We start from the raw sequence: 72,089 nt of genomic DNA, 5'->3' as shown, positions 1-72,089 counted from the left end.
GTGAAAGCCAAATCTTACACATGGAATAGCTGCCAAGGCTAAGAGGCAGCCCTGTAGCAATTGTCCTACTGTTGGTCTGAATAGTAGGAATGGGTGGGGGTAGGGGTGTCTTGCAAATGCTATGGGTTGAACTGCAATCCCTATGGAGACAACATTGAAACCAATGTTCCCAGTCTGAGGCGTGCTCCCACAGATAAATGAGGAGCTGAAAAAGACCAGAGGTGTAAGCTGAGTTTAAAGCAAAAGAAGTGGATGCTGTCACCTAATGTGATAAAGTACCACTTGCAACATTAGTAAAGGTGCTAGAACACAATCCAATAGCCCTCACAAACACTGTAGGTTGTTTAGAAATAGTATTGCCTAAATTTAATTTGTTGCATTTATTTTACATATTTTAAGACAGGGTCTCACTATGTAACTGTGGTTGTTCTGGAACTCACTATGTAGACCAGGCTGGTCTCAAATTCACAGAGATCTGCTTTCCTCTACCTCCCACGCTGGGACTAAAGTCATGTGTCACTATGCTCAGCCCTGGTACATTTATTTTAAGTAAAATAGGCAGAAAAATCAACCCAACAATTCCCTGAGATACTAGTGACAGCTCGTCATATTGTTTTAAGCATGAATAGTTTATATGATTGTGTTTTATAGGTTATTTCATCTCAATACTGAAGATGGTAAAATATTAACATAAGAATACATGTAGCAAGACCCCTATTTGCTCACCCACAAATAAAAGTTTCATGATTTGAATCGCTTTAAAGAGAAAAATGTTTTCATGGGGGTGGGGGGGGAAGAGAAGTTTAGAAGCAGAATCTGTTGACATACACCCCATAATTCCAGCACTCAGGAGGCAGACACAGGAAGATTGATGCAATTTCAATGCCAACCTAGTTTATGTTGTGAGTTTCAGCACAGCCTAGCAAGGGCTGCATAGCAAGATGTGATCTAAAAACGTAGTTCACAAAATTTTAATTTTGGCAGATAATAGGCCTTACACTTTTACTTTCTGTCAATCTTCTGAAGTTAATTAAACAAGACAAGTTTTAGTTTTAGAAACAAAACCACAGATCACAAGAAGCATCCCCTCAATACAATTTCTAGAAACTTGAAATGTATAATGTTTCATGACCTATGACAACGTGTTACCCATAAGAAAAGATGGACTTATTATAATGTGGTCTAGGAGAATTTCAGGGAGAATAATCCAGCTTCCACCAGGCCATCAGGCACTACTACTGAATGCTACAAATTCCACTGCCATTTACCTAGACGACACTGGATGACTATTTCTCCAAAATGCATCTAGGCATAGAGGCTTGTGCCTTGAGAAGGCTAAAGCAGAAGAATTAACCATGAATCTGAGACCAGCCAGGTCCACAACATGAGACACTGCCTCAAAAAATCATTCATTCTGAAATGCAAGAGGGAAAATCTGCCCAATCATGTCATTACAACAATGGTAAGTAAGGCTTTCTCTTTAAAGAGGTACTGCATAGGTTGCTTCCATTCAGCACGATATATGCCTAAAACGCAGAACCCTTCTATGGCTCACAATAAATAAAAGGCCATGCAGACCAGAACTCAAAGTGCTCTGTGCCTCATATTTGAGAGGGCTTCATTTTCTAACACTATCTTGGGGATGAATGGTATAATTCCAAATGTTAAACATGCCCTATCTTTAGTTACTCTGGCTGTACTCTAGCCCTAAACTCTGTTTCAAAAGACAAACCCTGAATAGCCATCAAAAGAAGCACAAGCTGTTTTGTTCTCGCCCTAAGGAAAAATAATTTCTACTAAAGCGGGACTTGATACTGCTGGAGGCACAATTCTGCCATTTTTGTAGTGGGTACAGGTGGTAGAAAGTGGCTGGGACAGTGTCTCAAAACGAGAGCCAGCTGCAGCAAAAGTGAACTCTGGAATCGAAGTGGTGAATGTTGTCACTGCAGAGCCAAAAGTCAGCCTACCTTGATGTGGTACCAGCTCCTACTAAATTAAACTTGCTTGTGAGTCCAGGCCCCAAAAGGAGTAAAAGAATGACAGGGGAAAAATGGAGGTCTCAGTGAGACTTTTAAGTGAATATTTTAGATGGAAGCCAAAATGGAATCACTTCCTCTTACTCCAAACTCTAAAAATACAATTTTAAAGTACTGAATGACAGATTTTAAAATATAAAGTAAAGCTTTTTGTTTTCAGAAAGAGACAATCATTCAGGTATCAGACAGATGTGGAGTTATTACTGATGAAGAGAAGTTGATGCAGCTTAGTACAAATATGCGATATGTGGCTTATCAGGTGAAAACCCAATGAGGCTGGAGAACAGTCTGGATCCCACGGTTAAGGCTGTAGACTTGTCAATCAGCAGTGACTTGGTGGAATTTAAATCTGGGCACCATCTATGGAGAGCAAAAAAGGTTTGGAGCATAGCTTTCTAAGCTGGTCCAGTAAATATGCATAGAAAATATGAATCAAAATTGTCTTTGTGGTATGGACGCTTCAGGCAAAGCTCTTAACATGAAGCTGATGAAGAAATACCGAGGGTCCAGGAAAATTGCCCATGATATCATCCAACATCGATGTCTTCACTTCCTACATTGCATGTTTTTAACGTCCCCAAAATGAAATCATAGGATATCCAAGTCCTTAGGACATAAAATGAGAGAACATTATTCCAGTTAACTAGAGTCAATATAGAACCAGGCATTGGTGGTGCATACCTTTAATCCCAGCACTGGGGAAACAGCAGCAGGCTGCGAGTTCAAGGTCATCCTGGTCTACAAAGGGAGTTCCAGGACCATGTCCAAAGCAATACAGAGAAACAGAAGCAACAACGAAATAGAGACAATACAGTAGCCAGGAGGAAACGTTAAAATATGTGTTGAATATGTCTGAAGAGTCCAAGCAAGAAACAGTGTCCACAAAACAAATGAATGTGAGAAACCATGGCATCCATTCAAGAAATGGATGCTAGCATCAGAAGAAAAAAATGTTTGAGGCAGAGATACAGCCCAGCATTGTACAATGACCAGGGCTCGATCCCCAGAACTAAAATCATTTCAAATGATAGATTCAAATAATAACTACACATAACTGGAGAGAATATAAAGTCAGCGAACTAGACAATAAAAAACAGCAGAAGACTGTCAGAACAGAGGGTGACTGGAAGCAAGAGAGAGAATAAAAGACAAGGAAAAAGGGCTATGGCGAAGGTAAAAACAGAATGGCATCGGCAATATTCGTGGTATTAAAGCATGACTTAGCTAGAACTTAAGAAAAGTTGATTCTTCAGATTCAAAGGCCACTAAGTAGAAGCAGGCAACTTTCCCCTGCTCTCTCTCATATGTGATATCCTGAAATGCTAGACAATTAAGCATGTTCAGAAACTTAATAGAGAGATTTACCTACTATGCAGCAATAACCAGATTGACAGCAAGTGCTTCATTATCAGGAATAAACATTAGAAGATAATACATAAAGCATCTTAAAGTGTTATGGGAAGATCATTGTGAATTTATACATAAAGCATCTTAAAGTGTTATGGGAAGATCATTGTGAATTTATAATCCTACCTCAGTCAAGAGGAAGATTGGGATGTGCCTAAAAATCTGCTTTTATACAATAGCTATAAAAGGTAATTTTAAGTAATCAGGTTTAAAAATACTCCATTGAAATGAAGAGTCTCATTATTGTACATGCCACTAAGAAAGGATAGAAAGAAAAAAGACACTAACCCGTCATACTTTTAATCACTTAACTTTTTACTGTTTAAAAAAAAAAAAGCTCTCTTCGTTGATTTTTAATCAAACATGTAGGCACGAAGTAAGAAGGAGGAAGTAGAAAGTAAGGGGATGGAGAGAGGGAAAATTACAAGGAGAGGAGAAGAAAATGGGAGGAAATAAAAGGGAAAAAAAGCATAAGCAACCACATCCATAATCTAATTTTCATGTCAAATTACCTGGTACTTGGTCATGAACAGCACTGTTGAGATTATTTCATTTATATGAATTTGTATTCTTTCTCCATATTCTCTCTTCCTACTCTCCCTTCCAACCTCATTTTGAAACAGGGTCTCACTATGTAGCCCAGGTTGGCTTTGAACTTGAATTCCTTATACCTTTGTTTCTTTAGAGATGGGATTACAAGTGTGCTCCACCATGTCTGGTTGAAGCAGCATTATTATTAGTTCTTCTCACAGAACTTTGCATGTGTTTAATATATACTATTGCTACTGTGAATAAAGTGTATATAAAATATAAAAAGTTAGAGAGATAAAAAATGTTCTTGGCTACAAAAGCCATTTATGCATGTGTATATGCACACAGACACATACATTCATTGTATTTTCTATCATAATAATTTATATGTATATAAGTATGCTATTTAAACTATTTTACATGTTTCCAAAATGAGAGGTAATTATAAAAACAAAAATGAATGGGAAGGTCAACTAAATAGTTACTGCATTTAAAATGCTGCAAAACTATTCTTTAACCTAGAGAATGAAGGAATTTATTTTGTCCAAATATCAAAACTAAAGTTTCAGTGTTAGGTTCCTGTTGCTGTTATTCTTTCATTTTGATAACAATTTAAAAATAAATATTCTGACCCATAACATGAAGTAAAATGAAACAGTTGTTCTGAATAAGCTGAGCACACAGGCCAGGTGAACAGAAAAATGTAGGTGACCATCTAGTCATCAAAACTGAGATTAAAAACCACACCTAGTTTCCCACTTAAAACCAGAGCTACTGTGTAGAACGAAATATCAAAAAAAAAAAAAAAAAAACTCCATGCAATCCACCAATTTATATGCATTTTTGGCTTCCCAATGAGATTATTAAGGTTGAAGCATCATTTCTTTTTAAAGAAGGCTGAAAATCACTTTTGCTATGCTCTTTAACCCACTTGTCAAATATATAAACTAGCCTCCATTTGTCTCCCATTTCATTATACTGACAATTAATCTGCTGAACATATGTTCCACTCACTTCCCACAATCACTGCTTCCTAGGAGTCAAAAGCCATCCCCAGCATCTCAGAGATTTTCACCCCAGCTGTCCATCACACAAACTTTGATCCTAGAGATTTTCACATTACTTGTGTGCTCAGGGAGGATTATGACATCAAGTGGACCACCTGGACTGCAAACACTCTCGACTCATTTCTATTTCTGAGGTTAAAATGTGAAGCAGTTCATACTTCTTCAAATGGAGCATTACCATCATGGATAGAAGGGTAAGACAGTAACTCTAAAGGGCAACTTTGAATGTGCTAGTTATTATATGCTTGTTTTGAAAGTCATTCATATTCCCTGCAACGTTAAAAATGTTATCTCCATTTGGTGATTCTGAGTGGAATCAGTCAGTCTCATAAGGCACAGAGAGGGAGCAATGAGCAGAATACTTGGCACTTGGGACCTTACTTAATTTTATATCCCCAAATGTGCTACTCTCTTAGGACTCCTGTTATTATTAGATATTTATATCATGTAATCACATGCTTTTATTTTATGGTTACTACTGTCATAAAATACAGCTATCTATGATAAAACTACAAAAATGATAAAAATAAAAAAACCCTCAATGTTGTCAATCCTGGTGTTGATCTTATAGCAGAATGTTTTTTAAAATTTTTTTCAAGGCTTTAGTATGAAGCCCAGATTGCCCTTGAATTCATGGCAATCCTTCTGCCTCAGCCTTCTGACTATTGGGATCTCAGGTATAAACCACCATGACATTGGGATCTCAGGTATAAACCACCATGATGGATGTTTAGAATACAAATTTACAAACAGTTTCAGATTTATGTACTGTCAATGGTGACTGCAATATACACTGCACATGAAAAGTTTTGGCCATCAAAAGTTGGCCTTGCATTCAGGGACTTCCTTTTTTTTTTTTCTTTTTTTTTCTTGCAAATAATTGAAACATGTCTACTAAATTATAGCATTTACCTTCTAATTGACTTTAATTTAGAAACTTGGGATATAAAATCATCTCCAAATCATTACTTTTGTAGTTAAAATTTTACTTTTGTCTCTAAAAATTTTGAATTAAAGATTATTTCCCATCCATCTAATTTATATCTTAGCTTGATTATTCTGAAATTGATTTTACTCGGCTAGTTTCTGTTACATGTGTTTTTAAAGCTACCCACCATTACTAAGTAATGTCAGTATTTCTCTATATGTTTCACTTTATGTATATATTAAAAAATTATGCTGTTGAGGGCCTACATTGTGTTTAATTCTCTCTTCATCAGTATGGAGTATCTTTTTTTGTAAAACTGCATTAAATCACATTTTGTCTAATATTAATGTTGACTTACTATTCTTTTGTTGATATTTTCCTATTACATCTTCTTCTAAGCTATCATTTTAAGGATCATTTTAAGTGTGATTTTTGTAAAGATCCCAATTAACTTTTTTAACATTTAGAAATGAAGGTAGGGATTGTGTTGGTTCAGTAAAGTATGAAATGTAGGTTCTTCTCCAAAAAAACCGTACTTCACTAACCCTAGGTATTTAGCTAGGTTTCCAACACCAGGCTTGATTTTCAAGGAAAGGGGAAAATAATGTAACTACATTATATTATCATTGTTTTAATTTTTAAAATTAAAATTTAAATATAACATGACTATCTTTCTTCCCCTTTGGTGTTTTGGAGACAGGGTTTCTCTGTATTGCTTTGGAGCCTGTCCTAGAACTAGCTCTGTAGACCAGGCTGAACTCAAACTCACAGAAATTTGCCTGCCACATAACTAACATGACTATCTTTTAATGAGTAATTTAGCTAGCTTCTATTCAATGTGACTGATACAACTGGGCTTTTTCTTCAATATTACTTGGTGTTTTTTTATTTGCTAGGCTTATGTACAGTTTATCCTTTCTGCATATTTAGGTTGGTAGAATTTTCTTTACTTGATTAATTTTCCCAAGTTAGGAAGTCATATATTCAAATTATATCAATTTATTTGGGCTCTCTTAAATTCTTTTAACAGGAATAGTTCCATTCATGTTTTGCTAACGAAGCCTGAAGACAATCCATATGTCGTATCACACTTTGATAAACAGGATAATGGCACACTTTGGTGTCCCTGGACAGATCAGTATTTTCTTTAAAAATGAAAACAGGCCTTTGTTTCTTATCTGACCATCACTAGAAAACTCTTTCTCTGTCTTGTTGAGTTACCTTTCCCGTACTATTCCTCCTCTAGGCTTTCTGTATCCACAGGGCCTAACAACTTAAACTAAGTAAATCACAGCTTTGCATGTTGAGCCCAGTTTACTATTCTGTGTCACTCAACAGAAGTACACATGTTCAAAGAAAAACAGTTAATGGTAAACACCTTCTGCAGAAAACCCACTAGACCCAGAGATATCATCAGAGCTCACTGTGAGGGTCATTGGAAATGGGCAGGTGTTCTTGGCCTGGTTATACAATTTGATTACGGCTTCCTAAATTAACTAAATTATTGGAGAGAAATAAAACAACTTACTGAGCGTGGATACCTGCCAGCCTGTTCCAGACCCAAATGCATGGGTATATCCCTTTCCTCACTTCTATAAAGTTTCTGGTTCCATTAGGTAAGAAATCAAAATACTTTTTAGAATAAATTCACTAAAGACTCTCTGCATAAATTACCTTATCTAATTCAATTTAAGATGAAATGATATGTGAGAGCTTTCCAAAGTATAATGCTGGGTCATCCTGACAGTGTCAAAAAAAAGGACCAGCAAATCCAGGGAGCACTTTCAGCTGGGCAAGAGATTGAATATTAATTGAATTTCACTTACAAAAATTGTACCATACATTTATCTTTCTATCAACATGCAAATTAACTACACTCTAGACTACATACTGCCATTTATGATCTTAGGACTATTTGGGGTAGTAGGTCCCTGATCTAGGTACGGTAAGACACAATACTCTATCACTCCAATTCTTGAATCCCCTATAAACAGAGACTAATTATGAAAGGGAAAATGTACTGTATCTAAAATTCCTTAGTTTTAATAACTCATAGGGGGGAATTCTAATCACAGTGCTATACAGCTGAGGAAACTCAGGCACAACACCACAAAACTTTTCTAAGGTGAAGCAGCTAGTGAGTGAAGGAAGTGGACAGACACTGTGACTGTATTTTGATAATAACTTAAACACATAACATAAGGAAGATAAATCTGTGCCCCAAACAAAAGAAAAATGAATTAGAGCCCAGGTACCTATTAACTGTAATTTTGGCAGCAATGTGTAGGACTTCTGTCTCTCTGGGTATAAACATTTTGTTTCATATTATTTGTACCATAATTTCCCTACAATTTCCTTGACAATAACTATCTAGAGGTAACCAGTGCAGGCATATAATTTATTAAAAATTGTTCCACCTTCTTAGAAGCAAATGATCTATTTTCCTTGGAAACAGAATTTTCTCTAAAATGCTTAGTTACCTGACAACCTTTGAGTTCTATGAATACACCTTTTTCATTCCTTAGGAACATCATGATGAAAGGATCTGGCCAGAAAATGCACAAAATGTGACTAGTAAATAAGAAAGCCATTCCTATGAATAGCAATTTCTGATGGTGTGTGTGATTCTTCAGCATACAGTTCCTTGGAAAGGTGGGGAAGAAAAAGAGCAAAAAACTGCTAAAAAAAAAAAAAGGTCTGATTCTACTAAGATATAAAGCCCCCCCCCCAAAAAAAGCAAAAAAAAGAAAACACTGAAAAAGAAAGTCAGATAACCTAATCCCTCAAAGCACAGTGAAGACATTATTTACCACTAATGGCCATGGATGGCAACTCTGAATATTTTAGTGACTGATTTTAAATGAGTCGCCGGTGAGCAATGGCTAGAGAAAGATAGAATTGATACATACATTTTGAAGAAAATAGGAAATAATCAAATGTATGAAATTGGTCGTTTTATTCAATGTCAAAATAAAATATAGGGCTTCTGAAAACGGTGTGCTAGTTATATTAAAATATCTTATGGGGTAGGATGTTCTGATTATCTCACATTTCTCTCATCCATACCAGAATGTTGTAAAGCTGTAAGATCAGGACTTCATTCTAAGAACTAGAAAAAGTAAAACAAAGGCAACAGCACACAAAGAAAACCCAAAAACCCTAAAGATCAAGACACGAAAGCAGGAGAACTATTTAGGGGGTAGAACGGGGCTTGGAGGGTAGTAGGAGAAGAGAAGGCAAAAGGATGTGCAATTTGAGCAAATTAAAATATGATGGCCATGGATGAAACTATCACAGTGAAAACAGTTTGTATGCTACCTAAAATAGGATTTTTTTAAACCTCAAAGAACAAGTCGATGCCACACTGTTTCTTAGTCTGTGTAAGGCCCTGCCTCCATCTGAACACTGAAAACAAAGAGGGACAAACGTGTGATATTGGAAAAGCTTGTAAATTGCTATGTAGCAAGTCTCATTTTCCATAAATGAAATGTACAGTTAGAATGTTGGTCAAGGAAAGACCACGGTGGTACATTCCAAGGGGGCTAAAAAGGTTTTATGTATCCCAGGCTAGTCTTCAACTAAACAACCGAAGATAAACTTGATGTTCTGATTCTTTTGCCTTTACCTCCCAAGTACTGATGTAATAGGCATAGGCCACTGCACAGGATTTTTTTTCTTCTTTTTTTTTTTTTTTTTTTTTTTTGAGGTGCCGGGGCTTGCATCAGGAACTCCTTGCCATACTAGAAAAGTACTCGACAAACTGTGTTATTATCTTCAGCTCTAAAGTGATTTGTAAAAGATTTATTTATTGCTATTTTATGTGTGTATTGGTGCGGTGCTTTGTCTGCCTGTCTGTGTAGCACATGCATGCAGTGCTTCTGGAGGCCAGAAGAGGGCGTCAAATACCCTGGAACTAGAGTTACAGGTGTCTGCGAGCCTATGTAAGAATGTGGATCCTCTGCAAGAGCAGCCAGTGCTCTTATCTACGGAGCCATCTCTCCAGCCTCTGTAACCTTTTTTTTTTAAACAGAAAAACATTTTCACTTTTTTTTTTCAGCCATTACTCCATAAAAATTATGAAATTAACATAAACTTGAGGCTTATTTTTAATTTTTTATTTTTAAAAGGGAAAAAATTCGAGTTGAGCAGTGATAGGTTGGACCAAAATACAATGCATAAAATTTTCAAAGAATAAAATTAAATGAAAAAATCACATTTTGGGCTGGAGAAATGGGTCGGCAATTAAGTCTGCTTTGCTTTTGAAGGTGACCTGAGTTTGGATAGCAACTCCTAAGTCTGGGACATGGAAACACAGCTCCCAGGATACCTGAAGACTCTGGCTCCCTTGAGCCCTTACTCTCATGTAAGCATAGCCATACAGAGATAAAAGTACGTAAGTAAAAATAAAGTAAACCTTTAAAAATTACATTGGAGTCTGGAGAGATGAGTCAGTGGTTAAGAAAACTAGCTGACTTTGCAGAAGACTCTGGTTCAAGCAATACCACATGGCTGCTCAAAACCATCTGTAACTCCAGGCCCAGACGATCCAATGCCCTCTTCTGGCCTTGCTGAACACCGGGTATGTACATAATGCAGAGACATACATGTGGCAAAACATACATACACACAAATTAAGATTAAAATGCAAACACAAAAATTATAGTTTGACAAAACCACTAAACATATAAAATAGGTAAAACAAACAAACAAAAAAGTAGAATATTCTACAGCAATAAAAATAACTCTATTTAAAATTTTTTCAAAAACTATTGGCTATAAAAAGTCACAGGAGAGTAATTATTTTACATCATTTATGGAAATTTTAAAGACACCAAACATATTACAAATCATTTATGACCAACATTTACGTGCACTTAGGAACAACTCCTGGAAAAAAAAATTACCATCTTCAGAAAAGCAATTACCTCTGGGACAGAAAGCAAATGAGATTGGCAACCTGTACGAAGACGTAGCTGTTATGCTTCTGCTTTTCCTAATAACAAGAGAATGGGAGTCTAAGGGGTGTAGCTCAGTAGTAAAGGATGTGCTTAAGCACATGTGAGGCTTTTGTGTCAATCTCCAATACCTAACAAATAATCAGCATCTAAATAAAATACAGGCAACCTTCAGCAACTGCTAAACATACAGTGAGTACCTGGGAGACAGGCTATCACTGACTACTTTTGCTGTCTGAAGCATTTAATAATTTTTATGAGAAGGACTACTTAATGTTCCAGAATGTAGAGGGACAGAAAATATGACAGTACGTGTACTCTCGAGTGGGAGGTATGCTCTAAGATCAATTATAGCTTTTCTTGTAGTCAAAGTAATTTGCTACTTTATAAAAAATTAAATTAAAAATTAATACACATTCATATAATCTCTGAAGAAGATATTAATAAAGAAAGCTAATCAGTATGAGTGTTATTAAGGTACTTGAGCCTCCTTGAGTCTCCTATGATTCATATATTTTAAAAATCATCTTAAAAATGTCTATTTGTTAAAAAAATGAATTTAACTTAACTCTTCTATATAAAAGACAGCATAGCTGATCACTGTTGCTTAAGCGTAAGACACCAGACAGCCAAATTCAAACACCCATGGAGGATAGAAACTCTGCTGCAAGTCCAGATTTCTGGCCTTCCCTTTAGACTTCTTGTTAAGTTTAACAGAATGAAAGACACAGTTGTACAAACGATTTTAACTAATCAAGATTTTACACTTTTATTTTATAAACACATAATAACTGGAAATAAGTCTTCTGTTGCTGGCTTAGTTAGGTTAAATAAAAGAAAAACAAGTCACTAATTGGAATAGTGTTATGTTAAGGCAAAATGTAAAGAATGTGCTTTTTAAAAAAATTCCCAGGACAATATTAAGCAAACATACACTAAATTTATAAACATGGTAAAAAAAATCGTGTATAAAATCTGGGGTTATATGGCTAAATGTGAGGAATAAGAGTATGATATTATGATAGAGGAATGGGTAAATTTTTCAACTTTAAAGTCTTTGAATGCTAGTTTAATACATTATTTAATCAGTGTTTTAAAGCAATTATATATACTAAAAGATTACCTAAGTGATATTCTCTTTCTATATTTCACTTAAACTTTCTATATTTTGCTTAAACTTTTACATCATTCAAATTTCATGACTTTACAGCAGAACTACAAGTCAAATTCAGTTACCAGTGCTCTGGGTTAGGCAAGTAAGGGAAGCACATGGTACTTCATCGTTGCCCTCCAGATCTAATCTACTATTAAAGCACACTAGACAAGAATATTGGTTTTAATCAACTGAGTACTATTCTCACTGACACCAGGAACCTAGGCAATTCATTAAGGTTCTCAAGTCCCAATGTTTGACAACCAAGAAGTTTCTATATGCAAGACATTCTATTCAGAAGCCAAGTGTCTGGAAAGTTCATCTCAGGTCTGGGACCCACCATCCCCTATATATCCTCAGCCTTTTGAAAAACTGTGCTTGGCACAGGATTCCATCTTTCAGAGGCCAACCAACTCTTGAAGGGTACATTTTATTCCTAAAATAAATAGCATTTCCCCCCCAAGGGAGAGAAAAACTGAACACTTTTTTTTTTTTTTTTACATCTGACACAGTACAAAACATTTCATGTATGTGACATAAATCGATCAAGCCTTCTTCCTGGGTACTGCTGCAGAGACACAAAACCAATTTCTGGAGTATTCCAGAACGATCTGTGTTTTTCATAAATTCAATAAAGGCGCACAAAAGACTGAAACCCAGCGGTTTAAGGCAGTGTTTTTCACAATGAAAGACAATTTATTAATAGACCGTGGTCTAGATTAAAAAAAATAGAAAGCGTCAGATTGCATTGAACATAATATTGATTTTACAAACATGTGTCAATTATGTTGTCTTTGTGTGTATTACAGACACGACATAAATTTGATTTGGCTTTTTTTCTTGTTGTTTTTTTGTTTGTTTGTTTTTTTAAGTAAAGTGTTTTGCTACTTAATCCAGACTGGCCTTGAGCTTGTGAACCTCCTACCTCAGTCTAGCGTTAAGAGTACAGATATTCTCCTTCACACTCAGCTCTTAAAAAATGTACTACTTTTTGTGAGTCATGGCCAAAAGATTTCCAAAACACTGGCTGGCTATTACAGATTTAGGACTAATGAGCAAAGAGACACAACAAAGACTAACAAGCAAGCCAACCGAGGTAGCACAACATATATAACACGTGGTAGAAGTATCTAGAGACGGAACAAAATGGAAGGCATTTCAACTGTGATCACCCATGGTGATAAAGGGAATTATGGTATTGCTTACTTGGCTAAAAAGCCGATAATTTAAGTACTCCACTCTCATATTTTTCCTTATCTTACATAATAACATACAGGATTAATAAATTACTAAAACTTCATTATCAGTCCCTTTTTGCTATATAGGGCAAGTTATGAAAAACAGGATAGCTGAGATAAGGGCAGTAGTTCAACACCTTTGTAATCAAATTCCAGTCCCTGGATAACAAAAAGTATTCATTAAAACCACCCTATGTCTCCTGACTGACAGATCAAATCATATATCCAAGTAATTTCGCCCCATTCCTCCTTCCTTTCTCCTTCATTTAAAATCAAATCAAGCAATTAGTATCAAGCAATTCGTGGGAAACTATCCCTAACGCGAAGATAGTCAATTCCCTATTGGTGGCTAAGAGTCCCAACACCTAGGCTTCCCTACTCCAAAACAGGCGAAGCTGGGCACCCTGCCCAGAGACTTTCCCGGGACTTAGAAGGCATGGTGGCCCCTGACACTGCTCCACGGGAGCATCGTCCTAGCCGAGCCTCCGCTTGTCCAGGGGGCTCCTGGACAAACAGGATTTGCCCTCCGTAGGGAATAAAAAGCGCAATCCCCGTGACCACCACCACTGCGGCTGTGACCACCGCCGCACGGGCTCCTGGTGAGCCAGTGCCTAGTACCAGCAGAGACACAACACGTGTTTCTGTCACGGGAGGGGGCGTGGAGAGCGAGAGCATCGCGGACACCAAAGCCTCTCAACCCTAGCCCACGAGCCCTACCCTTCCTCGTCCCCTGCTCCAGATTTGCTTGAAGGTTATGAATTCTCAGACCCGGAATTCGCTACCGGAGAGAGGAGAAAAATAAGCTGGATGCAAAAAGCCCGTGGGGCAAACGCAAACGTCGTGCACTTACCTCCGTGGTTGAGCGAGCTCGCTATCCCGTCTGCAAAGTAATCGCGCAGGGCAGGGAGAGGCAGTCGGTGGCGAGAAGGGGGCGGACCCGGACGCGGACCTACTCCAGCAGGGAAGCAGCGAACTCCCTGGAGCTAGCCGCGACAGATCCAGCAGCTTAACCGGGGTCGACCTACTTAACTAGAAAGGGCGGCCATAGACCCCGAACGGGACGCGATGGGATTGGTTGCCTCTGGTATTGTTTCAAAGGAGACTCGTCTGTGATTGGCTAGCAGAGTCAAGCGGGAACCCGAGGTGGGAGGTGGGAGAGGGGTTTAACAAAGTTGTTACCCAGGCAACAGAGCGACGCACAGCGAGCGGCAGTCTATTTTCGGAGCCTAGGCTGTGACCAGAGCACTGACCAAGGTGAGGAAAATTGAACCTTAGGAGGGGAAAACAGAGGGGGATGCTGTGACAGTTGGAGAAACTAGGGAGAATTTAAAATACTCGGTGAAAGAGCCCTCAGAAGCCCCATGTTGTTCAAAGTAGGGGCTAATGTTCCCTAAGTCCCGCCCTTCTTGACACCAGAAGCAGGATGTTGCTTCTAGAAAAACTCCTAGAGAAGGGATGGGCACAGACCCACTGTAGGAAAACAAAAATGAACACCTAAACATTTCCCAATTTTCCTTTCCCGGCTCTCACACACTCTCAATGACCCCCCCCACCTTTTCCGTTAAAAAAAAATAATTTGAGTGTAATTTTTTTCCTTGTAGGTAGGTCTGGTTGGTCAAAGTTGAGACTCACCTTCTGTTTTATGTGAAGAAGCAGTATTAATTGTGTACCAGTGGGCCTTGTTTGAGAAATGAAGGAAGAGTGTCCTCTGTAACGACTTTCAGACAGGAACATAAAGATAAAATGGCTCCTGCCGCTTGCCTATGGAACAATATTTCGTGGGATAGAATTTCAGCGGCCTGAGAGTTCTGAGGACATTAGGTACATCCTCAAGGCATGGAGAATGGTCACATCCACATTTACTGGGTCAGAATATAGGGCACAAATCTTAGGTGTACCTAAAAGTCCTACTAGTCGAGTGATTAGGAGAATATTTTGTCATTTGACTATACCTTTAAAAATACACACAGCTGTGATAAAAATTGAATCTGAGGAATGAGAGAGAACCCAGTTTGAGCAGAGATAAGGATCAATTATTCCAGGAGTTTCCTGTTGTGGTAAGGATTTGAAACAGGGACTAAAGAAGTAAACAAAACCAGTTCTTTGACCTTAGGAGTACATTTCAAAGAACTGAAAGAAAAGTGACCAGACAACCCTTTTTAGACAGAAGATGAGTGCGAAAGCAAGAAAGAATAAATTCTCACCCAATGTATTTAGCTTGTCTTGTGCTGTATAGCACCCCACCCAGTCCCCCTTTACTATTTAATCCAGACTCCCTTACAAACCCCCAAGTGCTAGGATCTCTAACATACTACACAGCTTTTGATGGATCAGAATACCCCTATAAAAATTAAGTTTTCCATCTCAGTATAAAAACTCACGTTCAAGCTCATGTAGTAGCAGCTACTAGGGAAGCTGATGTGTGAGGTTCCTATGAGCCCAGGAGTTCAAGATCATCCCTGGTCAAGGTACAAAGACGAAGTGTAAGGCAACACACCTTTCAAAGGATGCTAGAGATTCCATTTTTGTAAGTAGCCTAGATAAACTAGACCCAGAAATTATTAAATCAAATGAGGCTTCTGTTTTTATGTTTAGGTAACATGTCATCACTACGCCCTATCCCTATGCCCTCTCTTTGTTTTTGTTTTTTCATTTTTCATTTTGAGACAATATCTCACTAAGTTACTCAGGCTGGACTTGAACTCTGCAGCCCAGACTTGCCTGAATTGCATCAGCCTTCTCAGTAGCTGTACCTCAATCCTGACTTGCATTTATGTTTCTGAAGGATTCTAGGTACTTACTAAAAATTTTTCTGTTAGCTATATTTTAAGTTTGTGACAGAAACCTTGTTAAGCTCCCATAGTTTTGAATGTTTTTTATGGCAGTGAATGATAGAAACATAAAGAAGGGAACTATTTTTGGATATTAAAAACATAACATAATCATTTCCTATTGAACCAAGGACCTTTGGCATGCTTCAGAACTCACCTATTCAGTCCCTAGCTGAATTAGTTTCAATAGGCAGAGAATTACTGATGAGTATAGTTGTCAAAAAATTTAGTTATGTGTGTCTGTGTGGGAGTATGTTCACAAGAGTGCAAATGCTCATGGAAGTCAGAGGTATAAGATCTCCCTAGAACTGCAATTACAGACAATTTGAGCTGTCTGATGTGGGTACTGGGAACTGAAGTTAAGTCCTCTGAAGAGCAATATGGACTCCTAACCATTGAGCAATCCTACCAGCCTGCCCTGCCCCAACTTTTAAGATACTTTTAATAGCAGGAAAACATTAGTGTGCCATGAGTGAATACTTACCTACAAGCATAAGGCCATAGATTCAATCCTAAACATCACCAAAACTAGACAAAAACAATTAGCCAGAATAGTATCATTAAATTCAGACCTGAACAGAGATGATGTTTACTTTTGCATTCTCAAAAGAATTACTGCTGGAATTGCTAAATAAGGCACTATATAAATAAAGTTGTAGACAAAATGGTAAATTTATTTGGAGAGTAAACATATTTTGAAATATTTGAAGTCATTCAGTCATCAACAGAATTCTCTTTGGGGATATGTTTCCAACTATTACATTCAGACAGGATGCTAGTTGATGATTTGCTGTTGTTGTTGCAGCACCTGGAATGAAATTCAGGGCTTTTTTTTACATTTGGCAAGCACTCTACCCTTGAGCTACACCTCTAGCTATATTTGGTGGGGTTTCATTTCCTGATTTCATGCACTGTGTGCACTTAGTAAAATATGTTAACTCTCTTCTCTATACTTTATATATTTAGTAAAATACATATACTACACTGATTTAACTTTCATTCTTTTCCAAGCAGTTAAACAGCCTTTCTTTTGATGTTGTGTATGGAGGCCAAAAAATAAATAAATTAGAAAGAATGGCATTAGGCTCCCAAAGCCTCAGTGCCATGGATCAGGAGCCTTCCTGATAGACAATTTTACTCCCTAACTGGTCCCAGTGTTTGGATTCCAGCTGGTTCTGGACTATGTTTTGTTTTAATTGGTTTGCAAGGTATCACCCAACTATGTTTTTTTTTTTGTTTTGTTTTGTTTTTGTTTTTGTTTTTAATCTCTGAGGGCTCTAAAGGAAAATCAAAGCTCTGTCTGGAAACACTTCTTTGGATGTTGGCTGGTCAGAATAGACTGGGAAGTGGAAGAAAGAAAAATCACAGCCCTAGAACATTTACTTTCTAAGTGGCCACACCTCAAGAAGATTCTGTGCTCTTTCTCACACTCTAGCCGCACTTTGCTGAGAATCAAGCCCAAGGCCTCATACAGGATTTTAGGCAATTACTTTACCACGACCCTTATCCTAATCTTGGTTTATTTAAAATATGCCTGCCAGTAGTTAGGCACGGCTGAAGGAAGGACTAGGGAGCTCCAATTTGCCCTGTTACTGATGATTCAGGCAGGGAAACTACATTGCTTTTGTGTACCAACTGATCACCCTACCAGCTCCAATGGGTGGTTCAAATTCAGTGGTCACACAAACGGCTCTGGTCAAATTAAATGTCTAACAACTGCAACAAAAAAAACAAAACTCCAAAATCATGAATCTGGGAAAGGAACTGATAGGAAGAGGAAAGGTGAGGGTGTTGAGGAGAAACCCCTCATAATTGAAACATAATTATATGTATGAAATTGTTCCAAAACTTAATAAAAGAAGTGTAAATGCTACATTGAAATATAGGCTCAATAGCTCTAGAGTTTTTATATTTAAAAAAAATCACCACACTTGTCGGCCCAAGTAGTCTAGTAATTAGAGAGTGTACTCTAAGATTCAAAGGCAGCAAGTTACAGAGTACATTATTAACAAAATTTAGAACATATGTAGGAGAAAAATGTGTGAGAAAGGCAGAAAAATTGGCCACTAAGGCTCTATCCTGAAATCAATGATTGCCAGATTCAAGAGTGTGTATCAAACTGACAAATAAAAAAACTAAAAGGGTACGTTTTCTTTTTTGAAATATGATGATCATATGGAATGAGCTTTGATAACTATATTTTAATTTAATATTTTTGAATGACTAGACTTCTAAAATTGTTGGTAAAAATTTTCATTTTCATTGGATTTATAACTTTTCCAACAATTCACATATAGGTTGATTTCTATTTTGATATTTTGAGCTATTTAATCATTCACAAGTGATTCTTTCAGTTCTCAAAATGTATCGTCAAATTCATCAGAACTTATTTGCTTACTTACAATTGGTAGAATGAAAAATTATTTTTATAAAAGTGCCCATTTTACCATATTTTGGCTCCAATTAGCTATAATGTGAGTCAATGTGATTTTATGCAAGCATAACTTGGAAGTCCAAATATTCTTCAGGTATATAAAAATATTACTAAGAATTTTTGTGGAGGATTTTTAAACACAGACCTCTACCCAAGATGTGGTACCCCTTCAGTGCAGTCACTTTAAGCAGCTAATATGCTTATTCTAATGATGTTGCTATTACTCAACTTGCATTTAAGACTAGTATTTTTAGAACTGCCTTGAAGCCTATATTATATTCTTTTTAATATTCTCAAAAAAGTAAATCTTCATATTTTGATTGTAGATGTCTTGATATATCTGTAAATCACTCAGAGACAAATCTGATGTGTAATCAAAATGAATGATGCTGTAATGATATGTATTTCCTTCGTGCTACATATGAAGGAAATGCCAAGAGAAAAGAAAATTTCTAAAATATTTGGAGCATTGACGGTATAATTTACATCAGTATATAACCTTCCAAGGTTACTATTTTGAAATGCCACATTCCTATGAATTTAATCATATTTCATTCAGTATTCATCAACTGCTGACTAAATTCCAGCTGTGGTTTTGGAAGATGTTCTTTCTATGTGTATAGTTTCTCAGTCTGCTTCCCACCAGAGCCAGTTAGAGCCTTTCCTAGTAACTGGTAGAAATTTAGAATTCATTTGTTTTTCCTCAGTCCTATGTCCAATACACTTTCTGAGCCATAATCTTCCTTCATCATGTCTGCTGTGGGTGCTGGATGACAGAAAGGCACTGATGCAGGGCCTGGCTTGTGTACTCTTTTCCCTCAGGAATTTTGATCCCGGCCCTATTCTGAATATTCATCTAGCTTCCAAACCCCCGACATTTCTCAGTAACGAGACCCTTCCTTCTATACCTCCACCTAGGATCTGGGGGTCCTTCATTGCTCTAAATACCTCTTTTTGTCCAGAAAGTCCTGCTGCAGTGTCCCTGCTAGGCAGAGATGACTATGTGAGTAGCTGTTGCTACTGCTGTGTCAGATGCTATATTTGGAACTTCTGAGCATCTTTTCTTATGGCTTAGCTTAATGGTCTGTTTACTCTTTTCTCCCTAACCCCCTATTGAAGTCTCAGAAGCCTCATGATCTGTGGGTACTACGTTTCAGACAATGATATTATATAACCCTTTCATATTTGAGCAACTGCTGTCATCAGTGTTGTATAATAGACCATCGTATTATAATGTTTATAGAGTAAGTCATGCTCATGTAAGAAGTAATTTCTGTTATATTTGTCTCTTGAACACATCACTGTACAATTTCAAGTCAGGATACTAATTATATCTGATATTAGGGTGCGTTTTTTCCTTTTCACTGTCAAAGGTAGAAAATATTTCAGTAAACATTTTGCTTTCTATGTTGGCTAAATATTTAATAAACACATAATCAAAGAGGAATTTTAAAATATAAACAGAAGCCTCTTTTGTTTAATTTAATATGTGTCAATTATTCATTTCCATGGCCGCCTACCAGACCATACTGTGAGAGAAATTGTTTTGTCACCCTTTATTTCACCTTTTCTGATTTAATGAGTTTCCAATCTAATGAGCTTTATCGTGAACTTATTCGACATCGCTATGAAAAGTGATGTTCATGCCCAGCAAAATGAAACTTTTAAAGAACTAATAATAGGTAGCATAGCTTGAGTGCTTACTATGTGCCCTGTACTAGTCCGGGCTCTTTTATATGTATTAAGCTACTTAATATGGTAACAATTCAAAGAGACAGACACTACTATTATCCCCCACTTTACAGATAAAGAAAATTAGGTAGAGAGAATTTAAATAATTGCTCAAAGCCACCGAGCTAAGAAGTATATGATGGACCCAATTCCAAACAGCATGACCCCAGCCCCATCATTCTTAGCCAGGATGATATTTTAACCTCCATATAAAAGATATAGGGGGAGTTAGCATTCATGCTCTTGACATCCCCAGGAGGTATCAAGATCAGGTATATACTCAACAAAGAAAATAAAAATATATGTAAAATAAAACTTGGACAATACCCTCTTCAATACAGGTTGATTTTGACAAGTGAGTATATCAGAACATTTCTTACCATTCTAGTCACAATGCAATTTTTTCAGGTATAATTTAATTAAAACTGCTAGAGTAATGTTCCCAGAGAGTGAAGTTTATAAAATGATGTTTTTAAAATTGTGGGCAAGATACCCACTTCTGTTATGCCCAATTTACCAACAATAAGCACAACTCTACAGCCCTTTTCAGGTTACTCATTAAAGTCTGACACCTCTGAGATATATTTTTTAAGATCGTAACTGTCCTGCTGTGGATGTAACTGCAGGGATTATTTTCAAAATTGCTACTAGGATGAGAGGATTCAGTATTACTGTTATAATCATAAAACCATTTGTTTCTTTGTTCATGAATTTCACTAAAATGAGCTATTGCATTAGAATTTTCAAATGTCATTGTAAGGCTAGGTCTCATCAAAGGTTAATTAACAGTATAAATGAAACAGAAAGGTACACACTTACCTGAGGCAAATATGAGAAAGGAGGAAAGGTTATCTGGGTATACTGCTGAAGCAAAATCTTTTTCAATTCACAGACTGGAATATACAGCCTGAAAAGCAGATATGAAACAGGTTAAAAAGATAGTCTAAAAACTGTGTTCCTGAATAATATAGTACATAGCTTATAACAACTTGTACTTTTAATCAAGCCCACAAGGGATTCTGTTTCTGTTTGTGCAAGGCTGGGAATTGAACCCAGGGCTTTGAGCATGGTAGGCAAGCATGTTTTCATTGGAGCTGTATCTGAAGCTTTTCTCCTAGTTGCTTTTAAGCACACTAAAATTCAAGAATCACATATGGGGTTACTCAGTGTGTGCTCATTTGAACAGGAAGTTTTAGTAAAGCAGGCTGAATTCCTGGATTTACTTGGTTTCTCGGATTCTGTGACTAAGCAAAATACATATGTGGAGGAGTTTATAAGTATTTCAAAATATGACAGACGGTGGAGCGGGGCACTGAAAGAAGGGACACGTGAAAATGAAACAAGTCTTTATGTCTTGGAAAAGTGAAGTGTGCCTGATCATCTTTTCTCTTAGACTATGGAATTGGAAAACACAGAAGCTGAAAATATGGAAACAGGAAATTTGGAAGCAAAAAGCATGGAAGCTAAAAATATGAAAATGGACACATTGTCTTCTGTCTCGGCTCTGCAAGCACTGTCCAGTCTACTGTATCCTGAGGAAGAGGATGATTTGGATGCTGAACAGGTGGTCATACTTATAGATTAATTAATTATGTTAAACGAAGTTGTGGGACTGTATTTGAACAATTCATTCCCACCTTGCTGTGGGAGCAGAACTGTGTCATCTGATACATGTATAGGAGGCTGGAAGGCTTATTATGCATGAGACTATAACCTCTAGTACATTTCTAGCAAACATAATTATATTTTTTTCTACACCACCTGAACACTGAATAGGAAAATAGTTCTGTAACTATGGTAGCAGTAGCCACATTTAAAAATGTTTGTCATTTATATTTATGGTCAAAGAATGCTTGACAACCATTGCAAAGAGCAGTAGCTGGGACTGTTTATGCCTATACAATATTTCTACAAAGAAAATATTAATATTTTCAATTATGCAGTATTAATTGTTTTCCCAATCCTAGTCTCTTAATTAAATAAAGCCTATATATGGAAAAACAAAATATTTTAAGCTAAATAACAGGAAAAAATAGCTTCTATATACTAAAAGGAGTTTCCCAGCACATGCTTAGATATATAATCAGGTGATTTTTTCATTTGGGGTTCTGGAAAGGTAGCACCTTTAAACTAGCAAGATGGGCTTAATTTAGGATAGAAGGGTTACCAATAGAAGGCCACTGCTATTATTTCCTGAATAACCAAAATAGTTTCATGTAAAACCCTGGTCTCCACTCCCTCCTTAAACAGAAATGAATTTTGGCAATTAGACCAGCTATAATACATAAAGTTTCGTGCACAACTATCCTACTATATCAGGATATTTCAATTTGCATAAAATTATTTTAATGAAATTGTATTATGACCACACATAAACTATATTCTATGAAAGTGTATTTTAATTTATTTCTCCCAAATTTTTTGATGTATTGTGAAAAAAGTACTTTATGAATGGGCCACAAACTCAGTGGTCTTCCCTCATTAGATGAAACAGATCAGAATTAAATAGGATATGCAATGGAAATAAAATTTGTAGATGAGGACTACTGAGTCAGTCTGGAGCCAAGGTGAGGAGACATGGAGTTTTAGAGAAAAGCCTTAATAGAGCCAAACGAAGGCAAACCAAGTCATTGATAATAGCATTAAATATATGCAACAAATAAAACACAGGGAGAAAAAGATAGATGCAATGTATCCACCAAGTTGAGTACATTTTTCTCCCTAAGGTGAAATAGCAAAATGCTAACTTTCCACAGCATACTTCCTGGGAAAGGTAGCTTATACTACATAGAAAGAGCATATTAAGTATTTGAAAGGCAGAAACCCTTAATATTGTTAAGCAGAACTTATATTTGGAACTGGTGCAGAGGTAGAGATCAGCACTGGTTTCAAACTCTCTTCCCTTTAGTGTTTATGTGTAGGGATGTTTATTTGCATCTAGAGGTTCTAGGAGGAAAGATGAGTGTTTATGAAAATAGAGAGACTGTAACATCATTTTACTGAATTGCACAATTCATAATAGAAAATTACCATAATAATATATGATTGTGTATATGTGGGTTATAAGCAATTTTGAGATAATTGGTCACTCAGACATCTCAGTGCAGATAGTATTAGAGGGTATAGAATTAGAGATTCAGTACGGTGGGAGAATAATTAATGTTCCTACTGAACTATTAAATTTTCCTGGGGAGAAAATGCCTTTCATTTTTAACATGTATTAGTCCTGAGAACTAGGAAATGATTGCAAGAATGATGTGTTTTCTAAAATGGACTCTCTGAAAAACAGCAAGAAGACTGTTGCATACACATTGGTTCATTTACACCATACCTCTTCTAAATGAATTGTTAATTCTCTGGGAGATCGGGAAAAGAGTCTACCGTTTTTCAAATTCCTGGGTGATCTCAAGACTTGTGGGAAATAAGATTCCATCAATCTTCAGACAGTGTGACAAGGATGTTCAAAATCTCTCCAATATTACAAACTGACATGGATTGGAATGACAAATTGCTCAGATAATTGGCTGTAGATACATGGTACAGGCTTAAATGATGCCCTTATAGAAAACAATTACCCAGTGGTATTTTATTATTTCTTTCTACCTTTCCACTTGAAATTTTATTTTTAATCATTTATTTTCATTAAGTCAGTAAATTGAAACTCCCCTTCACTCTAATATACTCATCCAATCATAACTGTCCATGAAGAGCATATCAATACTTGCCAGAATGTTCATGGTTTTATTTCTACTGATTTAATTTTTCTGTGGAGAGAGACACTGCAAAACAAAAGGCCCTTATGTTCCAAGAACTGCTTTGCTCTGATTGACTATTAGTAGTCCAATGATTAATAATTTAATAAAAGTATCACACATTTATGTGACCTCGGTGATTAAACAGAGACAAAAAAAAGTCCATATAAAAATATCTGCAGTTCCTTAACTTCACACATAGAGCTTTTAGATCTCCATTTTGCATAAACAGTCGTCACAGTCTCACACACGGTGGAGATATTACTTATTGATTTATGATTATAACTATTGGGATGGTTTAACATAATAGAGATCCAGGTGAGCTTTTTCAACAACGTACAAGGACAGACATTATTCTACCACCCAAACAGGACTATGCAACTTTTGTACTTGTCTGAAGTTTTGGACTATGCGGGCAAGAACTAAAAGGGGGGCATTAGTGGTGCTAGTGTGCCAGGATCCATGGAAATAAGTTACAGCCACTAACTGAGTGACTCAGAACTTGCGAGTCTGATGTTAGAATGAATAATTAGGAAGAAACTGTAGATTGCCTTGAAATATCAAAGAGTCCCTGAAAGGGGCCAATGAGGGGCCCATATGTGTTGCACAGGGTTGGAAAGACTGAAGAACTGCAAGGGCGTTCACACTAATAAAAACATAATAAAAATGATGGCAAATTAGGCATGTGGCTGTCTGAAAAAAAAAAAAAGAAATGGTTTGGCATTCATCTGACATGACAAATTGGAAGTTGCTGAATTGGGAAGTGGGGGAAAGAGCAATGTTTCATCCCCAAATTAGAAAAAGGTAAGCAAACAAAACAAAACAACACCAACAACAAACACTCATCAGAACTTATAAATGGATCCTTTGATGTCTAAATCTTAGCTTCTGTTTACTATTATTTCAATCAGTCTACCTTTCATAAGTCTACCTCCCATAAGTCTACCTTTCATCTAACTATAAGCAAACACTGCCCAAACTCCAGAATGCCGATGCTTTTCTAGTAGCACTTGATTCTAACCTTCATAGAGATGAATGTGGCTCATTCCTCCTCTCCCAAGGGATATACGATTCACTGGGCTGGAACCAGGGATTTAGTTCAACTATAGAAATCAATTTGGCCTCAGAGTCTATTAAACCAAATATTTTTTTGAAAGGACAAGGAAAGCACATTGAAAATAATATTTGACATCAGTGTCTGTGTTGTATAACAATAGTGAATGATGAAAGTGTTAATAAGGGTAAATTTTAGATAGAAAACTTATCATATTTAAATTATTAGTAGTGATATATGTTATACAAGTAGTGGTTACAGAATAGTGGACTTCTTGTCTTTTACTCAAGGGACAACTCACATCTGCTATTGGAGCCATGGGGCCTGGAAATATTGGACCGCCTAAAGCTAAAGAGCCCATAGGTAAGTTATTTAATACAGTTATATAGATAAATAGAATCAATGGAGTATTTTCCTCAGCAAAGTCAGAGTAATAAAAACTAATATTTAATAAGGTGAAGTAAATGGCATTGTATTAGCTATTTCAAATTGTTATGAAGGTGCATTTTAAGTGTTTTGCACCACAAATGATAGATAGGTATGTGAAGTAAAGCATATTTGTCTTGGCTTAGTCATTCCATCATGTATTCACACTTCAAAACATTATGTTGCACATGACAACAAATTAATTTTTAATTTGTCAATTCAAAAGAAATATGTGATTTCTAAGACATAATGAGGTGAGTTGAGTCTGAAGGTTGTGGCTCATGCCTTTAATCCCAGGACTTGGGAGGCAGAGGCTGGGGGATCTCTATGAGATCAGGGCCAGCCTGGTCTACAGAGAGAGTTCCAGGACAGCCAGGACTGTTACACAAAGAAATTCTGTCTCGAAAAAGAAAGAAAAATACCAAAAAGATGAGTTGAAGCAATCATGCACAGGCTGAACAGTCATTTACATGTGAAGATGTCATTTTTACTTCTATTGCAGGTTAGTAGTTTTCTAATAAGGAAAGTTAATTTGCCTTCAACTCTACATTCCTTGGTGCATTTTCTTAGATAAGACATTAAGGAACTCGTATATGATTAGGCTTAATTTTAGGTATATTGCTCATCTTCTGCTGCAACCATAGGAAAATATTAAGACCTAGATTTTTTAATTTTTCACACAAAATCCATTTATTAAAACAAGTTCAATAAATATTTATTGGATATTTAAATATATTGAGAGTCCATTATGTACCAGGCAATATGATAACTTTTGAGACTACAAAGGAAATCAAAGATCTGTTCTGACAGAGCTTAAAGAGTTCTGAAGAAGAAAGTAAAACAAACATCTATGTAATTTTATCTTCCATGGAAATGCTTCTAAAGGAAAGGTCATGGGGGTTCCTTAAAAAAGATCACTTGGCCCAAGGACTATGATTGTAGTTCAGTGTTAGATACTCACGTAACACAAGCAAACAAAGTGCAGTTCAAAAAAAAAAAAGAAAGAAAAAAGAAATCAATTTTTGTGAGTCCCAAGCATTTTTTATACATTTTCACAGAATTGAGTATTTCACAAATTTGTGAAAATGTACAAGTGTTAATTCTGTTGTTGCTCATGTACCAGAGGATGACCAGAAATTGGAAGTGCATTTTGTTCATCAAATTAGCTGATTTAGAAGATAGTGTGGGGGGAAAATGTTTAAAATAATGGTCAAAATGAGGTCTGAGAATGGTTTTAAAATTTCAGCTATTACCTTACCTTCTCAAGAGGCTCTTTGCTCTACTCCAGATATATTTGCTATAGGACAGACTAGTTTGTATATGGATGGATTTCCATGCTGCCATATTTCCAATAATGTAGGTCTAATAATCTCAAAAATTATAGGGCAATGAGTCATATGTAAAATTTTATGTATAAGCCTGTACTTAGGCTTTGGAAAGTTAATGCTAGATAGAAGCAGGTAATTTACAAAGAATTGTGGAATTGAAAACCGGACAATCGGGTGCATTTCTGGACCTAGAGTAATGTTTTGAGCCTAATATGGGTCTCCATTTGATACGCCAATGGAAGAAATGCAAGCTGGGCTTTTGCAGGCTTACTAGTGTCTATATATTTTTAAACATTTAAAGATGGTACATAGAAACCCAAGCACCTGCTTGACTCTGCATAAAGAACAAGTGATAGAGATTTTTCCTTAAAGTGAGCATGTGCAGTAAGAAACTACGGCATTAAAAAGTAATCATTCTAGCCTCTTTTCCATCTCTTTAATTGATGTTATTATTTTAAATTGTGTAATGGATACATATAAAATGTGTCAAAGAACTTTTATCGTAAAGCAGAATGCAAGATAATGTAACTCTCCAAATCAGATTGCTTGTGCTTCATTTTTATCTTTTACATAAAATTTTTACACAAGAACCTATTTGTGTTTCTGAAAAAAAATTTGTATCCCATCAACATAACTATATTGATTATTTCCAGGCCATTGAGTTGTAGATTATCATATTTTCTTATTTTTGCTTGTGTGTTTTTCTTAGTGATAGAAAAGATAATTTCTAATTTGGTTTCTGTGAACCAAAAATGAGTTAGTGATTACAAGCAAAATGTCTTTAAACAGTTGTCCCAAATGATATGAAGAACATGTACCAGATTCAATTATGTCTTCCCTTTCTTCACAGCCATTCCCAAACCCAGTGGTAATGAAAGTGAGAACATCTGGAATCCAGAAGAGGTTCCAGAAGGAGCAGAGCATGATGATATATGGGATGTTCGAGAAATCCCAGAGTAAGTCAAATGACACCAGGCATGTGATTAGATAATTAGGTTTGATGTGTCATCTGATAATATTATATTTTTATAAAATTCATGAAGTAATTTGCACCACATAAAATATAAAAACTACAGGGTGAATACTATTGATAATTTTCCCTGTTCTAGAACAAAAACAAATAATGCCTGCCTATTAGTTATTTATCTAGCAATATTGAAAAAATACAGCCATTTCCATTATTAAATTTATATTCAATTTCAGTTTTTGTTTAATGTACAACTACCATGTAGTGAGATACCCATCCTGCCCGTACTACTGACCTTGCCCATTTGGGAGAGGTCACAGGTGCGTGCCTGATGGAGGGTTAGGTTAGGTCTTGGGTTCTGGACCCCAGTGCTTGCTCTCTTGGTTCCAGTTGGGTCACGGACAGCAGCCTGGGTGTGGATCTTTGGAGGGGGAACTTACGGGTCATCAGTTTCTTATATTGGTGACTTCTCCCTAAATAAAATTAATAACCTTTATTAAACTTAGTCCCTTGTATCTTAATCCATGCATCAGTGTCTGGCAGCACTACCAGTGAGAGAAAAAAACAGCCCATTAATTATAAGCAATCATACAAGCAAATTATAATACCATATTTGTGTATTAAAGAACTACTTTTAATTACTCAGTGTTCTGTAGTTTCAATACAAGGCTATGTCCTCCTCCCAATTATCAATTATTATGCAGACTTATTTACTATATATTTCAGGGCTATGCTCATATTTTGAAATTGGAATTCAAGTTTTGCTTTGCAGCCTTTTCATGCAAAATCTTTTAATTCTGAGAAAACATTAATTCTTCTAAGCATTCATATACATTTATTCTTAAAAGCTTGAGTATTTAAAATACCTAGAAATGTAAAACAAGTATTGCTGAATTATAATGTACTTTGTTAATTTTATTCTTTGGTTTGGTTTGGTTTTAGAATAGGTCAGGTTCTACTGCCTATGCTGGCCTCAAACTTGGCCTCTTTCCTCCATCTTTAAGTCTGACCTATTTTATTCAGAAAGACTTTTAAGGCAAGTGATCTGACAACATTTTTTAAGTTGAATACAAAACAGTGTGGTATATACTTTTAGTTATGCTTTTATGTTTTAAAAATAAAAGCAATGGTAGATTACAGATAATTAACTGAATGGAAGCATACATTTCTAATATGTAATGTCAAAGAACTGTAAGCTTTATTTTTTAAGTCAAAGATTTCAAACATTTATATATTTTTGTCAAGATCCATGTCCTAGTTAGGATTACATTGTTTTGAGGAAACAGCATGAACAAAGCACCTTGTGGAGGAAACATTTTATTTGACTTACACTGACACATCTCAATTCATGACTGTAGGAAGTCAGGACAGGACTCAAATAGGGTGGGAACCTGGAGGGAGGAGCTGGTGCACAGGACATGGAGGAGTGCTGCTTACTGGCTTGCTCTGCATTACTTGCTTAGCCTGCTTATAGAACCCTGGACCACCAGCTAAGGCGTGGCCCCACCCACAATGGATTGAGCCCTTCCCCAACACTAACCACTAAGAAAACATCCTACAGGCATGTCTACTATAATCTGCTCTTATGGAAACATTTCCTCAATTGTAGTTGTTCACTCTCCAGTTAAGCTGACATAAAACTAGCCAATGCAATTCATTTCTTAGCCAGCCTATGTGAGATACATCTCTAGCCAGTCTTTAAAACCTGCTTATAAAGGCATCTTAAAATTTACAGATAATATTGCCATCTTACATCATAAATATTTGACAGAATTATCTGTCTCTCTGCTTTTGCTTTAAAATAAAAATAAAATAGTTTAGGTACAACCCATGTTAAATGGTTTACATACTTAGTACATTGGTAAACACATGGTTCAAAAGGAATAAAGTTTTAAAAAAATGCCAAACTTTCCTGCTTTGTGTACCTCATTTAAAAAAATACTGACAAACGTTTATTTTAAATCTTATAAAAGAAACTCCATGGGGGGCATCTATATCTTAAATCCAATTTTTAAATTGAAAATAGTCTTTTTTTTTTCATACACTACGTACATCCTGATTACAGTTTCCCTTCAGTATTCCCCCTGGTTTCTCCCAACCTTTCCCCCATCAGGATCTATAAGCTTCTAAAGGATAATAATAATAATAATAATAATAATAATAATAATAATATGATATATAAAAGATTTAAAAAACAATTACATAGTAATAATACAAAATCAGAAATAAAACATCCCAAGAAAAGCATACATAGACTTAGAGGCCCACTTGTTGTCGCGCCAAGGAATCCCATAAAAACACAAAGCTGCAAGCCGTATTTACAAAGGACCTGTAGGGTAAAAATGAGGGGGGAAAGGTTAAAAATAAAAAAGATAAAAGTAAAAGAAAGGATGGACGATAGTGCATGACTTTAATCTCTGCACTCGGGAGGTAGAAGCAGGCCTGGTTTATAAATCGAGTTCCAGGACAGCCAGGGCTGTTACACAGAGAAACCCTGTCTAGAAAAACCAAAAAGAAAGACAGGAAGGGAGGGAGGGAGGGAGGGAGGGAGGGAGGGAGGGAGGGAGGGAGGGAGGAAGAAGCCCTGATATGACATTTTGAGACAAAGAACCTTCAGAGATGCTGTTGAATTCGTGTTCTGTTAGGTGGGTTTCTATGACACCTACATATCTATATGAAAGTCACTCATTTGTCATATTATAGAACAAATGCCTCACATCCATACACAGCCAGCTCGAAACTAGAGTAAATGTCCACTTTTCATCTAGACGTTTGAAGTTCTCCAGAGAGCATCTGCCAAGGTTCAAAGTGAATAATAACTCTAGTCATGACACGAACAAAACTGCTTTACAAAAATTTTTTATCTTGATTTTTTTTTACCTTATGGAAATACACTTCAAAAATGTCCTAGTGGGTAAAGAGGAAAATGGCTAATGAACACAAAGTTCACAAAAAAGAATCGCGATGACCAAACGGAAAATAACAAGGGCCTAAGCTGAATCACTGGCTTGGGGGTGGGGATGCAGGGAACATTACATCAGGGAGTTTGAAGGAGGATTTAGTAATTGATTAGATACTGAGTTTATTATTTAGTACTCAGTTTGTTATTTAGTACTTCAGATGGGAAGACACAGTTTGGGGTTGGATACATAAACTCTGAGGTGCCTTGCAGGCCTCAAGGCAAACACATATAGTTGAGGTAAGAAAATTGTACCTTTTGCTTTGGATAAGTGCAGAAACTTGAGAAATTTCATCTGGGAAGTCATGCACATGTAGTTTTTTTTTTTTTAACCTGGGATGATCTTTATAAATACTTGATAGAAATTACAGCTTATTAAGAGGATGGTATTCCATATCAAACAACTACTTATTGCTAGTTCCATCCAAACTCAGATACATTTCTTTCTCATACTTGTACCTTCATATTTACAAGTTGTCATAAAGTCAACAGTATTTTTTAGCCTTCTAAGCTGCAGTACTGCTAATTCAGGGTAGAATTAAAAATAAAAATAATTTCTAAATCTGAGAGTGTGGGTTCTTGTTAGAGCACTTTCTCTCATGTGGGGGGTGGTTTTGATTTCAAGCACTGAAAGAAGAAAGGTGGAGGAAGAAGAGAGAGAAGAATGAGGGAGAGAAGAAAGAGAAGGGAAGCGAAAAGGAGGGGAAGGGGAGAAAGATGAAAAAGAAACAAAACCTTGCAAATGATTGTTTCATTCTATCAGAACAGATAGAGTGGCTCAAAGGAAATATTTGTGAAGCGTGTGTGTGTGTGTGTGTGTGTGTGTGTGAGAGAGAGAGAGAGAGAGAGAGAGAGAGAGAGAGAGAGAGAGAGAGAGAGAGATCAGGAAATCCTTTCATGTGTTAAGGGTTCCACTGAACTTGAATCAAAACCCCATAGTCCAGCTATACTACCACTTTAGAACTTTAGAACTTTAGAAGCACAAGCGACCATTGAGATCACGTAATTCACAACCGTGTCTCCCATAAATCATACAAACGTAGGAGCCAAGGTCCTGTGCATTTGTAACTTCACCAAGGTCACACAGTTAATGACAGACAGTACTGAATCTAGACTGTCTTTATGTTGCATTTTACAGTCAGCAAGTGAGGTTTTTCAATCTGTCCATCAATCCCATGGGAATGGGTCCAGTATTTTTCTGAGCCATTGTATTCAAGGAATGGTCCTTGGTCCTTTATTATCTTTTTTTACTTGCAATTTTATTGGGCCTGTACTAGAAGTTCCTCCAACCCACTTACTTGTCATAGATCTTAAACAGGCAAGCTTTATTTTACAAAACAGTATATCCAAAACCTCAGTCGTGCCCCTCAGTGTTTAAGTTTTGACTGCATTTCTAGACTTGTATTCCTTTGTGTTCTAGTGCATATTTGAAATAGTGAACACTTCATCCATCTTAGTCCTTTCCTTTCTCTCCTTTGTGTGTGTGTGTGTGCTAACATAGCCTCAAAAAATCTCTAGTATGTGTTGTGTGTTGTGACATGAAATGGCTCTTTTACCTGAGAATTGTCACTGATATTTTTTCAGTTATGAGATTGTATTCCAACAAACTGTGGGAACTGAGGACGTATACCTCGGATTAACAAGAAAGGATCCTTCAACAGCATGCTGTCAGGAGCTGGTGGTAAGCATCACCTCCTCCTCTTCCCCATTTTGCATATGACCATTATAACTAACTGCTATTTTCATGGGATTGTAAACAAATATACAGCTTACAGATGGTGGCTGCTCTGTTTAAGATACCAGAGGATTGATGAGATCATTTAAAATGGATCACATCAAAAATCACCTAAGCTTATATATTGGACAAAATGCACAAATAAACATGATAAATCCATATGACCCAATACACTATTTCTAGTCCTGTTAACACTACCTAATATCATACTGAATATTCTTCCACTCGTGTTCTGTCTGCTTATCTGACCAGTTATTACCTTCTGATGAACTGACAGGCCAAATGGAATAAAATATTTCCTTCTCTGAATCTGTCTTACCTGCCATTTCTCTATTGGATGACTCAGCCTGTGATGGGGAACTTCAAAAAGTATTTTCTTCTTCGTGTTCAGATCTGATTTTTACTGCTAAAAATAATTGTAAAATGTTGCTTAGTTCCCTCACTTGAATGATGTCACAGCACTTCAGGGACCATGTCACCATTTCTAACAACAATAGCAATGCCAATAATAGGAATGATAGCACTTGAGTGTTGCTTATTCCATCCTTATAATGATTTTGTTGAAAAGTCTGAGTCAACCTTCAAATGTAAAGTTCAGCTCACTTTGGCAACATGTACAAGTAATTTAGTGTTAGAATTTTATTTTTTTTTAGATCAGGGGATATTCTTTTTTTAAATTCTTTTCCTTTTCTTATATTTTTTCTCAAGAAAATGATAAATGGATTCTTCTTTTGGCAGCAACTTCAAGTTTTCTCTTATTAACAAAATCTAAGACATTCAATTGAATCAAGTAACATAATGGGAATAGTGACTTTAAGTACCTCAGGAGATTTTTCAAACTCTAATGAGTTAAGATTTCAAGTGATCTTGAAGTAATTAGCTCCCAGGGTCTTACCAGTAATATTCAAATTTCTCTCCCTTAAATTACTGTAAAATTATGTTTTTGATGTCTAGTGTTGGGGATTGCTCTAAGCTCTGGAGAAATTCTAGGCTCTAAATAAATAAAACAGTTGCAAGTCTATCTGTTTTTCTTGTGCAAATTGCTATTAAGTTTAATATTAAAGATATCCTGAATAGCGGATCTTGGAAACTAAATCACATCTTGTAACAGGAGTATGCAGTTTATCTAAAACCAAATAAGAACATATAGAGAATATTTGTGCTTCCTCTCTAATGAATTTATACTCAACTAGGGAAAAAAACTAATATAGATAAATTGTTTTCATTATTAGCAATTAAACTCAATGTAGGCAATTGTAAGTCTACCAGAAGTTCAAGTTTAGATAAGGTATGGACTCCAATGAAGAACAACCAAATAAAACATTGTTAGTGGAATGGTACCCGTGTGTGTGTGTGTCTGTTTGTCTGTGTGTCTGTGTGTCTGTGTCTCTGTGTGTCTCTGTGTCTGTCTGTGTGCGTCTGTGTGTAGACTGGAGGAAAATTTTTGGTGTCATCCTCATCCCAGGAACAGCATCCACCACCTCCTTTGAGACAGGTCTTTTATTGGCCTGGATTTTACCAATTAGGCTAGACTGGCTGGTCAGAAAGACCCAGGGATCCACCTGTCTAGACCTGCTCAGCCCTGGAATTACAAGCATGTGCCACTATGCTTGGCATTATTATGTAGGTTCTGGGGACTCAAATTCATGTTCTGTTACTTACAAGTTAAGCGTGTTACCAACGGAGCCATACTAAAGTCCCATATTTTGCCACTTCTATACTGTTCTTTTTTTTTTCTTGCCTTCCTTTCTTTTCACCTTTATTCTTCACCTTTAATGAATTCTGCTATATACCAAACACTGGCCTAAGTACTAACATACAAAGAGGATTCAGAAATAGTCGATTGTTTTCAAGAAATTTACAGTGAATGTGATGGATCTCTAAAAAAGGATCCCTGGAGTTCTGTGTGGTCAGTACAGAAGTGGGGGCATGTAACAGTACAGAATGACAGAAAGCAGAGAAAGACCAGCTAATTCCATTTAGATGAATAAGATTTCTACAGCCTACAACATGCAAAGAAGGTCTTCTAAGCTGAGATTAGAACACATGGAAAAGGCTACAAGCATGGCATATTTGAGTTAAGTGGCGACTATAACAATCACCAAGAGTAAGTGTGAGCAATGAAATACTGGTAAACTGACTCTCAAAACAGAATTTTTTGAAAGTCCCGACTTGGGTTGGGAGAGTTTAGGTCAGAAATAATAATAGGAATATACAAGTGGTCTTGGGGTTGATTCCCTGCACACTAAATAATCCCCAAATTTAGCTTGATTTTTTTTTTTCTGGAAGTAAATGAATGGTGACATCCATTCTCGTTGCTTAACCCCACTAGTAAGACTCAGAGTAAAACGATTTCTGACCCTATCTGTGATATTTTTTTTTTTTGGTCAACTAGGCCTGATCCAGGTTCATCCAGGAAGAAGCAACCTCAGTTAGGAAAAATGCCTCCATCAGATTGTCTGGTAGACAAGTCTGTGTGTGCATTTTCTTCACTGATGGTTGATATGGGAGGGCTCAGTCCACTGTGGGTGATGCCAGGCCTGGGAAGGTGGTCCTGCTCTGTAAAAGAAAGCAAACTGAGTGACCAAGGAAAAACAAGCCAGCACATAGCACTTCTCAAAACACTTTGTATCAATCCTTGCACACAGGTTCGCCTTCTGACTTTCCTCAGTGATAGAATCTGACCTCAGAGTTATAAGTTGAAATAAGCCCTTCCCTCCCCAAGTTGCTTTTGGTCCTGGTGTTTCATCACAGTAATAGAAACATAACTAAGATTAATATCTCTTAATTGGTTTTTCCTTTGATATGGTGTTTCTTTGTGTCTAAAACATCTTTACATTGTGACATTGTGTGTGTGTGTGTGTGTGTGTGTGTGTGTGTGTGTGTGATTCATTTGATTAAAATGCTTTAAAGAAAATACACTTGCATCAAATAGGTAACTATATACATCAATTGTGTGATGTAGTTCAGTATCAGAAATACTAAAACATGAAGAAAATTGAACCCCAACATTGATTAACTATTTAAAGTGAGTTTTGGGTCTGATTGGTTCATAATAATCTAGTCCAAAGACTTTACAAAATGTCTTTTGTCCTTTCCTTCCAACCCCAAACCTAAAGAAGTGCCATTATTCAAATTCTGATGGCCTTTATTATACTCCTGCTATTTACTCTTGCATGTGTAACTGCTCAGTTTTGCTTGTCTTAATCTATAATGAAGTATTTTCAGGCTAGAGCTTAAGCTAAGTCTGTGGTTTACAGACTTGTTTTGTTTTGGTTTTAGCTGTCAAGGCTTTTGTTTTTTTCAAATACACTTTTATGAGAAATCTCAACACATTAAAGTACCATTTTCTTGATGAAAAAGGTACCATTACCCATTAAGTATCTAATGATAGGGGCTCTTTGGAGCACATTTGAAGGATGTTGATCTTGTCTCTTCTCTTTATATTATTATATTAAGGTTGAGCTTATAGTGTATCAAATATTCCTAATGAACTAATAAAAGAATGATAAGAGAGCTAGAGTTTCTTATTCATGGTTGACATGGATGTTGTCTTAGTTACTTTTCTATTGTTGTGATGAAACACCATCACCAAGACAACTTACAAAATAAATCATTTCATTGGGGGCTTGCTTACAGTTTCACAGGGTTGGTCCATGATTATAACGATGTGGAGTGTGGTGTCAGACAGAAAGGCATGGTGCTGATGAAGTAGCTGAGGGCTCACATCTAATCTGCAAGTTGCTTGCAGAGGGAGAGACAGGGCCTACCTCCAGTGATACACCGCCACCAACAAGACCACACTTCCCATCCTTTCCAAACAGTCCACAAACTTAGAACCAGACATTCAAATATATGTGCCTGTGGGGGCCATTCTTATTCAAACTACCACAGATATGTTTCTGTATTTCTTAGGAATACAAGGTCCCTACTTTGTTTGTCTTAGTGTCCTTTCCATTCTTTATATTCTCCATCCATCCTCCTCACAGGTCACCACTCCATGGATTCTCTATAAATATCCCTGACTATACTGTCTTAGAATGCTTGCATATCATTCTTTGCTATACATTTTTAATTCAACAAATACTTAAAGAGAACTTACTATGTGCCGGATGCTATGGATGGACCACAGAGTGGATAAATAATGTTGAACAAAGTAAACAAATTTCTCCTTCTTCCTTACTGACAAGACCAAGTAGTCCCTAAGCTGTGGTGCAATGGGAGCTGCTAGGCAGACTGAACAGAATTGCACAGATTCATCAATAGGAAAACAATGGCCCTCAAAGGAAGGAGATTATTACTTACAAAGACAGTACTAATACAATCACTGTTCAGCCAGCTCCTCGAATCCTTTGCTCAGAGGATAATATCAAACTAAAATGGGCCAGATGGCAAGTAAGCTGAGCAGTAGGGTAGATTGTTGCTGTGGGGTCAACTCTGCACTACTTTACAGCCTGCATCTGTACTCAGGGTAAGTGAAATAGCAAGTTCTGTGCTTTTCTGGAACTAAGAAGTAATGTGAGAAACTCCCTCATGGTAACCTCCTACAAGATTGAGGGCCCCCTACAAGGTAGGGACAGATAAGAAATACCAGTGAGGCATGGGCAGTGGTGGTGCACACCTTTAATCCCAGCACTTGGGAGGCAGAGACAGGCAGATTTCTGTGAGACCAGCCTGGTCTACAAGAACAACTTCCAGGACAGGCTCCAAAGCTACACAGAGAAACCCTGACTTCAAAAAACAAAACAAAAAAAAAAAAAAAAAAAAAAAAAAAAAAGAGGGGAGAGGAAGAAATAGAAATAGCAATGAGGCAATTATTCTTCAAAGGTTACTTATCTTTCAACATACTCAGAGGCTCATAATGTACTCTGCCAAGACCTAGGTTACACTATAGTCTAACCTTGCTTAACCGGCCTATGTGGCTTTTGCCAAGTCACTAGAGCGGCATAATAAGGACATTTCCTTATAGGCTTAAAAAATGATTTTGTCTTGCTGCTTTCACTTAATAGTAGGAATAATAGCAAATGATCAATATAATGGTATGTGCTAGGCTTTTCTCTAGAAGCAACACTTATCTTAATGAATCACTGCACCAATCCTGACATGGATGTGAGCATTACTCCCATTTTACAGATGAGGGTATGGAAGCACAAGCAATGAATTGGTCTTGGTAGCATACATGTCATATTGGACAGAGCTAAGGCTGTTGGAATCTGATAGATGTATGTGTTAGAGTGATAAGAATGCAAAGAAAAGAAAATCTGAGTTATACACTCTGGAGATGGCTTTTGATCTGGACATTTGAAAGGCAGATGGTATTTTGTCAGGCAGCAAATATGAAATGGCTTCTAAGCAAAGTGCCAGTACAAATAAAGCCATGACACTATGAAAGCACGTGGGGTCGTCTTTCTTTCTTTCGTGTATTTGAGTTTGTAAAATGATTCAATCTTTTCCTTTCCTCCCTCCGAGTCCTCTCACACATCCCTCTTTGCTCTGTTTTAAATTCATGGCCTCATTTTTCTCTAATTGTCATTATATGCAAATGTGTCTTGAGAACTATTTTTGTGAAATTCTTGGAGCCTCAGAATCCATATAGACACATAAAAGCTAAGACAGACTATGTGAAGCAGGGCTAGATGTGAAAGCTCTCGAATGTCACCCTGTGTGCTAGGGCTGAATAGTGTACCCCTCAACTTCATATATGGAAACCCTGAATTTTCAGCATGATAAAATTTGAAGATAAGGCCTTTAGTAAATCGGCTCTCCTGATGGATTGAATGGCCTTGTGAGAAGACACACCAGAGCGTTAGATCCTGTGCATATGGACTAAGGTCCTCACTATAACCAATACCACTCTCTCCCTAATTTCTGACTTCCAGACTTCAGAGCAGTGAAAAAATAAAATCAATTTTCCTACTGTTTAAGTTACCAAGCATATGGTATTTTGCCATGAAAGGTAAAAGAGAATGAGACCATAAGATTTTAGCTTTCCTGTCTGGCATTATAGTTGGTAATTATTTTAAAGGCGGTGAGTTAAATGAATGGGTGTGGATTTCATAACAACTCCAGAGGCAGGATGAACACACAACTACCTCTGGTGATGATGATGAGAGAAAAGCGTGAGTTTGTACTAGTCCAAATGAGTATCTCTGGAGTGACAGTGGGATCGGGAAGCAAATTTTGATGTTAGTATTAATAGGGCCTGGGCTGGGCAGTGGTGGTGCACACCTTTAATCCCAGCACTGAAAAGGCAGAGGCAGACAGATCTCTGTGAGTCTGAGGCCAGCCTGGTCTACAGAGAAAATTCCAGGACAGCCTGGAACATAGACAAACCCTGTCTTGAAAAACAACCAAACAAACATATATTAATAGGATGTGGAAAGTGGTGGGTGTGATGTATAAGGGAGAAACAGGAGTCAGGTTTCTAGATTGAGTGAATTGATGATGGCTTTAACCAAGATATAGGAAATTAATGAGTTATCTATGAATTAAACAGAGCTTCCTTTTCTTATAACTCGCTTGAATTTCCCACATATTTTCAATTACCATCCATTATTTTGGATTGTTTTGTTGCCATATTGCAAGGTGAGATATGGAATGGAAAATAAAGGTTATAAAGTTCTATGATTTCCATTAAGTTCTTGTTAGTTTGAATTTGAAACATGGTGGGAAATCTTGCTGCAAATGTCTACATAGAACTCAAAAAGAAAGAAACTAGAGTTATTCATTTTCCAGGTTGATGTTAGCACTCATCAGATGTTAGAATGTATGACCGCAATGTGCTGGCTGTCCATCATGCTTGAAATAAAGTAGGCATGATTTTAAGTTGTACACACACACACACACACACACACACACACACACACACACACTGGGGTATTTGAAAGATTATGAAACTTGCAGGGATGGGGCCAAATGGAGGCATAAAAGGACCATAGGATGAAGTGAACAATCAGAGAATTCAGAAACATAAATTATTACTCCTGTTTTGAATATTGAAAACAAAGGAGAACTAGCTCAGTGGAGTGAGGTTTGCGTTGTGGTATAGAACTAGAGATACAAAGATGATGAGAGAAGGAGTATATCAATCATAGAAACTAGGTAAGAAGGAACGGGAACTTGCCTAACCCCTGAGAATAGGACTGACAGAGGCACTGTGGTTGACAAGTGAGAAGTAGAGGGGAAGAAAAGAAACATGTCTATCTGACATGTGTAGGGAGATAATCTGACTTCTGCAAAGGACAATTTGTGTCAGGGAGCAGGTGGGTGCATTGGGGATTTAGAACAGCAAATTTCCATCTTCACTCATCCCCATATTTAATTTCCTAAACTGAATGGGACTACAGTTATTCAGCTAAGTGATTCATTACTTGTTCTAAGAGAGGGAAAACACAACCTGCAGGGAATTTGATATTCCTTTTAAACTATAATTGGTGCATAACTCTTTTGTACTCCTCCTTTGAAGGGGTATATTGATAAGGTAACAATCTCGTGTGACCTAACAAACAAGCTTGCTTTTTGTTTTCTTTTGTTTTTCACAGCCATTTCTTTGAAGTGTGAGCTAGGAGTCTTCTTCCTGTCCTTGAACCTCTCTGAGAACAGGGAGGGATTCAGGAATGGTCCAGAAGGCAGTAAGCACCTGGCAGATGCAACCAGGAATCACATGTTCATCAAGGGCATTTATTTCAAAAAGCTGTCAGTCATTCTAATCGGTTCACTGAGAATTCACTTGTTTCTTCAATACTGTGCTTCTTGAATATTGATTTGGGTCTTAAGCTTAAAACAGCCATATTCATTTACTTCTAATAAATAAATAGAAATAGCTTCTTAGTTATGAAGTTGATTACCTTTTTCCATTTAAAATTCTAGAGGACAGACACCTATTTTGTCTTGTTTTTTGAAGCTTCCTGATTATGCTGACCTTGTTTGATTGGTTACATATCAAACTATGTGTCAGGGAGAAAGATATTTGAGTAATAATAGGATTCCTTATTATGAGCTTGAGGCAGCACAGTAAACCTTCAATTAAATTTCTAATAGTTCTCCCAGTAACACACATACAGTTATAGTTAATATAACATTAGTTTATAATGATCATAGTGGTGGAAGAGGATAACAAATATCTTCTTAAAAAGCTAATATAATTGTATTGACTTAATACATTTCTGATTATGAAAGGAATATATTTATAATGTTAAAAATACCAATATTAGTGTAAAAAATAAAAGCCTTTCATAGTGAGATGCACACTAAGTGCAAAAAGGAATTAAAATCGTGGATGAAATAATGGTACAAAATGTCTCATACATATTACATAGTAATAGAAATCATCAGTAATTTTACATTTCAATGATGCCATTTTCATGTGGTTTCATCAAATGATCAAAATCACATGGTCCATAATTGTTGAGCCAGAACTGGCAGAATCATTTGATTACAGACAAGCAGTTTCATAACTGGAAAAACACCAATACTTGAGGGAGGAACAAAGGGAGATACATAGAATATAAGCAATTTGACTGTAAAGAGTTGAATGATTACTTACCAGAGGCGGGAGAGAGTGGAGGGGGAGAAGGATGGGGGAAGGTTAGTTAGTGGGCAGTAAATTATAGTTATACAGGAGCAGGAAACTCTGGGATATTATTGCACACCAGGGTGACTACAGGCAGTAATTATGTATTGTACATTTCCAAAGGCTAGAAGGAAGGTGTTTCAGTGTTTTCCCAATAAAGAAAGGATCCATATTGGGGGAGAAAGATAGGTTTAACTTGATTTAAACATCATATGCTGTATAAATATATCCAAACATCATGTTGTACCTCATGAATATGAATAATTTCTACATACTTGTGTGAATGATGTGTAAGTGTGTGCTGTGTATATAATGTGTGAGGAGGTGTGGGATCCATAGTACACATGTGTCAGTCCTTCTCTTCTGCTGTGTTTGGGACAGGTGTGTCTGTGTTGTTTGCTGCTGTCTAGTCTCCTATCTTCTACTACTATCTTTGTGATTAGAGACATACAGATTTACTGCATGGGTTCCACCGATTGACCAATATCCTCAGCGATAACTTTAAAGAACTAGATAAGGGTTAAAACATAACCAGAGTTGCAAGGAACATCATTACATTTGTCAGGTAGGAAGTGGTCAGCCAAACAAAACCAAAATAAAAAGCTCACAAAAACAAAAACAAGGAGTCTGTTTGGTGTTAGCCAACTACTTCTTGGCAGGCAACCTGCCCTGGAGTGTAGTTGATATACCAAGTGGCACTCTATTGGAGAAAACTGATTTTTCCTTTGCCAGTGGGCACTGATTGCAAAGAGCCTCCTGGTTAAGGATAGAACTTTGTGTCACTTCCCTTTCTTCATGCTGAGATTTTGTGTGTTTTGAAGCTGTGTAGGCCTTGTGTATGATGTGACATTCTCTGTGAGTTCATACATTTGTCTCCTCTGTTGTGCTGTTACAGCCTCTGTGAGTTCATAGGTGTATGACCTCTGTTATGTCTGGAAGACACTGTTTCCTTGGGGTCATCCGCCACCTGTGGCTCATCTAAACTTTCCACCTCCTCTTTCACATAGATCCCTGAGCTTCAAGTTTGATAAAGACATCCCAGTTAGGACTGAGTGCTCCGGAATACCTCAGCCTCTGCACATTGTCTAGTTGTGAGCTTCTGTGTTAATTCTTATCTGTGAAAGAGAGGAAGAAAAGATACCAAGATACATACTATTCTTTAAGGATGTTTGGTAGAGAAGAGAGAGGAAGAGATGGAGGAGTAAATGGAACATGGAGAACATTGTAGAATAGACGAGTTTTAAGTATATGTTTAAGCTGAATGAGAAATATCTATTCTTTTATTGTATTTCTTTACTATTGTGTGTCACTGGATCTAAGGAAGAAACATTAAAAAGTAGTCCTAGTTTAAGACTTTAAGGGTTATCTAAGGAAGAATGAGGCAGTTTTGCTTACTATTACAAGTTATCGTTTTGTATTCAGGGGCAAGGGATCATTAACTCCTGCCTAAAGAGGATCAGTCTTTAGTGTGTAGCTACAGCTCAAATGTGTAGTACTTTAGCCACCACTAAAGGATAATCTTGAAAACTGAAGAATTTTTCTATACAAACATGCCCAAATCGGTTCCCTTACTTTTGAGTCCCTGATTAGAAAAGACCAGTTTTTCTGAGTGTGGTGGTGCATGCCTGTAATTCCAGCACTCAGGAGACAGAGACAAAAGGATCACTACAAGTTTGAGTCCAGCCTGATTTGTGCACCGATGACCTTCTGTCTCAGAAAAAAAAAAAAAAAAAAAAGACAGTGGGAGAGAGTTAGGAGATATAAGGCGACCACTCAGCTGAATTGCACTCTGTTGACTTTCTCTTTTTTGAAACAGTTTTTGTCTCTGCTTTAATGACCTACATCCTGGTTTTCTTCCCACATCACTGGTCAGTTCTCCTATCCTTTGCTCCTGTATCACTGTTTGCAGTTCCCTTAACCTTTAGTTCCTTGGCTTACATCCCACTTTTTTTTAGTAGGTGACAGAAACTCAACATGTCCATAAAAAAAAAAAACAAAAACAAAAACAAAAAAAACCTCATAATTGCTTTCTTTGAACATCTTTCTCTTTAAACTTTCCCATGACAATATTATTTACTGGGGATAATAAAAACTAAGAGATAACAGCACACAGCAGGCTTAAGCTAAAAACCCAACTCAGCTCTCATCCCTCTTACTTTGGTATAGTCAACTCATCAGCACATCTTATTTGTTGTACTTTCAAAATACGTTTTAAATCCCTCTAATTTTCTTGACTACTGCATTTGATTGTATGTTCTGAAGTACCACCAATCATTTCTGGGTCGATTTTGATTTTCCTCTGACTCATCTCCATGCTTCAACAGTAGCCTTTTGACACACAGTGTAAGAGATCATTAAAAAGTAAACAGTCCCTACACTTTGTTGAGTGAATCAGGAAAATGGTTAAGTTCAAATTTGGATTAGGCTACAGGGTAAATTTGAGGCTAGGCTGGAATATATAGCAAGATCGTTTTCCTTAAAAAAGAAAAGATAGCAAACAAATATACAAAATTAGATAACACCTTTCTTTACTTAGGCCCCTAAACACCTTCCTATTGCACTTAGAACAAAATACAGATGTCTTTATCTTGATCTGTGAAGTCCAATATGATCTCAGCCTTACCTTCTTTTAACTTCATCTCATGTTGCATTTACTTCTTTGTTTATTATTTTCTACTTGCTCTAGCCATGTGGTTCATATCCTTTAGTATACCAAGTTATTTCATTCTGCCTGGAATTTTCTTCTCTCACAGGGCAAGTTTATTTCCTACTTTTCAAAAATTTTACCACGTATAGCTTACTTTTTTGTTGTATCAATTAATACCCCTAGAACTATATTATGGAACAGTAGTAAATAACGGACACCATTTCTTATTACTATCCCCCTTTCTGTTTTTTTTTTTTATTTTTGAGATTGTAATTTAATTACAATGTTTCTCCCTCCCTGCTCTCCCTCCAATCTCTCCCACAATACCCACCCCCTCTAGAAGAGGGGCTGGAAAGATTGTAAGAGCCAGAGGATCAAGGAGTTTCCTGTGAGATTATCTGTCCTAGTGACATCGGAAGCCACTCATAAAGTCTCAGCAGCTCGATCACTCAGTTGTGAGCTGAGCAAGGCTGACCCCAGCAAACATGTGGGTGTGGTGGGAACAAGCTCACAAGGCCTTGACCCTGCACAAAGAATTACAGGCAGTTGAATAAAGCTGGAAGTGGGAGAAATAGTGCTCTCCAGAAAGGAACACGCCAGTTGATTGTCCATTGCCAACATTCAGCCCGGAAGTCATGCATACAAGTAACATTGGATGGTTTAAACAGGTTATATTGAGGAACATATGTATATACACATATATGTACAAAATAACAGTTGAATAGCTCCTTAATTAGAACTGTTATAGTATAGTCAGCAAAAGCCTCTCGTAAGGCAGTATTTGAGCAAAGACTGAAAGATGAAGTGAAATTTGAATATTTAAAAATCATCTGAGTAAACATTTGAATGACTAATCTTTAAGATATGGGATGATATTAGAAGTATTATAGAGAATAAGGAACTATTTGCAGTGTAATCAGAAGCGTCTTTGAGGAAATTGATAGATGATTTGAATACAAATAGTAATGGACAGTATAGCATAAAGATGTGGAAATTTTAATTATATATAATTGAGATGCCCAAAATAGTTTATATCCATATGCATAATAAAATGATTGCTAAAGTCATGTCAGTTTATTTATACATCATTTCATATGCTACCTTTTGTGTACATTTGTAAAGAGTACCTAAAGTAGAATCTCAGAAAATTTTTATTATGCAGTATAATCTTAATTTTAGCCTTCATGCTGTATTTCAAATCTCTAGGTTTATTCATCTTACATTATTGAAACTTTGAACTCTTTTACCAGGATCTTTCATTCCCCTAACTCTGGTAACTACTATTATCTCTCTATGCATTTCCTTTTCAAAAGATTGTATATATAAGAGAGACCCTTTCATTTTTGTGACTAGATTTTGTCACTTGGCATAATGTAAGACATGAGATGTTTTTAATGAAAGAAAAGGGACAGACAGTCATCTAAAGGAGATGGGAGAAACCAACAAAGAAACAGAGCCAGGAACCAAATGAAAAGACTGTGAGAAAAACATTGCCCTCAGTGGAGATACAGATTTTACTTAGACAGAAAATGAAGAAACTATTCAATGAGATAAGCAATGAAGACAGGGTGAGGCTCTGTGTGTTCCAGTGGACCTAACAGAAAATATCAAGGGACCGATGGAGTGTAGGAAACAGGAGCAGAAGAGATATGAACAGCCATATGCTAATTATTAGTTTATAAAGAATGAGGCTTCTGGGCTGCAGAGTTGGCTCAGGGGTTAAGAGCACAGACTGCTCTTCCAGAGGACCTGGGTTCAATTCTCAGCACCCACTTGGCAGCTCACAACTGTCTGTAACTGAAGTTTCAGGGGATCCAACACTCATGGCAAAACACAAATGTACATAAAATAAAAGCTTAAAAAAAGAATGAGGCTTCCTATTCTTGTGGGGAAATGGAGATAGAAGCATAGTGAGTTTGGTATACTGGCTAGGGGGGAATTGGGTGCTATGGAATTATGGAAGACTATGGATGAGCTGAGCTTGGTTTTTTGGTTTTGTAAGCAGTGTCTCCCTATGTTTCCTAGTCTGGCCTTGAACTCACAATTCTCCTGCCTGTCTTCCAAATGCTGGAATTACAGGCTGCCTCATCACATCAAGCTTCCTCTTGACTACTATGATTGGAGAGGAGCCATATTTCTGGGACACATTTTGAAAAGAAAAGCAAGGTGTGACAATGTAGTACTGAACTGTTTAAAAAGATAATGACATTTAGGAAGCGTCCACTAATGAAAACTATGCCATATTGCTTTAGAGAAAACATTTCTTCTCTGGGCTTTTAAAAGAGTATTTATTTACTTGCATTGGTGTTTGCCTACACGTGTGTAAGGGTATTAGATATCCTGGAACTGGAATTAGTGACAACTGTGAGCGGCCATGTGGGTTCTGGGAATTGAACCCATGTCCTCTGGAAAACCAGCCAGTGCTGTTAACTGCTGAACTATCTTCCCAGCCCCCAAAGAAAACACATTTCTATACAGTTATTTTTAAGTGATGGATATTTATGTAAATTCACGGTAAAGTTCCATCTTTTTTTCATTTTCCTGCAGATTACTGTTGTTCAAGAGGTTTTTGCTTTTTGTTTTTTTATAAATTAATGTAGTCACATGGAAAAAAAGAACTCATGTGTTTCCATAGTTCAACAATGGGAAATTAAATTGTTGAAGTGATTCAAAATAAAACAGACCCAGGTCTCTCTTATTACAGTTTCCTAATATTGTTTTGTTTCATAGTGAAACTCAATTTTAACTTTTTTAAAGAATCAAATGTATCAGGAAGTGTCTCTACTTCTGACAAATAGATGTATTTTATATCTATAGCCCTTGAATTAATTCAGAATAGTTTTCAAAATACCAACACGAAACCATCTGTATATATTGTTTTACTAAAATTTCAGCAAACAGTATAGACTAGCCAAGTTACATATAAAACATAAATTAGTCTGTTTCAAAATATGTTTTAATTAAAGTAGAATTACATCACTTTCCCCATCCTTTTACCCCCTCAAGTTGTTAGCCTCTTTTTACTGTGTGTGTGTGTGTGTGTGTGTGTGTGTGAACATAAATGTATAACACACATACAACCTGCTGAGTCCACTTTTGTTGCTTGTTTTAAATGATTTTAGGGCTGAACATTATGGATTTGGTAACTAATTAGGGGGTTCATTCCTAGCAGGAACTGAGTCTTCTCTCAGCAGTCATTAATTGCTGCAGTCCCTTGTCTAGTGGGTGGAATCCCACAGTGCTTTCCCCCTTGAGCTTTAGCATCTCTATTGATAATGTCACTGTTCACATCTTGTTTGTGCAGTCGTTTTTAAATGAATTCAGTTTGCAAGTGATGTAAAAGAAAGAACCTAAATTCCTTTGTTTGGTCAGTGATATCCATACTTGACAATTTTTATCAAAGAAAGCCTTTCGCACAATCAGAGGTCAACGGTTTTCCAAGTAGTCATTGACAGTACCAATTATTAAACAAGTCTGACTCATGTTTCAAGAGGGGTTTTCTGCTAAGATTACAAGAGATAATTTTTTGCTTTTTAAAGAACTAAACAGTTCAAAGTAAAGAAACAGTTGTATCCCTTGATCCATGTGACAAGTACAAGTCCTTCCAGTTTCAAAAGGGGATTTACTGTTAAGATCCTCATGGAATCCTTATCTTGTGAGATATTGGTGTGCTCCATCCCACCTAATCTGTCTTTTCTCTTGTCCCTCCTTTGAAATATTGTAGCAGACACTTTTAATTTTCGTAAGAGGAAAAATTAGTGAGCTGCTTCTTTGAATTATCTTTCACTGGAACCACAGATAATTCTAATAACCACTTTGAAGTTCTGCTTAGGAATTCTATCTAAATTTCACATACATCATCAGTCTTTCTTCTCAATTATCCTTTCAACTGTTAGGAAATACTATTTTATTTCCAGAGATCTAAACATTTCAAAGTTAAGAAACAAATAGTTCTATCCCTTGATCCATTTGGTGAATATGAGACATTAAAGGGCATCTCAAATTGACTATCTGACTGGAAGGTTATTTCAGTAACAGTGGGACTTTAGTCCTATCTAATGCTCATTTACTTTGAGTCAGAGTGCTTATAACTGCTTCTGTGAAAAATGTGCTATTTATTTCACTTAAGGCATCTCTAATTATAAAGATTTGATTTCTAAAATGTATTTTAGAAGGCAACTGTTTGAGCAAAATATTAACCACAGGAAGTACTTAAATGCTATCAGCCCTAGATTGCTATCTATCATCACACTTAAGTACAGATTTAATAATGAAAATATAATTCAGAATCATGTATTGATCCACATACCTTACACTACAGAAACACCATGTGTGTATTGAGCATTTTAGGAGGAAATTCCAGTATGTCACATTATTTCATGTGTGTTTCCCTTAAAGCTTGCTTTTACCCTGGTCGTTCCAACAACTGGACTCTCCAAGTAACTAACAGGTCAGGTTGCCTAGTTTATCTTAGAAAAAGCTTCATAATTTACCTGAACTCTGGATTCGGTTTTCTTTGTTCCTTTATTTATGAAAATTATATGTCCTCACACTTTTATGTATGTATATCATAATAATGTTAACTTCCATCACAAAAAAAAGAGTAGATGTTCTACTTGATAATTTATGTCACCTTGACACAAGATAGAGTCATTTTTGAAGAGGTAACCTCCACTGAGAACATGTTCTTACTGGATTGGCCCTTAGGCAAGCCTGCTGTGCATGTTTTTAAATTTATGATTGATGTAGAAGGACCCAGCTCACTGTGGGTGGTGACATCCCTGGGCAGGTGGCCCTGGGGTGCATAAGAATAGCAAGCCATGGGGACCAAGCAGAAAAGCCTTCCTCTATGGCTTCTGCATCAGTTCTTGCCTCCAAGTCCCTGCCCTATAAGGATAATAGACTATAATCTCTAAAATGAAATAAACCTCTTCTTCCCCAAGTTGTTTATGGTCGTGGCATTATATCACAGCAATAAAAACCCTAAATAAGACAGATGTAAATTAGAGAAGTGAAATTTAGAGGTAAAATATACATTTATCATTGGTGACACTTGCTGTATTCACAGTGCTTTATAACCACCGTTAATATCTTATTTCCAAACTATTTTCACATACCGAAAAGAAAATCTCATACACATTAAACAGATACCACTTTTCTCCACTCACTAATCCCTATCAAAATCCAGTCTACCTTCTGTCTCTGGATTGGCCTATGCTGAACATGCCATATAATTAGAATGCTACAAAATGCACCTTTTAATGCTTGGCTTCTTTCCTTTGGCATAATGTTTTCAGGGTTTGTCAATTTTGTCTGGATAGAGAGATGGCTCAGCAGTAGAGAGCCCTGGTGGCTTTCGCAGAAGGCCTGGCTTTCATTCCCAATACTCACAACTCACAACTGCCTGTAAGTCCTGTCCCAGAAGACAGATGCCTTCTTCTGATCACTAAACATCAGGTATACAAGTGATGCAGACAAATATGCAGACAGAACACTCATACAATTTAAATATTTAATGTATTCTGTCCCTTTCTCCCGCCGGATAATATTCCATTGTGTGTACACAGTACACATTCTTTATCCATTCATTGATTGCTGTATGTTTTGGTTATTTATACATTTTGACAATGTTGACTATTGCTATTATGAACAAAGCCATGTGCAATTTTTTGAATGTTTTTTTTTTCTTTCTTTTTTCTTCTGGGTTTTTTTTTTCTTTTCTTTTTGTCATTGCTATTGTTTTGAGGCAAGGTCTCATGTAGCCCAGGCTTTTCTCAAACACACTGCCATGAGTTTCTACTTTCGTTTATTTATTTATTTATTTTTGGTTTTTCGAAACAAGGTCTCTCTGTAGCTTTGGAGACTGTCCTGGAACTCGCTTTGTAGACCAGGCTGGTCTCAAACTCACAGAGATCTACCTGCCTCTGCCTACCAAATGCTGGGATTAAAGGCATGTGCCACCAACACCTGGTGTGTTTCTACTTTCAATGATTTTGGGTATATAACCAGAGTGGAACTGAGGCTGGCTGCTGGGCACTATGGCAACTGTGATGAAATATTTGTAAGTGAAATCTTGCTAAAATAGTAGGTAGTCCTTCTTAGGAGATGGAAGTTATATTACTATTTAATGTCTCTGGATGGCAATACTTCCCTAGGTAATGTGGTGTGGGTATTTTTACCAGGAAACTTCAAATTGGCATCACATTGGCATGACATTTCACACATTTATATGAAACCTAATCATTTAAAAGTGTTCAAAGATCTCTACCAAGTCTGGTGGTGAGTCACAAGACGTTTAGACATTTAATCATGTTACTGATATGACCGATGTTTTTTAAAGACAGGTTTTTCTTTGTGGAACAGCTCTGGCTCTCCTGGAATTCAAACAGGCTGGCCTCGAACTGACAGAGATCCACTTACCTCTGCCTCCCAAGTGCTGGGAATAAAGGAGAGCACCACCATCACCCAAGCTAATGGCTTCCCTTTATTCACTTTAAGAGTAAAATGGGGCTAATAACTTCAGTTTCTTAAGATTAATAAAAGGAAATCACATAACCTGGTACATAGATAGCACTTCCTCTTAGTAAGTATTATAACTCCATTCTTCATATATCCCTATTCTTTTTAAAGCAACTGCTCTCGGTCTAGAATCCATGAGTTTCCCTTAGCTTGGTTCAGCTGTCTCTGTAGATTTTTCCATCATGATCTTGACTCCCTTGCTCATGTATTTCCCCCTCCATCTCCTCAACTGGATTCCTGGAGCTTGGCCTAGTGCTTGGATATTTATCTCTGCAACTGGTTCCATCAATTACTGGATGAAGGCTCTATGATGACAGTTGGAGTATTCACCAATATGAGTACAGGAGAAGGCCGGTTTGGAGATCCTCTCCACTATTTCTAGTTGTCTTAGCTGGGGTCATCCTTGTGGATTCTTGGGAATTTCCCGAGCACCAGGTTTCTTCCTAACTCCATACTGGCTCTCTCTATTAAAATATCACTTTCCTTGTTCGTCCTCTCCATCCCTCCCCTGCCTTGACCAACCTGTTCAGTTCGCCCATCCCCTCCCCTTTACTGACCTGAGCCTCAATGGAACCAAACTAGGCCCTATGTATATGGGAGATAGTAGTGAAACTTGGGCTATCTGAGGGTTCCCTGGCAGTAGGACCAGGATCTATCCACAGTGCATGAGCTAACTTGTTGGAGCCCATTCCCTATGAGGGGATACCATGTTCAGACTTAATGCAGTGGGGAGGGGCTTGGTTCTGCCCCATCTCAATGTGCTAGACTTTGTCAACTCCCTATGGGAGCTCTTGACTGTTGGGAGGAGTGGATGTGAGTGGGCTGGTGGGGGGTGGAGGGGGCAGGCAGAGGGGTGGGATGAGAACTTTGGTTGGAATGTAAAATGCAATTTAAAAAATAATAAATTTAATAAAAAAGTATTTGCTCTCCAAAATGACAATATTTTCTTATTTTTATATTAGGTGAAAATTAAACTACCTGATACAAACCCTTCTGAAATTCAAATTGACATTCAAGAAACTCTCCTTGATCTTCGCACTCCTAAAAAGTGAGTGAAACATAGAATTGAAATAGAATATTATCACATTAATGAGTCATTAGAATATTGCCTTTTAAAGTATAGTTTCCATCAGCCTTAAAGTCCTAAGAAGAGTAAAATGCCCATTGAGGAATTCAGATATTTGTTCTGCATAACAAAGCTAATTTGTGGGCTAGAATATAACTCTTTGTTAAAGTGCTTGCCTAGCATGCATAGGATTGTGATCAATCAAAAAAAAATTGTTTGGAAATAGCATATAGGGTATGATAGGTTGACAGCATTGAAACATAATCCTTGACATTCTAATAGAGTTTTATCTATTAGGGAAAAAACCTAGCTGGAAGTGCTAATCTGTGAGCCTTGCTTGCATACTAATAGGACATTTGGAACAGAGTTATATAAAAGAAGCATTATCTTTAAGCTTTTCGGATGGTAGTAGGCCTCAAAGATGAAACCCACAAAATCATAGTCTTCTCATTACATCAGTTCAAATCATGTTCCTCAGACAACACATTCAGGAAAATTCTCACAAAATGTTTCATCTGAAGCATGGATAAACCAGTCCTGTATCTTAAAACTAACTCTTTTTAAAGGGCATTGTTGGAATCTAGTTTGCATTAGATAAAATAGCTAAGTATCTCACTGATTTGTCCCATTTCTGTGTGGCTGTGTGGTAGTGAACATGTGTTGGTGAGTTCTGTGGTCCATTCTCTGGAACTCATCACTGTTTCCCACTGGCCTTAAGAAGAAGCCAATTCCTGGAACATTCCTTTCCTTTATTATCAGTATCTACAATTTTCTTTTGTTGAGCTTAGGGATTTGAGAAGATTAAAGAAAAAGAATAATCTGAAAAAGACTACTCTTCATTTCTCTAGTAGATTCATTTAACACAAAATAATCTGCAGATGAATATTTATCTATACTTTCTTCTGATCATCCCCACCACTTAAAAATGTATTCTCACAAAAACATCCCATCTTACAAAAAATTAGATTCACTCTTCTTACCATCACTTCAAGAAGTAGTTAAGTTTTACACAATATTTTTACGCATTTATTTTTCCTACAACCTTTGTAAGCAAAGTTGGCTAAATGAACAGTCAGTCTTCCGTGATATTTTCATGCCTGCTAAAATCACGCGCGTATCTACACCCCGTGCAGTTAATTTCCGTTCCTCTAGCAGTTCTCACTGTCTCCATCAATCTTGCGGCAGCTGCTTTAGCTTTGCTGTCATTCCAGATATCCATCAGAACTCGCTAAATGAAAGTCACACAGAGGGACTTTGACACGTAGAACTTGGGCTGTGCCAGGTTATTTGTATACTCTATTTATAGGTTAAATTATCTAAACAACAGGTACAAATGAAAAAATAATATCTATACTGTCTGAATTGGCTTTCTGTTGTTGTGATAAAACCCTGACCAAAAGCAACTTGCGGTGGGAAGGGTTTATTTCATCATTGCAGTTCTCAGGTCATAGTGCATGACTGAGGGAAGGCAGCCAGATCAGGAATTCAAGCAGGCCAGGAACATGGAGACAAGAACTGAAGCAGAGGACATAGAGGAATGCTGATTCCTGGCTCTGTGAGAGGCCTGTCTCAAAAAGAAAAAGAAAGACACTTGATGCTAACCTCTGGTCTCCAACACTGTATGCACACACAGAAACACAAATACATATACCACATCCACACATGCACACTTAAGTCCTGTCTGACCCTCTGCATACTTCAGCTTCATACCACTCTGACAGGATTATGCGTGGCTCATGGCAGTGATACATCTAAAAGCATACAACTGTCCAGCAGCTGAGCCATAAACAGATAGACCATGCGATCTATTGCAACCATTTTTTTTTGTCAGTGTGTAGTAGTAAGAACCAGAAGGAAGCAGAAAGATATGTTTTCATTGATCTGGCATTGAAATCAGTCGAGGCCAAGTATTTAAAGTCTACATATGTAGTGGAGGTTCAGCCTAAAGTGGTGTTAGCAGAAGCGTTAAAGAACCACTCCAATTTCAGATTCGTATCAACTGTCTGCATTCCACCTACATACAAATTAGACTGACACCAGATTAGCCAAACAAAACTCAAAGAGGCATGGTTCTATTTCATAACCTAAGACTGTTTATACAATGCAGAATGAGGTCAAGTTAAAGAAACAACTATTGGGATTTTTTTAAAAAATGAGACAGGTTCTTACTGTGCAGCCCAGGGTAGTCTGGGATTCTCATTGTTTCCTACACTGGCCTAGAAATTGGGGTCTTCCTGCTTTCACATTCAGAGTGGTAGGATTACTGGTATACATGCAGCTTGCCTGCTTAGCAGTATAAGGATCCAAACTGATTCATTATCTGTGCTGTATAGGTATATTTTATTTAGTATTGATATTGTCTAAATACTTTTATGGGAAAGTCTAATATCCTGGTGATAGACACACTGCATTATTGAAAATGGTATATTAGTTAGGAGGTTAATTCTGGGTTCTAATCTTATTTTGTTTTCTCTTGTCTCATTTTTAGGAAGCTGATAGTAAACTTTCCCAAGCGTGTGGAAAGTAACAGTGCTAAAGCATCCTACATCCCAGAAGCTGAAACACTTGAAGTCAGGATGACGCTGCAAAGGGAGTTTGATTTCAGTCTTTCCTGAAACTGGATGAATAAGGAAAAGAGATGGAAAAATACATGGCAGTGATAACAAATTTTTTAGACTTTGAATATTGGTTATGTTCTCTTTTGTGTTCTGACATATTTTAGAAAGGTCCAGAATTTTAGTGGTGTTTTGATAAATTATAGTCACTTCTGTTGCTGTTAGGAAATATGGTTCTTTCATATAATAAGGTGCCATTCCATTTTTACAGTGAGAGCTGAATAAAATATTTACAGGTTAACCAACTAAATTACATGATCAATTGCACAGCTCAACTATGACCATAAAATAGGTGGTTCAATTAAATCACCAGTCTGAAGATCTAGTTAATTACACTATGATAGAACCTTCTATGTAGGGGTTCATCACCATTATCACAGAAAAATTAATTTGGTTGATTTTTATCAATGATTTAGGTTCTTCTTTTTTATTTTATACAATTTTTTATTTGAATTAGAAGAGATCCTGTTTTACATGTCAATCCCAGTTCCCTCAACCTCCCCTCCTCCCCTATCCCCTACCTACCTCCTATCTCATTTAGGTTGTCTTCTATCTATGCCCTCAATATTATTTTGTAACATACAGGTAAAAAGGGACTATAAATAATTTGCTGTATCGCATGAGCCATGTTTATTTGAAAAAGTAGTATTTATAGATATATTTGTAGATTCAATTTTTCTCTCATTTTTGCCTTACTAATTGGACATTCTTATTTTTATACATTGTTTCAGTGTTCCTTGCATTTCCATGTATTATTGAATAATGTTTATCTCATAACTGTTTATTAAAAGTTATATTTTGTCAGTGCAAGATCTTGACATCACACAGCATTGTAGAACTGAGATATTAACTGGGAGTAAATTTTGAACAGAGCTAAAACATCTCAACTCTGCTTATCACTTCTATGTTAACCATCAAGAGACTACTCAGTAAAATATTTCCCGGTGTCAGTCATGTATATAACTACTAGACATCTAGTTTGTGACTTGATCTAAAGGAAGAATGAGACTAATGTTGTAGAAGAAGCAATTATCAAAGCACTATGTCAAGAGACTGTGACATTTAAGTTACCACCATGACTGTGTTCTGTGAGGGTGAGGCAGGGAGGGAGGGAGGGAGGGAAGGAGGGAAGGGGGGAGGGAGAAATGCAAAGGAAGTTAGTGTCTATGAATTTCAGTCACTAGTATTCCAGCACTACAAGGTTTTTGCTTGTTTGTTTGTTTGTTTTCTTTTGTTTTGTTTTTTTTTGCTTTGCTTTATTAGTATCTTCTTTGACAGTTATATTCTAATAATTTAATATCATAGGTCATGAGTGGTGGTGCAAACCTTTGATCCTAGCAGTCATGAGGCAGATGTAGATGGATCTCTGAGTTTGAGGCCAGCCTGGTCTACGGAGCAAGTTCCAGGACAGTCAGGACTACATACAGAGAACTTGTCTCAAAAAATTTTAATATCACAACCTAGAATGTAATCTCTGGAGCAATATTAAGTAGTTATCATTAGTTTTCTTCTCTAGCATTGGTGACTCTGAAAAGTGTGTCTACTTTTTCCCAGTAACTCTGACTCTAATTATAAAGACAATTACTACTCAAACTAACAGGATGCCTTCAAGTTGTCCCTAGACCAGAAGATATTTAGGCCACCATGACTTGGCCTTTTGTTCTGTTATGCTGTGCCGATTATATAAAGAAACAGAGCTCCAAGAACAGTGAAATATGCTTGATAATTATGCCTGTCTAGAAATCATCCTCCTTTACTGTCCTCAGCCTTAGAGTTAAATTGGCATTGGTTATACTGTTGCTTTGTTTTAAGACAAATTCATAAGACTTTCTTCTCGTCTTTTAAATAGAAATGGTACACTAAATAAAATGTAGAACTGACAATATAGAAGGAAAATACCTTGTCACCATTTTTAATGAATCCTAGCCCCTTTCAGAATTGCAGTTTAAAACCAGGGTTGTGGCATAGCATAGCCTAATATCCTGGCTTGCTTTCTCTTGCTGTAATGAAACATGGTGACCAAAAGCTACTTGGGAATAGAAGAGTTTATGTCGCTTCCATGATGATATACTGCAACTAGGAAACTTTAACAGTATACAAAATACTCTGAAATTAAAGCAAAACTAGAAAGTACCTACAAGCTGGTGCCTCTTCCCAATTTGTTGTCCCTAGTTCACATCACAATTTCCTCAATATAGGATAATAATAGTGCATAAAACCTACTTTCTTTTCATTTGTAAATACAGTTGTTTTAAATTATTTTGTTCTTGAACTTTAGTTATATTATCTTGTGGTAAAATATTATGATAAATGTCCATGTGTGTTTTATTTTTATTTCTTTTTATTTTGAGATAAATAGGGTCTTTATTTTGAGATAAGAGTGCCCTAGCATTTACTGTAAAGTCTACCACCAAATCACTATGAAGCCCCGCCTGCCTTCGTCTCCCAAGCAGTAGGATTACAGGTGTGCTACCATATCTGGCTTCTTGCAGTGTTCTTTCTAACAATTTACTGTTTTCAAGACTGTATCAACTTCCATTAGTATTCAGCAGACGTTATCTTTTTACATCATTTTCCGTGCTTTCCATGTTTTACATAAGGTAAACAGCAAACATGAAGGTAAATTTGAACTTTTTACTTCAACTGGGATTTTCTCGTAAAAAATCTTAATCCAGTTGCATTTATTATGATAGATTTGGATTTATTTACAGCATTTTGTGAAATTAAACTTTTATTTTGATTTCTCTGCACTAGCCTTTCTTCCCCATTAATCAAAATTTAAATTTCTCTCTTTTCTTCCCTCTGTTTTGAAAGTTGCATGGTTCTGTTTTGTGTCCCTCTTTTAAGCTCACAACCATGAAGTTTTTCTTAGTTCTGCCATCCCATGAAATAACGCAAAGCCTTATTTTTAACTCACCCACGTCCCTTCCTCTATGTTTTTATGTCTCCAGGTTCTGAATTATTATCATTTATCACAGACAATAAGTTTACCCACCTGTTGACTTTATCTGTCATTTGTGTATGTCGGTGCTTCCCCTCTCAGGCACACACTTCAGTATTTTGTTCAGCAGAGGTCTGTGTCTTCTGAATCCTCTCACAGTACTTGGAAATAGTTTTCTTTCATTTTTGAAAATATTTTTTAGCGCATGTATTCTGGAATAATAGTTTAGCTGGGTTTCAACGTTCTAATTCTTAAGACATTGCCCTTCCTCCCTGGACTTAGACAGACACAGGTAAGATTCCTGAGCTAAGATGCAGATTGGATACAGCCCTTCTAGGGACCCAGCTTTATGATAATGCCCTTGAGCCCAAGACCTCCTTATCTGTCTTTCCGTCTTTGAAAATGAAAACTCCTTTCTGAGGGCAACTACAGCTTCCATTCCCATTCTGACTTTAAGTTTTCCCCTAATTTTAGGCAACTGGAGCTCAACTATGAAATTAAAAGGTGGTGGTTTTGGTTTTGGTTTTGTGATTGATGGTGATGGCTCAGGCCTTTAATCCTAGAACTTGGGAGTCAGAGGCAGGTGGATCTGTGAGTTTGAGGATAGCCTGGCCTGCAGAGCTAGTTCCAGGGCAGGCAGGGCTACACAGAGAAACCCTGTCTCAAAAACAAAAAGATGTTTGTATGTGTATCTTTGTGTGTGTGTGTGTGTGTGTGTGTGTGTATTTTATCTAGCACTTAGAGAATTTCATGTCAAAGGGAGTTTCAGCTAATTCAATTGGCAACATTGTTAGATATGGCTGATCTGCTTTTTTAGTCATTGTATTTCAAATATTATTGTGTTAATGACTGTTATTGTTATTAACTTAGTTATTGGTTGTTAAAGTTTCTTGTGGGGTGAAAAGGCATCGCTGAGAGCATCATGCATTTTACACACAAGACATGGAAGCTCTGAACTGCTTCTCACCCGGAAGCCTCCTCTCTGAGGTTTAGCTATCATGGTACCCTGAAAGCTTCCAAAAGAGGGAAGCAACCAACAGTCCTACTCAGCTATGATGCCTATGAACCCTAGAAAAACAACTACAGCCAAGTAAGGGATGCTGAGAGCAGTAGAAAATAGTCTTCCTCGGGGAAAAGTACACCAATTGGTTACCCAATACCAAGTGGTCAGCCCTGAAATCTTATACATACAAGTAGCATTATATGGCCTGAGCAGATTGTGTGTGTGTGTGTGTGTGTGTGTGTCTGTGTCTTTGTGGCTGTGTGTGTCTGTGTGTGTGTGTGTGTGTGTGTGTGTGTGTGTCTGTGTGTCTGTGTCTTTGTGGCTGTGTGTGTCTGTGTGTCTGTGTCTTTGTGGCTGTGTGTGTCTGTGTGTGTGTGTGTGTGTGTGTGACAATTAAAGAAAAGAAGGCCAGAAGCTATAAATGTGAGAGAGATGAAGGGAGAAAACATGGAAGGGCTTCAGTGGAGAAAAGGGAAAGGGGAAATGATGTAATTGTATTTTAAATTTGTTTAATATGTATTTGCCTATATGTGGATGTTAGCTGTTAAGCCAATCACCAATCTATACTCTGTAGAATCACAAAGGTTAGGTAGTAGAATAGGGGCTGAGGAGGGACAGATAGATCTCCTTAGGAGTGGGAACTAGGATACTTACAGATGGAAGTGCTGAAGTAAGAGGATTAAGTTGGGAGAGGAGGGGAGACAGGGATGAAGTAGTGAATTTGGGGAGAGAAAGCTAAAACTGAAGGCCATTTGAGAGGTAGTATAGAAACCTACCTAATAAAGTATAAACTTCCTAAAATATATACATATGAAAGAAACCTAACTGAAATTCAAATATAATGTAGGAGACAGAGCCCCAACTAGCCATCTCATGTTACCAAATAAAATTTCTTGTCTTGGGATTAGGATACATCTAATTGAGGTTTTGGCCAAAGGGAACAGGGATCCCCAAACATCCCAGGCTATGGTTGCCAAGACAAAAGATTCTTCTCCAAAAACTGATCACAAAGCCCCATTGATTATTGAGAAGTCAAGCTGATGCCTATATAGAGCCTTCACCCCAATGTTCTAGCAATTTTGATACAGGAAGGTTCTCTGTAGGCTACCAAAAGAGAAATGTAAACACAAACCCAGCCACAAACCCTTGGATGGACAATGGTGTCCTGCCAACAAGTTTAGTGACATGGGGACACAAAACTTGTGGGAGTAACAAACCGATATCTAATTTTACTTAAGGCCCACTCCACCAGATGGAACTCATCCCCAACACTCAAGAACCTGAGACTAGATAGCCCAGGGACATAGGGTAAAACCACATACTATTGTTTAAATATAAAACAAAAACAAACAGAAAACTTAGCAATAAAATGACTCCTAATGATGATACATTCTATCAAATCTCTTCTTCTGGCTTCAGGGAACCCTGCTGAAGAGGAGGCAGAAAGTGTATAAGAGCCACAGAGGGTAGAGGACACCAAGAAAAAAAGGTTCTCTAAACCAACATGAGCAAAGTTCATGTGCACCAGGTCCATTTTGTATGCATTATGGCTTCCAGTTTAATGATCTTATGGAATTCCTGAGTGTGAGAATGATTGGGTTTCTGTTTCTCATGCCTTCTTTTGGGCTCCTTCTGTTTGTTTGTTTTATCCAATTCCTGGGTGTTAGTTTTCATTTTATCTTATTACATTTTCTCTTGTTATTATCCCTTAGAGAGACAGAAAGGGAGTGGATCTGGATGGGAGGGGAGATGGGGAGGAACTAGGAAAAGGAGTAGAGAGAAAATTGTAATCAGGATATATTAAGTGAGGGGAAAAATTTATTTTCAATAAAAGGAAAAAAATAAATAAATAAAAGGTTCACTGCTGATTGTAGTCAGCCTGAGCTCAAGGAGTTAACCCCATAATCTGACAACCTCAAAATTCTGCCATGTTCAGGTCTAACCCGCTCAGCAGGGCTCATCAGCCTCTCCCAATATCACTGCAGCACTCAGTATGTAAGCTTTGATATTATATCCCCAGAAATAAATGCATAGAATTATTCTTATCCAAAATCAAAGTTAGGCCATTGGAGGCATCCCCTCGAAAGTTAGGTCGTTGGAGGCATCCCTCGAAAGTGATAGGGGCTTGTGACCTCTTCTCTTTTTGCTTCCAGTAACCATAGGGTAAACAGTTTTCCTCTACCATCTAAATGCACCAGGACACATTACGAAAATGCAACAAGACCAAGCAAACAGCCAGAAAAGCCCCGAGGCAAAATAACCCCCTGAAACTTGTAAGTTGATTATTTCATATATTTTCTACCACTGGCAGAAAACTGAATGACATATACTCTATCTCTTTGTGTATCTCACCCTCTGAAACTGCGAACAAGCCCCCAACTGAATGCTTCCTTTTAAAGTTGCCTTAGTCATGGTATTTTTCATGGCAATAAAAAGGTAACATAGATGGTAAAAGCTTCTTGTTTACTATGAAAATCAAATAGCTATCTGAAACATATTTTGTAACTATTTTTTCCCAGGATACTTTTGCTTTTTAAATTTGTTCATACAAATTTTTTGGCAGGTTTGGAGATTAATCTTTTGGCCTTGTGTATGATAGGCAAGCCATTTAAATTCCAATAAGAGTAGTCTTGATAAGCTCTGTGTTTATGCGCTGTCCTTTAGCCTGCCCACTTATTTTCCTCCTACCATCTTAAGGGTTTATCTCTTACTTTCAACTGTATCCATCCAGAATTTATTTTGCAATAATTAATTTTTGCCCTCCTAATTCTAGCCTTGAACATAATAAAATATGTTTAAAACATTCACTGTCACACTCTGCCTTCTTCCTATTTATTTTTACCATGAAGTCATCCATAAATTTTGCTGCTGGAAGAGCAGTTGATGATTTGTGATGTATGGTTTGTAATATATTATAAACCAAGGGAATTTGAGTGCAATACACTTTTAGTCAACTTCCTGACAAGATAATTTTAAATGTTTCTTGTTGACTTTAAAATATATTGTACACACGCTCACACACACACACGCACATGCACACACACACACACACACACACACACACACACACACACACAAGTTTAGTCTTATACTAAATTCATACCAGTTCAAAGTTTAGAAGTATTATGGACTTGAGAGATGCTGAAAAGCAAATTGTTTCCTTTTTCCTGCCAATCATTTAAAAAGTTTTGTTTCTTACCCTAGGCAGAAAGAAAGAGTTTCACCTTTCAACCCGAACAAGTTTATTATTTAAAATACAGTACATGAATAATACTGAATGAATTGGTAGTGAAGATGAAGAGTAGTCAGTTTCCTTTAGAACCTTTACCATGCAGATAACAGAGTACAGAAAGAGGCAATGGCAAAGTTAACATATGAAAAGCCTTCCTTCCTTGTTGGCAAAAGGTCACCCTTCACAGACAAATTGCAAAAAGATCCTCTACTGTCCCAGAGAGGTGAACTGGGAAGAACTAATCAACAGCATGTACAAGGCAATCGTGACTCTCCTTCTCCATATTGCTCAGATGCTGTTCAGATGCAAAAGTTCCTGAGTCCTACATTACAAATGCCTTGTTTGGTGCTTGCTGCACTCTAGTCTTTAAAGGTCACCTGAGGAATCTGGACAAACCTGTAATTTAGTTAGTAGTGTTGTAATAATGTGAATGTCTTAGCTTTGACCACCATTCTTTGGTTATTCCAGATGTAGGGTAAGCTGAGTGAAGGGAGTATGGCAGCTCTTCACAACTGTTTGCTAAATGTTTTTGTTTGGTTGTTTGTTTTTGATTTTTGGTTTTTGGAGCCTGTCCTGGAACTAGCTCTGTAGACCAGGCTGGCCTTGAACTCAGAGACCCACCAGCCTCTGCCTCCTGAGTGCTAGGATTAAAGGCGTGCTCCACCAATGTCCTGCTAAAATGGTTTGTTTGTTTTTTTAATTAGTAGATGAAAATATCAGCTAAAATATTTTTGATCCAAGTTCCATTGCTCTCCGTCTTTGGTAGTTCTGAACTGATATTTGTGCATTTTTTTAAATCCTGCTACTTTGCTAAATATGTTTATCAACTGTAGCAGATTTCTGGTAGAGTCTTTTATGGATAGAATTGTATCACCTGTGAATACATATACTTTGACCTCTTCCTTTCCTACTTGTATCCCTTTTTCATTGTCTTGCTGCTCTAGCTAAGATTGCAGGTGCTGAACAAGAGCAGGGAGAATCAGCATCATAGTCTTGTTCCTGATTTTACTGGAAATGTTTTAAATTTTTCTCCACGTAGGATGAGGTTGGCTGAAGGCTACCTGTATAGTCTTTGTTATGTTGATATGCCCCTTATATTCCTAGTCTCTCCAAGACTTTAGGGAAACCAATACTAAAGATTCAAGGAAAAAGAATTCAAGAGAACACAAGTGCCGGTGTGGTGTTAACAGTCAGGCACACTTCTCCCTTACAGCCAAGAGTGACAGGTATTGTGATGATGATGACAATGATAGCTAGCATTTAATGGCGGCACTGTTCTAAGAGCAGTATTGAAATTATATTATGTAATCTTCACATAGGCTCTTGAAGGATGAAAAGATTGACTGATATTAAGAGGTGTGGTTATTTGTTCAACATCACATGGCTAGTAGGCACAAACAGAGACTGAACCATGGAAGATTGACCTCAGACCTGTATTGTTAAGAGAAACACAAATAAGCTGCATAGCTTTGCAATTGTGGAATCTGTGGAAATAAAGAGAGTCAATAAAAACGATATTGGGTGCCCAGCAGTGATGTTGTATGCCTTTAATCCCTGCCCTCAGGAGGCAGAGACAGGCATATCTCTGTGAGTTCGAGGCCAATCTGGTCTACAGAGCAAATTCCAGGACATCCAGGTCGTGAAAACAAACAAACAAACAAAAAAAAAAAACCAAAGAACAAAACAAAACAAAGAATGGTGGTACTGGAAGCTTGAGAAGAGTGGAGGCAACTTGAAACAGCTGTTCAAAGTGCATAGACAAGGAATGGAAACACTGTCATATGGAGAACAGGGAGAAGACATGAATCATAGACCATGACCAACACTTGTTTGCAATTTTCTTTAGTGATATCCCAGGAGACAAGATAGGATTTGGTTTCAAGAGCCAGGAAGATTACAGGACAAAGGATTTTAAACTGTTACTACGTATCATTGTTGAAATATTTGCTGGAATGATGTCAGTGAAAATGACAGAGGAAGGAATCTTGAAAACTCCACCCCTCCATTAAAACAATGAAACACTGGGAAAAACTGCCAGACTCAACTCTAAAAATTAAGCAAAGGCAACAACCTAGAAAGGATGCATGCATCCTAGGGCGCTGCCAGGTCTCAGTAAGAAGAGTGGGCTTTATGGCATTTTAACTTACTTTATTCCATGGAGGGGGAAATCCCAGCCTCCTTTACCAATAGGTAAACTAGCTGACCCCAGAAACCTAGCTTGCAAGGCCCTTTATCGGCAGCATAGTACTAACAACTTCTGCTCAGTGAGTAGTTCTCAAACATATACAGAGGCTAGTGTTAATGTCATGGATGCCCAAAGTATCTGGTAAGGAACTAATATTCAAAATTTATAAATAATTCCTACAACCCAATGGCAAAGGGGCAACTAGTCTGGTTTTAAAATGGGCCAAGGACCTGAATAGAAATTTTACCAAAAGATGCACAAAATGGCCAACAGTTACATGAAAAGTTGTTCACTGTCAGTAATCATCAGGGGAAAAGAAAATCCAAAGCATAAGGAGATAGCACCTAACACCTCTTAAGATTTCTATTATCAAAAAAGTCAAGCATTAAAGGTGTTGGCAAGGCCATGAACAAAAGGGAACCTTTCTACTATGTGGATAGGAATGGAAATTGGTACAGCCATTATGAAAAGCAATATGGAGTTTCCTCAAAAATTAAAAAATAGGTCTACTCTTCAGCAATATTACTTCTTAGTAGATATTCAGCCATCCCATTTCTTGGTGTATAGCCAAAGGAAATTAAATCAGTACCAGCAAGAAATATTTGCATCCTTATTCCCACTGCAACATTATTCGTAATAGCCAAGATACAGAAATAACCTAAGGGCCCATCAACAAAGAAATGAATAAGATATAAGTAAGTCATTAAAACAGAGTAAAAGAGTACCCAACATCTTGAGAGAGGAAATAAGAAATATCTACCAAGGGTTCAGGTTTTCAGGTACAAAATGAATGAGTTCCAGAGATTTAATAATTTAATACACAGCAAGTTGATAATAGTAAATAATACCATATTAGTATTATTTGGATGTTACAAAGAGTTTTAATTGTACACACACACACACACACACACACACACACACACACACAAAATTAATTGAAGATACACGGCTTGATGCAGATGTTTTTTCCCAGGTGGTGTTTCTCTATGTAACAGCTGTGGCCATCCTAGAACTTCTTTGTAGACCAGGGTGTCCTTGAACTCACAGAGATCCACCTGCCTCTGCCTCCCAAGTGTTGGGATTAAAGGCATGCATCACCACCACCCAGCCAAATCTTTTTTATAAACCACTAATGTCTGGTCAGTGCTGTCCATATGCACATAGCTGTGGAAATATCTACTAGGACATGGGAAATCTGACAATGTCTGCCCCCAAAATAAAACTTACTGTGTATTTCAAAAGCACCAATTGCCAATAGCTTCTCAGCTAGACTTAACCCTCAAGAGCTCTGCCACCTACATCCTGGAATTTTTTTACTGGAATGGTTTTATGTAGGTAATGTGCAGGTAACTGCAGTTACTGTGAGTTTGTGTGTGCAACAACCATGTCATAAACAGAAGACACAGTTTTGTTGCAGTCATTCACATCCTCTAGCTCCTAAAATTCTTTCTATCTTCTCTTCCTCAAGTCTATGTCAATTTGACACAAGCTAGAGTTATTTGAAAGGAAGGAATCTTAATGGAGAAAATGCCTCCATAAGATCCAGCTGTAAGGCATTTTTTTTTCTTAATTACTGATTGATGGGGAAGGAGCCTACCCATTGTGTGTGGAGCCATTCCTGGGCTGGTGGTCCTGGGTTTATTAGAAAGGAAGATGTGCAAGGTACAGGGAGAAAATCAGTAGTCAATATCCCTCCATGGCCTCTGCATCAGTTCTTGCCTCCAGGTTCCTGCTCTATATGAGCTCCTGTTCTGGCTTCCTTTGATGGGTAGAAGCTGAAGCCCTAATAAACCCTTTCCTCCCAAGCTGAATTGGGCATGGTATTTCATCACAGCAATAGAAACCCTAAAACACTTCCTGAATAGTAAGCCTCAAATCCAATCAAGAGAACAAATCCCCCTGCCCCTTCTTTGTAGGAAAGAATAAGATGATCCTAAAATTTACATGGGATTTCAATAAAAATAATTAAAATATTCTTGAAAAAGAACAAAGTTGGACATCAAATATTTCTCAAAACATAACGGAGTTGGAAAGATGCCCCAGTGGTTAAGAGTGTTTGCTGTTCTCCCCCAGGACCTGGGCTCAGCTCCCAGCTCCCACATCTGGTGACTTAACAACTACCCAACAATTGCCCAAAGAGCCTCTTCTGTCCTCCACAGACACCTGTACTAATGTGGCACACATGTATACATACACATAAACAAAAATTTTAAAGTCAGTAGGATAAACATTTTAAAACTTACTACAAAGTAATCAAAGCAATATGATCCTGACTTAAGAATAGACATAAATATGAACAGGATATAACTGAGATTCAGAAACCCGTATGTCTAAGGTTGGTTGATTTTCAAAGAGGTGCCAAGATCATGCATGGAGCAAGAATAGTCCCCTCAATAAGTTGTGGCTGGGATAATTTGATATCCACATACAAAAGAATTAAGTTAGATCTTTCCCTCACAGCGTGTACAAAAGCAATCGTCAGTGGAGGAGAGACCTAAGTGAAACAGCTGAAAATTGAAGCTTCTTAAATCTCTTGGAGCCAAAATCATGATACTAAACTGGACAAGGGGGTTTTAGCTATTTAAAATATAAAACAAACAAAACACATATTCAATTGCAATACATTTCAATGTAGGGCGTCCATGAATGTTATTACGTAAGTGAGAAAATATTTGTAAATCAAATATACACTCAAGGTCTAGTGTGCATACTATATGAAGAACCAGTACTACTCAACAGCAAAAGGCCAAACAACTCAATTTTAAAATGTAAATGAGAAAACAAAATCCATGCTTTGGATGGTAAGAGTCAAGCCAATCTATGTTTCTGATGGCAAGAATGAGGTAGGATAAGACAGGGGTGGGGAGTTAATATTGATAGCTGAGAAGAGAAGGTAAATCTGCTAATTGGCACAGTTGGAATTTGAACTCAGATTCTTTGAACTTCAAAAAAGCCATGTTATTAACCATTACATCGATGTACTTAGACTTCAGTGTGTATTAATATTACCTGGGTAGCTGGTTAAGATACACTTTCTTATACCTCACATGTGAGAATTTGAAATGGTGTGTGAAATTTGGGATGCTAACAGATCCCTCAATTGATTCTGAATCTAGTAGTTTAAAGATGATACAGAAAGTGAACAGACTCAGGCACAAAATGTTGATATAAACCCTCAGATATTGCCAGGTCTGGTACTCCCTGTTCATTAACTCTTCTAGTGGGGAATAAATCAGAGGACACTCTAGAGAAGTAGCTTCAATATATAAAGTGACTGCTGAAGAGCAGAGTAAGATTTTCAAATACAGCTATAAGAAAGACAGTTTTCTTTTATTTAAAATAGGTTCTATTCTCTTACAATATATCCTGATTATAGTTTCCTCTTTCTCTACTCCTCCCGGTTCCTCCCTACCTCTGCTACTCTCCAGATCACTCCCTCTTTGTCTCTCATTAGAAAAGATAACAACCAATCATAACAAAATAAAATAAGATGAAGCAAAAAATATCATATTGACGTCAGACATGGCAACCCAACAGGAAGAGAAGAGTTCCAAGAGCCAGCAAAAGAGTCAGAGACTCACTCTTTCACACATGAGTTCCATAAAAAATACTAGTAGCTATATATAATACATATGCAGAGGACCTGGTGCAGTCCCTTAGAACACATATGCACCTTGCTTAGTTGATTCAGAGGGTCTTGTTCTCCTGGTGTCCTCCATCCCCTCCGAATCTTAAAATCCTTTCACCTCCTCTTCCATGGGATTCCCTGAGGTCTGAAGGGAGGGATTTGATGGAAGCCTCCAATTTAGACTCTCTCTACATAGTGTCTGGCTGTGGGTCTCTGCACTTGATCCCATCTGCTGTTAGAGACAGCTTATCCAATGATGACTAGATGAGGCACTGGTCAATGAGTATGGCAAAATATAATTAGGAATCACTTTATTGATTTTATTTTTTAAGACCAGTAATGTTTGGTTTCACTCTAGATCTGTGAGATATCTAGTTTCTCGGTATATCACTTAATAGCTAATATCCACTTATAAGTGAACGCATACCATATTTATCTTTCTGGGTCTTGGTTATCTCATTCAGCATGTCTTTTTTTTTTCTAGTTCCATCCATTTGACTGCAAATTTCATGATGTCATTTTTTTAAAGACCTGCATTTTATAAATGCATCACAATTTCTTTATCTATTCTTCAGTTGAGGAACATCTAGGTTGTCTACTGTTCCTAGCCACAATGAATAAGATTGAACAAGTGTATTTATGGTAGGATGGAGTGTCCTTTGGGTACATGCCTAAGGGTGTTACGGTTGGGTCTTGAGGTAGATTGATTCTCAATTTTCTGAAAAACCACCATATTGATTTCCATAGTGACTGTACATGCACACCCACTATCAAAGGAAGAGTGTCCCCCTTACTCCTCATCCTCTCCAGCATAAGCTATCACTTGTGTTATTGATCTTAGCCATTCAAAGTAATTTTGATTTGCGTTCCTCTGATGGCCAAAGATGTTGAAGATTTATCTAAGTTTTTCTCAGTCATTTGAGATTCTATTGAGAAGTCTCTCTTTGGATCTGTACATTTTAACTGGCCTTTTTGTTTTCTTAATATAAGGTTTATTGGATTCTTTACATATTTTGACTATTAGTCTTCTATCAGATGTGGAGTTGATGAAATCTTTTCCTTTTCTGTGGGCTACAGCTTTGTTCAAATGATAGTGTTCTTTGACTTAAAGGAGCTTTTCAGTTTCATAAGGTCCCACTTATTAATTGTTGATATTAGTGCCTATGCCATCAGTGTTCTGTTCAGAAAGGCATCCCCTATGCCAACATGTTCAATGCCATTTCTCACTTTCTCTTCTATCAGGTTCAGTGTATCTGATTTTATGTTGAGGTCCTTGATCCACTTGGACTTGATATTTGTGAATGGTGACAGATATAGATCTATTGTTATTCTTTTAATCTTCTTTTTTTTACATCATTATTTTTATTTTTTTTATTTTACATGTCGATCCCAGTTCCCTCTCCCTCCCTCCCTCCCTCCCTCTCTCTTACCCTCTCTGCCCCCTCAAATGCACCCTGAACAACCTCCCCTCCCATCCCCCACCCCAATTCCACATGTAGGGCAATGCTATCCAGGTGGGGTCATGTAAATCTGTCAAGTCATTTGAAGTAGTGACTAGGACTTTTCTTCTGTCTCTAGGTTAAGGGAGTATCCCTCCATGGGGGATGTGTCTGCAAGGTCCTTTTGTGCACCAGGAATACATCCTGGTTCCACTGTCTGAGGTCCCTTAGACTGCTCAGTCCTTCTAGCTGAGACCCATATTCAGGGGGTCTGAGTCAGTCCCATGCTGGATTCCCAGCTATCAGTCTGGGGGCTGTTAGCTCCTCCTTGTTCAGGTCTGCTGTCTCTTTGTGTTTCTGCAACCTGGTCTTGTCCTCTACCTCTGCATCTGGATTCTAGTTTAAATCAGTGTTTAGTTATTGTTTTTCTTCTACATGCAGACATCCAGGTTGACAAGTGCGGTTTGTTGAAGATGTCTTTTTTTTTTTTTTTTTTTTTTTTGTTCTAGTGTCAAAAAATCAGGTATCCCTAGGTGTTTGGAGCTACAACTGGATCTTCAATTCTTTTTTGTTTGTTTGTTTGTTTGTTTGTTTTCAATACAGGGTCTTTCTGTGTAGCTTTGGAGCCTGTCCTGGAACTAACTCATAGACTAGGCTGGACTTAAACTCACAGACGTCCATCTGCCTCTGCCTCTGCCTCTGCTGGGACTAAAGGCATGCGCCACCACCAGCCAGCTCTGGGTCTTCAATTCTATTCCATTGATTAGCACATTATTTTATGCTAATACCATGTTATTTTAATTACTATAGCTCTGCAGTACAGTTTGAAATCAGGGATGATGACACTTCCAGAAGTTCTTTTATTGTTCAGGATTATTTTAGCTATCCTGGGTTTTTTGACTTTCCATCTAATGTCCAGAATTGTCCTTTCAAGTTTTGTAAAGAATTGTGTTGGTGGTCAGGTGGTGGTGGCAAAACAAAACAAAAAAAAAAAAAAAAAAAAAAAAAAAAAAAAAAAAAGAATTGTGTCAGTAATTAATGAGGAATGCATTGAATCTGTAGATTTCTTTTGATAGAATAGCCATTTTTTTTACCATGTTAATTCTACCAATACATGAGCATAGGCTATCTTTCCATCTTCTGATAGCTTTTCCAATTTCTTTCTTTAAAGACTTGAAGTTTTTATCATACAAGACTTTCACTTGCTTGTTTAGAGTTACCCCCAAGGCTATTGTGAAAGGTGTTTACCTAATTTCATTCTCAGTCCAATTGTCATTTGTATATAGGAAAGCTGCTGATTTTCTTTTTCTAGTATTCTGTTGGTGAATGTTACCTCTGTAGTTCCTATTAGAATTCCTATGTTTTTAGTTTCCAAAATTCTCTCTGTTTGTGTTTTCATTATTGATTGTATTTCCATCTTCAGGTCTTGAATTGTTTTATTCCTTTCTTTCAACTGTTTGTGTTTTCCTGGATTTCTTTATGGGATTTATTCATTCCTTCTTTAAGGGTATTTTCATATAGTTGGTTTTTGGTACTTTTTTTTTTATGCTTCATCTATGTTGGAATATTCAGGGCCTGCTGTGGTAGGATAGCTGGGCTCTAGTGGAGACATGTTGTTCTGGTTGTTATTGTGGTTCTTTTGCTGGTGTCTGGGCATCTGGCTTTGGAATGAATATATGTGTAAGTGCTGATTTCTGGATTTGTCTTTGGTGGATGTTTTGTTCCTTGGTTTCTGCTTCTCTGGAATTCTGGAGAGTGTAATGGCTGTGTGTTCCCTAGCCTGCTCAACTGGTTTGTTCACTGGGAATGCCTGATGGTGCTGGAGGCTGGGTTACTGGGGTGAGTTGGTGGAAGGAAGGTTGGAGGAGAAAGTCTTTGTGATCCCTTGGGGACAAAGTCAGAGAGGAAAAGGAGACCACAGCTTCCTGCTACAGAGCTGGGTATGAAGCTGGCGGGGTGGGGTGGGAGGGTGGGGGGGATGGGGGAGGTGGGGGATGGGGAGGTGGAAGATGGGGGGGTGGGAGGGTGGTTGGATCTCAGGAGTAGTAGGAGAGGTGAGGGCTTATCCTCAACTTATTTGTTGTGTGGACTGGGGGGCCTTCATGTTAGCAGGGGGTGCCTGTTGGAGTTGGGATCTTTGACAAAACAAGTCAGAGTAAGGAGATCAGAGGGGGGTATGTGTTGGGGTGGGAAGGGGTAGGCAGGGAAGGATACCATGGGTGTTCTACTGCAGAGGTGGGGATGAGACTCCAGGGATTAAGTCCGGAGGAGAAGAAAGAGCAGAGAAGGTCCATGGGCAGCCTCCTTGGTTTTCTGGCAGGCATGGCCTGCGGGTTAGCAAGGGGTGCCTTCTGGAGTTGGGGGCTGGGATACAGTGACCAGTGAGGGGAAAGACAGGAGGAGGGATGATCTGTGGGATCCAAAAGAGATGTGGGCAGGGCAGAGGGAGAAAGCTGCAGCTGGTGATCTGTTGCAGTTATAGGGTTGAGGCTGAGGGATTGGGTCTGGGGGAACAAAGAGAAACAGTAAAGAGTGTTACAGAAGCAAGCCATATAATGTGCTGTAAGTTTAGGGGGCGGTTGCTACATGGTTTACATTTGGAACTGGTAACAACCAGGAGACTCGCTTTGTGTAGCATTGCCATTGTTTTCTACTTTCTTTTCAACGTGTAGTGTTTATTCACTTTTCTGACCCATCTTGGATTTTGGCCTCATCTACTTTGCTATTGGCTCACTCCCATCTTCCTGCCCTTACGGTAACCCCCCAACTCCACAGTTCAAACTCCATGTGCAAATCTCTGGGTCATTCCTGACATTTACACACTGTCTTTTCAATGATCCTAGCAATGATAATTCTATGTTGAACTTTTTTTTCCCCCTCCAAACTTCCATACTGTTTTTCACAAAAGCTGTGCCATGATACTATCTCAGAAGCCATGTATGAAGGTATCATTTTCTCCACAAACACTAGCTGTAAGGCACAAACAGAATCTGTACTGAAAAGAAACCTTTAGTTAGGCAGTTGGCCCCCATCACCCTGCCTTATTTTAAATTAAGGTTATATTCTTAATTGTACTAAGTTTAACCATGAAAGCTAAGGTACAGAAACTCAAATGGCTCTTAGGCTGTATAGACAACTGAGATGAAAATCTCCGAAAGAACTGGAGATGATTGAGGAAAGAGAGATTGGTGTCCTTTGGCACCCTTTCATTGGCACAATTCAAATGTATCCCTGTGCCTGTGACAGTGTCTGCGGCCTTGATGGAAAAGTTAACATTTCATAGATCACTTAACAACTCTGGCCATAGCCATTGAAGTGACTGGGAAGGAATGCCACCACACCACTCGCAGTCTGAGTAGCTCTTTTTAGTTGATTATTTTTGGACTTTCTGGGTGATACAATTTGGCCATTTCTCCCTATTTTTGAAGTACTCAGGCAATTTAGGCATTTAAATGTTCTTCCTTCTGTAAGAGGTTTAATCACTTAGCCCTGCATTTTCAATCTTCTTGAATCAATTGAAGCCTTACAAAGTGTTCCTTTTAGCTGGGGTTGGAAAGAGAACAGCAGCAGCTGAGCCAATGCTATTATTTGGGTTCAGGATGGAGAACAGTCACTGAAGTATGTTGAGCTGCCACCAAGCCTCTAATCCATGTTGCACACGATTCAACCATGACCTGGGTGCCATATGTATCAGAAACACCTGAGGGTCT

At 37.4% G+C, this 72,089-nt stretch overlaps 1 protein-coding gene across 1 annotated transcript; it reads left to right on the top strand.

Annotated features, from left to right (window-relative positions):
• Window positions 1–14,224: 14,224 nt before the first annotated feature.
• Window positions 14,225–54,312, top strand: Dnaaf6 (dynein axonemal assembly factor 6). The gene is made up of 7 exons (XM_051178908.1): window positions 14,225–14,569; window positions 21,705–21,875; window positions 25,408–25,480; window positions 27,722–27,827; window positions 32,382–32,478; window positions 51,233–51,318; window positions 53,825–54,312. The coding sequence occupies exons 2-7, from the start codon at window positions 21,708–21,710 to the stop codon at window positions 53,949–53,951; spliced, it is 657 nt and encodes a 218-aa protein (XP_051034865.1). The 5' UTR covers window positions 14,225–14,569; window positions 21,705–21,707; the 3' UTR covers window positions 53,952–54,312.
• The last annotated feature ends 17,777 nt before the right edge of the window (window positions 54,313–72,089 follow it).

The sequence above is a fragment of the Phodopus roborovskii genome, unplaced genomic scaffold (genome assembly GCF_943737965.1).
Source record: "Phodopus roborovskii unplaced genomic scaffold, PHOROB, whole genome shotgun sequence".
NCBI lineage: Eukaryota > Metazoa > Chordata > Mammalia > Rodentia > Cricetidae > Phodopus > Phodopus roborovskii.
Note: the sequence above shows the minus strand (reverse complement) of the source record. Positions and strands in the feature narration are given on the sequence as shown.

Coding starts and splice junctions, on each gene's coding strand:
- Dnaaf6 (XM_051178908.1), top strand. CDS start 21,708: ATGGAATTGGAAAACACAGAAGCTGAAAATATGGAAACAGGAAATTTG. Junction 25,481..27,721: donor TAAAGCTAAAGAGCCCATAG/GTAAGTTATTTA, acceptor CTTTCTTCACAG/CCATTCCCAAACCCAGTGGT. Junction 32,479..51,232: donor CATGCTGTCAGGAGCTGGTG/GTAAGCATCACC, acceptor TTTTTATATTAG/GTGAAAATTAAACTACCTGA.